Below are 72,089 nucleotides of genomic sequence, written 5' to 3' on the forward strand. Positions count from 1 at the left end.
AAATAGAGGAGCTGAATATTATTTAAATGGAGAAAGACTGCAGAAAGCTGCACAGAGGGATTTGGGGGTCCTTGTGCATGAATCACAAAAAGCTAACATACAAGTTCAGCAGGTAATAGGGAAGGCAAATGGAATGTTGGCCTTTATTTCAAAGGGAATGGAGTATAAAAATAGGGAAATATTGCTAAAACTGTACAAAGCACTAGTTAGACCACACCTAGCATACTGTGAACAGTGTTGGTCCCCTAATCTAAGGAAAGATATATTGGCATTGGAAGCAGTCCAAAGAAGGTTCACTAGGATGATCCCAGTTATGGAAGGATTTTCTTATAAAAGGGGTTGAGTAGGCTGGGCCTGTGCTCATTGGAGTTTAGAAGAATGAGAGGCGACCTTATTGAAACACAAGATTCTTAGCGGGTTTGACAGCGTAGATTTTGAGAGGTTGTTTCCCCTTGTGGAAGAGTCTAGGAGCAGAAGGCATAATCTCACAGTAGGGGGTCACCCATTTCAGACAGAGATGAGGGGGAATTTCTTCTTTCAGAAGGTCGTGAATCTGTGGAATTCTTTACCGCAGAGAGCTGTAGAGGCTGGGTCGATAAGTATATTCAAGGCTGAGATAGACAGATTTTTAATCAGTAAGGGAATCAAGGGTTATGGGGAAAAAGCAGGAAAGTGAAGTTGAGGATTATCAGATCAGCCATGATCTCATTGAATGGCAGAGCAGACTCGATAGGACGAATGGGCGACTTCTGCTCCCACATCTTATGGTCTTATGGAACCAGAGTCGAATTAGGCGCTTATGGACAGCCCAAACTATAGATGGGCCAGCTGCCTCCTCCCTTCTCTTCTTTCTCCTGCTCTTTTCCTTGCCCTATTCTCCAGCTCTCCTGCGGTCATTGCTGAATCCATGGTGACAAGGGCTGAGCTCTCATGATGATCAGGTTGTGGAGGATGCAGCAGAGCACCAGGCTCAGGACACCTGCTCCAGCGAGCGTTGAGGCCTCCTCCAGAGCAGGAGAGGCAATGCCACCTTCGCTTCAGCACCCCAATCATATGCTCAATGATGTTTCTCATGGCAACCTAACTTTCATTATTTGAGTGCTGCCCACAAGTGATAAGCCTGCAGAACGGAGCTATCAGCCACTGTAGAGCAGATTGCCCTTGTCACCAAGCACACCCCCTCTGGTTTTATGTGATGCATGAAAGATTGATGGAACAGTGGACTGGAATGGATTGAATGTTTCCTGGCTGCAGGCATTCACCAGCGTAATGTATTGGGTGTGGTTGCACATCAACTGCATGGTAATCTTTGTGGTTGCGGTATATCTCAACATTGAGATGCAGTGTTCACAAAGCCACATGTATGCAGTCGATAGCACCATGCACCATGGCAAATCCCACTACCCTGACAAAACAGGTGCTCACTCTACCTGCTTCCCCCTCTTCAGAGAGAGGCTGATGAAGTCCCCTCTCCTGGCAATTAGAGCCCTAGCTGTCACCTCAAAGATGCTGTGATAAATGGTGAATTGGGAGGTGTTAGTTATGTCATCTGTTCCAGCCTAGGGTTAGAGGCTGATTTTTACAGTCACATCAGAGCCGCGGGCAGCACCATCCTCACATGATTCTGAGGCTGCAGATCAGGCTGCAAGCAGTGACAGAGTTCAGTGAACTCCTTTCTCATGAACTGCAGCCAGCAAACACACTGCTGCCTTCGCTGTAGGCAAGGGAAGAGCTCACTGAATCTCCTTGGTGGATAAGGTCTCCTGCTGAGGGTTGGCGAAGTTAAAAAGCCACTGACAGATGTGTTGCATTTACTGCTGATTTACCACTCGCTATCAGGTTCCCCACCACCACCAGCAATCCTGCCCCCCACCCTGCTCCAAGTGCACCTGTGCATTAAAATACAGCCCACCAATTTCCTGATAGCCAAAACATTCATAAATGGTATTTATGCCGTTTATATTGCTTTTCACTGCTGTAAACTAATTCCAAAGCCAGTAGTAAATCTACTGCTCCGAATTAATTATCTATTTAGCTTCTGTTTTTGAAAAGAGGGAAATCCATTAAAAATATGTATATATTTACGTTAAATATATTATATATTAAAATAAATTAAAAATGAAGCATTATAAATAGTTTTAGCTTTAACCATTAACGATCGGGCGTAAAATCGCACGAGCTGACGTTGGGCGAGAGTCCCGATATCATCACGCACTCATGCAATATTTCACTCGGCGCCGCGCACAAAGGTCGGAAGCGTGCCCACGACAATTAAGCGGGCATGCTGGCCAGGCAGCCATTACGTTTTTCATCAAACCTCATCCAAGGGTGGATGAAATTTCCATTAGGAAATAAAGTAAAAACAAATATCAGCATTTTTATGAGGTATGCTTTCAGGTGCTTGGTTGTGATGCATGGGCATTTCTTTGCAGCTTTTTACAGTTTTATATCATTATTTGCAGGTCTGCAGCTCCCTGAGACAGCTCTCTGCCTTCAGGGAGATCTCTCGCTGCGCTCACCAGTGCCCCAGGTGATGTCGTCGCCTGCCCTCTTCCCGCCCCCAACCCCAACAGCGCTGAGCTTTTCAGCATGTGTTTCATGCTGGCTGGCTGTTAATTGGCCAGCGTGAAATTGTGGCCGGCCGGGGTGGGGGGTCAATCGGGGTTGGGGGCCCGTTTCCCGGCCACTCCTGACATGCCTGTCGATGGGTTTATCCTCGTACACCTCAAGACCACAGTCCTTTGTGGGTTGTCATCTCTGTAATGTAGCTATGGAGCTAAGTTTAGCAATAAAATTTCCAGGTTACTCATTTTATGTTCCACATATAAGTTTATTTACTTCAGGAAAACAAACTATGTGGCTTTGTTAAAAAAAAGTAAAATTTTGCACGAAACAACTTTATCTCTTACCTGCACAATGGGTGAGTTTACCAAGCTAGGCACTAACAAGATCTAGCAGCCATGATAAATTCTGCTTTGTTCCTGTTCTGGGGAATATTTTACATTGATTTGCCAACCTTTATAGCTGGTTTTCAGTCAATGAAAGCCCTAAATGGGCAGGAGAAATGAGGAAGAAGAAAAATTAGGAAAGGAGATTTTAAGCTATAAAAGGATTAGATGGAAATTAAATTTAAAACTAAAATAGGCAAAACAGAGATTAGGAGAACGAGAGAGAAGCATGAGCAGAAATTGAATGTTTTTATTTAATTAAGTTGTATTTCAAAAATTGATTTTGACATCGCTTAATAAAGCTGTTTCTGAAATGAAAGACTTCAGTTGTAACATTTGTGTTTGTCTCAATGTCATATGGTGGAGTTTAAGGAATCACCCAATCAAAGGAATTGGACATTCCCTGGAGCAGCTGATAGTCTAAAAAAATTAAAAACAGGCTAAATATGAAATAACATTTCAGGTTTTTTTGTAACTATAACTATTGAATGAATTTAGATAAGTGATACAGTAATCTAATTGTAAAGGCGGTAACGTTCGGTCACATTGGCGGCAGGCACCATGGCGTGGTGGGGTACAATTCGATGTGGGGGCAGAAATCGGTTTCACGCCGCTGTGAAAGCACAGCGGGATCATTCAATGGTGTCCACCATGGCAGAACGCAAATCCCGCTGGAGGCCAGCATGAACCCAATTTGCTTCCCAGTAATGGGATGCAAGTAAGCCCCGACAGGAATTGTCCCCCCACGCCAAATTTATCGTTACGTCATCAGGAAAACACGTTGACCCAGAACATGGCTGGACAAGTGTGACGTGCAGAGTTTGGGACTTACTGTTAGGGTCTTGCTCAGATCATGGACATCCGGGGAGAAGAAGATGCTTGAGCTCTACAGCTACTGGGCCCTGAAGGAACACATGCATCACATGCCGGCGGGGGGGGGTTTCTCTTGGACATGGCTCTGCTGCGAAGCAGCTCATGGAAGGCGGGAATCTCTATTGATGTCTCGGATCTACTTTGAAAGATCACAGTCTTAACCATGGGCTGCTATGGATGATCGGCGAGGTAGGGGGGAGAGGAAGGCCTAGCTGTGAGTGAGAGAGGAAGGTGTACCTGGGGTGGGGGGCAGATGGGAGAGGATGGTCTAGGTTTGAATGGGAGCAGAAGGTGTAACGGTGTGGGTGAGGTTTGTGGGGGGGTGGGGGGGGGGCGGGGGAATGGTGTCGGGAAGGGTGAAGTTGGGAGAAGGGGGCAAAGATGTCAGGGGGTGAGGTTGGGAGCGGGAAAGAGGGTGTATGGGGGAGAATGCGGCAAGTAGGGAGGTAGGTGTAATGAGGGAAGGTTTAAGGGAGGGAGGTTGGAGGGAGGAAGGAGTTCAGAGGGGGGAAGGAGTTCGGAGGGGGAAAGTTGTCCAGGAGGAGGGAAGTGTAAGGGACGGAGCTCGGAGTGTGGAAGGTGTCTGGTGGGAGGAGGAAGTTTGGAGGGGGAGAAGGTGCCTGGGTTGGGGGGAGGAAGGTGCCCAAAGGGAGAAGGGGGTTCAGAATGGGAAGGTGTCTGGGTGGAGGAGAGTGTAAGGGTGAAGGAGGCAGTAAGGGTGGAGTTGGAGGTAAGAGTGGAGGAGGGAGTAGGGGGGGATGTCAAGAGAGGAATCTGTGGAGTCAATGACTCCCTCCTGGGGAACAAACTGAGGGCGGGTGTGATAGGAGGGAATGATGATTATGAGAGGGGCGGAGGGAGCCAGAAGGGTGGTAGGGTGAGAGTGTGATGATAGTGGTAGAAGGGATGGCGAAGGTGGTTGGTGGGGACTCAGAGGCAGAAACAGACCCTGGGGGTGGGAAGGAGGAGGTCGGGGTGGTCAATGTGGATGGGGGTGGGATTCTCAGGAAGGAAGGGAATGATCACATTCACCTGGACGTCCTGGAAAGGCAAGGCTTCGGGTTGGTAGGTGACAGTGGGAGGTGGAAGGTGATGCTGGGGGGATCGACAGTGATGGGGGAAATGACACAGGTGACAGGGGGAGGGGAAAGGTTGGGGCAGCTGATGCAAACCTTAAAGGCTACCATGGTTTTCAAATTGAAAGTGAGCGGAGCCTCGTGTTGGACGGGTCCAGGTGCTGCAAGGGAGTGTGATCAGTGTGTGGGCAGAGATGCAGGTCAGCTCAGGTGGACAACTGAAAGAGAACTCCAGAAGGTAGCATTGAAAATGCTTGGGGACAGTAAGATGAGTAAAAGCTCTGCGTGCGTGGGAGAGTGCTTGCACGAGACTCTGAAAGGCGATGCCACACACACACACACTTCTCCCTTCAGAATCACTCATGGTCCGGCTGCTGAACTGCTGTTGGATGGGGTGGTGGGGGGTGGGAGGGTGATTTAGTGGGAGGACTTGCAAAGCCTGTCAATGAAGTTGAAAGGCAACATTACACATTATTCAGTGAAAGTGAATATATTTTCAGATTATAAAGTGGCAAAATGTGTCCACCCGTGCAGCCAATTGTGATCAAAATTTCTTAACTTTCTAGGTCTACCACTTCATCTAGGTGCTGCCCTGACATCCACAGCAAGGGTGGAGACAGGCTGTGCAACGATTGGCTCTGTTGCCTATGATAACTTTGAGGGCCCCGGCTTGCTTTAACTGTCCTCCTGTGGTTCAGCTGCTCCCTCTGCGACGACAATATCTCAATGTTGAGATATACCACAACTGCAAAAGTAATCATTTGCTGAATGTGCAGTTGGTGTGCGATGATGCTCAGTGCACCATACTGGTGAATGCCTGCTATCCTGGCACCATTCATGATGCTTTCAGTCTGAGTAATTCACTGTTCCATCAACCTTTTACTCATCATGTCAAACCAGAGGGCGACAGACCCACACATGGGTCAGAACTCCCCTCAACCACATCTGACCTGCATGTATATAATAAGAGCCATTCTACCAAGAAAAATATCACCGAGCAAATGATTGGGAGGTCGAAGCAATGATTCTCAACTGCTCTGGAGGAGCTCCTCGGTACTCACTGGCACAGATTCAGTGAGCCTTTAGAGGAAAAGGAGGAGGAGACATGGGGCTGAATTTTGCCGTCGGCGAGCAGGGGACGTGCGCGCAGCCGATCGCCACCTATGATTGGCTGCGCGCCGCCATTTTACGTGAGTGGGCCAATTAAGGCCCGCCCAGCGTGACGCACACCTGGAAGCGCTGAGCACTCCCTGTGCGGGTGGGGGGAGTAGGCTGAGTCGGGGCCTGTGCTGTTTTGTGCACAGAGCTGCCTCAGGGAGATTAGTTTGAGTTTCAAAATTTTAATAAAGAAAAAAAAATTTAGGACATGTCCCCTCATGTGAAAGTGTCACATGAGCTGGGAAATGTCTATTAATTTGAATGAAAATCTGTATTTCACATATAAATCATTCGTGAAACCTCATCCCGCCCATGGAAGAGGTTTCATCAAAAATGCGAAGGCCACCTGGGTTCTTCGCCTATCCGCCAACCTTAAGGTTGAACGGGCAGCTACGTTAAGTGGTCTAATTAGTTTTTAAGTGGCCTTAATAGGCCTTTGACAGTTCGGTTGGGGCGCAGCCGACTCCGGTGCGCACACGCCAAACTGAAAATCGGAATGATGCGCAATGATATCGGGGGACACGCCCAATGTTACTGCGCATCATTTTACATGTTGGAGAGTGGGCCCCGCCCCCGCTCACCGAGCCGAAGATTCTGACCTGTGTTTATTTACAAAGTTACTCAACAGCAACTAAACATGTGCTAAGGCTTCAAACTCCATCTCTACACTCATGCTGCTACTAACCACTGACCACAGACTACTAACTACAGAGGTAGCCTGGGCTACTCTGCTATTGGATATTAGGATCATGTGATCTTCCATTATAACATTCTTCTTAAAGGTATATTACATATCAGATTACCACACCCCTCCCCCTTTACTCAGAATTACATTTTATACTTACAATTACAATCTTCTCAAAATATCAAAATATTTACACGGATAAGTACTTTACAAATTCAGTCTTTCTTGGGGTTTCCTTATGCATGTAGAGCGTCTCAACTCTACAACTTCAGATGCTTTGTCAGGAAGCTCCTTTTCTGGGATTGCCTGAATATCAGGTGTTTCGGTGGGCTCCTGCAGATCTGTATCCTCCACTCTTGAAGGAAGAACAGATACTTCAGACACATCTGTACTAGGTTGAGTTCTCTCAACAGGAAATGTTGGCTCGGTCGTGAACACTGGTGGAATCATTTCTTGGTGATTTGTTGCTCTCTTCCTTAGATGATCCACATGTCTCCCAATGACTCAACCTTCCACCTTCACGTGGTAAAATAGAGGTCCAGTCACTGCACTTATTTCACCCAGTAACCACTTTGGTCCATCTCCAAAGTTCTTCACATATACCGTTTCTACCATGGTAAATTCCCTCTCACGGCTGTACCAGTCGTGTCTAGTTTTCTGGCTTCCCTGACTCCTTTCCACCTTCCCCTCTAAATTCGGCATTATTAAGTTCAATCCTGTCCTGAGACGGCGTTTTATCAATAATTCTGCAGGTGTGACACCTGTTACTGTGTGAGGCGTGGTCCAATAATGGAAAAGAAAGTGTGCTAGCTTGGTTGTTAAGGAATCTCCAGTTAATTTCTTCATACCAGTCTTGAATGTTTGAACCGACCTTTTGGCCACTCCAGTTGAGGAAGAGTGGCATGGTAAAGCTTTCACATGAGTGGTACCGTTGAGGCTGATAAACCGTTGAAACTCAGCACTCGTAAATGCTGTGCTGTTATCAGAAACGATTATTCCTGGTAGTCCGTGAATGGAAAAACATTGACGTGACTTCTCAAATGTAGCAGAAGGCGTTGATCATTTCACCTCATATATATCCATCCATTTTGAGTGGGCATCAACAATGAGTAGGAACATTGTTCCCATGAAAGGCCCTACATAGTCAATGTGTAACCGCATCCATGGTCTTCCTGGCCATTCCCAAGCGTGTAATGGAGCTGTTGAAGGTAACTTTTGCAGTTGCTGACATTACACACAATTCTTCACTAAATTCTCTATTTCACCATTCGTTCCAGGCCACCATGGGTAACTGTGAGCTATGGTCTTCATTCAGGATATTCCTGGATGTGAGCTGTGTAGTTGAATTAGCAGTGGCTTTCTACCCTTTGGAGGTACTATCACTCGTGCTTCCCACAATAAGATACCATCCTGACTGGTTATTTCATGTCTTCTGTAAAAGTATGGTTTTATTTCATCAGGTACAGGCTCTTGTGACCAACCATGAAGTATTTGTTCTCGTACTGGTAATAGAACTGGGTCCTTACTTGTCCAGTCTGTGATCTGATCTCAAGCGCATAAAAGATATAACTATAAATTAAGTTCTTGTGGAACTGGGACGTCCACATCCTTTTCTTGTAAAGGCAAAACGACTAAGTGCATTGGTATTTGAAATTTGACTACCAGGCCTTTGTACGAAAGTATACTTGTATGCTTGCCAGGATTAAAGCCTTATTTGTGTTTCTTGTCTTCTTTCTATGTCCCTTCTTCTTTCTAGCTCTGACTTTAATCTCAGCCTTCTTTTCAACTTCAATATTGGCCAAACTAATCTCAGATGTCAGCTCGACTTGAGTGAACTCAATGGCTGAGTCTCCCAGAATTTCATCATCTGCCTGCTTCTTCGAAAATTCTGTGACTTTTGCCTCCAGAGCCCTTTTGGCTTCACATAGCTGATTCTTCAGCTCTTCCATCTCTTTTTTGTATTTGTTTGCTGCCTCCTGGAAAATTAAACATTTGTTGTGTCTTCTCTGCCAACTCATCCTTCATTTTGGTCAGAGAGGGGCTGAATTCTTTCCGTTTCTTTTTGTACTTTTTCAGTGGTACAAACTTTGACCTGAGGGAATCTTATAGCACATGAAGGACTTTCAGCAGGTTTTATTTTTCCTATCGAAGGTTGCTCACTTTGTCTTGAACTCTGTCCTTAAGCATGGTCTCTTCGAGTTCCTTCTGTTGTCCTTCCATGTTTTGGCTCAAAACAGCCTGAAGTTCTTCAGGTTGTTGAGTCTTTACACACTCCTTTTCCAAAGCAGAAATGCTTCCTGCTTCCTTTTGGAATCTCAGTGGTCCCGCAAGGTTAATTTCCCTTTGTCAGTTTCTCCCTAGGAGGCTTGGACCTCTGCCTCTCAATACCAACACTGGTAGCGTTACCAATTGGTTCCCATAATTAACAATTACACTACTTATGCCTTCGACTTGGATGTCTTCACCCATGTATTTTTTTAATTGGGCAGTTGTTTCTTTCAAATTTAATTGATGTTCCCCATTACTCAGATATTTGAAGGTATGTTCCCCAATTACTGTAGTGGAAGCTCCTGTGTCCACTTCCATTTGAACAGGTCTATCATTTACTTTCACTGTTACATAGATTGGTTCTGTTCTTCCAACTTTCAAGTTATACAATGAATAAATATCTGAATCTGTTGCTTCAGGCCCTTCCACATTGTAGATCTCACTGTTTTTTTTTTCTTTTGTTTAAAAGTCTGCTTGACTCTTTCCTCACACTCTCTCATTAAGTCACCATTTTTATAACAATAAAAACATTCTACTTTTTTTAAATTGCCAATCGTTAAAAGATTGTTGTACAAATAGAGGTTGAAAGGGTCACAGGCAAAGGGGACTTCGAGGGAGCATACAGCCTCTGGGATTCCTGATAGGATGACCCAGGGTGTCCATCTGCCGCTCCTCCTCCCCTCGGGCTCCTGTGGGCCCCAGCCTGATTCCTTAAGAGGAAGGAGCTTCTAGGAGGATATCGAAGTGCCCCGTTTCCCTCTCGCATTGCCACTGTAGGAATTCATCCATGGCTACCATGATGGAGTGCAAGCCTGCACGCATCTCCATGTTCTGCTGGATGAGGGTCTCCATAGCATCTGTCATCCTTCCCACAGAGATCTCCATGTACGCACATGTGGGTACAACATCATTAGAGAGCAGGTGGATGCACTCCTCCAATTCACGTGCCACCCTATTGAGGGCTTCCAACAGCTCTGTGTGATGTTCCCCTGCCTTCTGCTGACTCTCCACGATGAGTTAGAAGACCAAACCCAGAGGCTCGTCACCTGACTCTGACCTCACAGAAACCTCTTCTCCAGGAGTCCTCCGAGTGCCAGGGAGCTCAGCTGAACCTGCCTCCTCCTGCTGCGGATACATGTCCATCCGGTGACCAGCAGACTGTGAACCCAAGCCTGCTCTAGATCTAGGTCCCATGAAGGTGTGTGTCTCTGTGCTGGTGGAGGATGTGGGTAAGCACTGTGATGGGTCTTCCAGGCTGCTTATTTCCAGATCTACAGTGGAGGAGTTGTTGCCTTGGCTGGGGGTGAGGACCTGGATGGAGCTGTGGGATTGGCTGGCTGAGGGAGTCAGTCACTTGGCAAAGCTATTACGTGGGTGCTCACCGTCAATCTCACCGTCGCCACAGGCACAGTCCACACCCTCACCAGTCATCATGATGGCACACTGCTCAAAGTGAGTGAGGGGCTAATGTGGGCCACTCCACCCCTGGTCTGGGACATCTCCCTGCTGTTATGAGCCAGCTTCTCCTGCATGAAAACAGATGGAGAGAGTGTGAGCAGGAAGCATGGAATGTCTGGGTGGTGAGTGGAGCCATGGACGGAATGAGGATGTGAGCTCTTGGGTATAGGAGCCTGATGGAGATGTGAGGGTGTGTGTGAAGTTAGTGGTGTTGTCCCTTGAGGTGTGAGATCCCTGTGGATGTGTGATGGGTTTATGAATATGTGAGTTGAGAGTGATGAATTGGTTGACTTACCCTGGCGGAACAGGTGAGATCATTCATCCTCTTCCTCCTCCTCTCTGCTCCATTGGCGCTGACAACCTCCCAAGGCAGATTGGTGACGCTGGAGAACCAGCCAGTGCAGGAGTAAGGGATATCGCGGTGGCCTTCCACTGCATCCAGCAGGCGCCCAAGAGCAGCGCCACTAAATTTGGTGGCTTCCATCTTCTTTGCTTTTGGAGCCACCTGTCGCCTGGAGCAGTCCTGGTCTGTAGACATGAAATAGGATGCGCTCTGGCGCACTTTAAATATGGTGCCCGGAGTGAGGAAGCACTGAGGTCAATGCAATGCCCCAGAGTGTCTCCCATGACTACATTATTAATGAGGCCAGGAATGGGGTGATATGGCACGAAAACCCGCTAGTGTGGCTGGCAGGTAAAAAGACTTATTTCACGCCCGCTACCGTGCTTAGTACAATTCTGGGACGATTCTGCCCTATGGGTCAATGAAAACTGACAATGTAATTCAGCACTACAAATAATCTTGCATTTAAATCTAATTGATTCGTGAAATGAGTTAAATCTCAGCTTCTGACCAAGCACAGTGTATTCAAATATCACTTCACTTGACTGAGTGCACAATTTACCCTCACATTATCACTGAAAGAGGGAGACAGAGAAGGGAGAAGCAGAAATACTGCCCTCTGTTTTTCACTGCCTCAGGAGAACAAAGCAAAATTTCTCTTAAAGATAGAAACTGAAAAGATAGATTCAGTGCAATTAATTAGAAATTAAATTGAAATTAGCAATCGGCAATGTAGAAGAAGCAAAGAATGGGGAAAGGGTTAAGCAGTGATAGTGTGCTTATTTCACAGGAGCAGTACAGAAATACATCAAAGCTACCGGTATTCATTACTGAAGGAATATTTTCTGTCTTACAATTCCTTCAGATAATCTGCATCACTATAGTTTTAAACTATGCATGTTGAAATCTGCTTGTGAACTCATCCATTCTTGAAAGTTCTGTTCAAGCAATAGTTCCAACCTGCCCAGGAGCAAATTATTAATTTGCACTAGGTAAACATTTATGAAGTGACAAGTGCAAAGAATAATACCAGTGTGTCACCACTCCTTGTAAATGAAAATTTTAGACATAACAGTGGCAAACAAACTGGCATCACAGTAAATCCAAAGCCAACCATGTTGAATAAAGGGAACAAACTTTTAGGGGAGGATTTTTCCCTCTTCGAGTGGGCTTGGTGGGGGTGGGTGGGGGCCGTCGGGAAGCCGCCCACCGCTCGCGATCGGGGCCGGATTGCAATTTCACACTGGCGGGCCAATTAAGGCCCACCCAGCATGAAACGCGTGCTGCAGCGCAGGCTCAGTGCTGCCTGTGTCGGGGTGGGGGAGGAGGGCGAGTACGAGTTTCACACATACGCGCGGGTACACGCTGCAAAATCTCCCTGAGGCACCAAACTGCCTCAGAGAGAAGAACAGTTTTCAAAATAAAAAGTAAAGATTTCTAAAATGTTATAAAACATGTCCCCTCATGTCTGTCACATGGGCAGGGACATGTTATTAACTAAATTTTAATATTTTTATTTGCTGTTGGAAACCTCATCCCACCCGTGGATGAGGTTTCCTAAAAAGTGCAAGGGCCGATTGGCCTTTTCACCGGCCCACCAACCATAAGGCTGGACGGGCAGCGAAAAATTTCTTTCAATTACCTTTTTAATGGCCTCATTAGGCCTTTTAATTATCGGCGACTCAGGTGCATGCCCACCGACCGAAATATCGCACAAGTATGCAATGGCGTCGGGACACTCGTCCGACATCATCACGCATCATTTTACATTCGGTCGCGTCGGGTGCGTGCCCACCCGACAAACTAAAAATTCTCCCCTTTGTATAAGGAGTATGCGACATGGAGGTGCTTTCAGCATCACATGGCAAAGCATAGTCAAGCTTCCTGTCAGAAAAACAGGGAAGGTCCCAAGACTAAAAGCTATTACTTTTTTAATGAAGGAAAAACTTGCTTATTACAAACCCTTCTGCTAATCTGCAACACCAGAACACCAACTAATGTAAGAATGAATCAATGTTTAATAGGTTAGAATGAATTGTAGATAGAAATAATGAACACACAGTTCATTGAAAGTTCCTGAGATGCCACAAAATAAATGATTCCACACTAGATTAACAAAGTTCATTTGCATTTATAAGCCAACAGCTATATAATGAAGCTGCAAACACTGTTACAAAAAAAAAATAGCCAAATGCTTGACCTTACCTGATTGATTCTTTACTTTTAATTAGGTTTAATGTTGGAAATACATTACTTCTTAATAATTGTCCGGCAATGATATCAGACATGGGGCATAAGATTCACATTACATCGCCTACCTGGGGAACACACTACGCCACCACCCGCTCCCCAACACACCCTGTGCGATGCGGCACATCGAGAAGGGCGCATGCACAAGCGCCCCCTGCAAGTGTCAGAAGCAAATGAGTGCATCCTATCATAATGTCTCACAGCCTTCTAGGCTGATCTGACACCCACTTACCATGTTTGGACCATTCAAAGCATTCACACATCACTCACAAATGATTAAGCATTCCACTACAAGATGGGCCCTGCAGTAGCATTACTTTAGCATAACTTGCAGTTATGGTCATTTTAAAGGGCTACTGCTATCACAAATTGTCTGAAAGGCCAGGATTTTACGCTCCCATTTGTGGTGGGCGTCGTGGTGGGCGGGGGTAGAAAATTCGGAGGGAGGGATAGAAATTGGCTTCACGCCAGCGTGAAATCACAGCGGGATCACCCAATGGTGTCCACCATGGCAGATCGCGAATCCCGCTGGAGGCTGGAGTAAAACTGATTTGCATCTAACTAATTGGATGCAAAGTAAGGCCCAATCGGAATTGTGCCCCCACACCCGATTTACCATTACGCCAGTGAGAAAACATGCCAGTCCAGAAAACATCTGGACCAACATGACATGCTAAAGTTGGGACTTACCTTTAGGGCCTTGCTCAGATTAAAGACATCCGAGGAGACGAAGATCCTAAAGCCCTACAGCTATTGTACCCTGGAGGAATGCGTGCATCGCATGGTGGGTGAATCCTCATACACATGGCTCTGCTGTGGAGCAGCTCTCGGAAGGTGGGAGGTCTCCACACAACAGCTTCAACTTCGCTACTGCTTCAGACCTGCTTTGGGATTTCATGGACTTCGCTGTGGGCTCGCACCACCTTCCAGGGGCTTCACCATGGGCTGGTACAGACGAGCAGGGAAGGGGGTTGGGGGGAGAGGAAGATTTAGGTGTGAGTGGGAGAGGAAAGTGTACTGGCAGTGAAGTTGGGAGGGGGAAGTTGGGGTTGTGGGGGTGCGAAGTTGTAAGTGGGGAGGAAGGTGTAAGTGGGGAGGAAGGTGTAAGGGGGGAGGAAGGTGTATAGAGGGAGGAAGGTTTACAAAGTGGGGATGGAGTAAGGGGAAGGAAGGTGTAAGGGGAGGGTAGAATGTCCAGGTGAACATGCAAGGGAGGGGTCTATGGAGTCAATGTGAGCCTCCTGAGGAGCAAACTGAGGGTGGGCATGGTAGGAGGGAATGACGAGTGTGAGAGGTGGCGAAGAGAGCTGGTAGGGTGGGAAGGTAAGGGAACGTTAGTACCGGTAGAAGGGGCAGCAAGGGTGGTTGGTGGGTACACAGAGGCAAACACAGACCCTGGGGGTGGGAAGAAGGAGGTCGGTGAGGTCAATATAGATGGGTGTGGGATTTTCACAAAGGTAGGGAATGCGCATGTTCACCTGGACGTTCCTGAAGGAGAAGGGTTCGGGCTGTAGGCTAATGGTGGCGAGGTGCAAGGTGATGCCGGGGGGTGCTCTGTGATGGGAGAAAAGAGATGAGTGACTGGGGGAGGGGAAAGCATGGGGGAGTACCAGAAACTTAATGTCTACCATGGCTGTCGCAATCTAAAGTGAGTGGAGGCTCATGTTGGATGGGTACAGGTGCTGCATGGGAGTGCAAACAGCGGGTGCCGGGGATGACGGGCAGCTCAGATGGACAACTGAAAGAGAACCCCAGCAGGCAGCATTGAAAATACTCAGGACAGTGAGGTGAGTGTGATGGAGGAAGGCTCCGCGTGCTCGCATGAGGCTCCGAAAGGCCCAGCCACACTCACACTTGTCCCTCCAGATTCACTGCTGGTCCAGCTGCATGCAGATAAACTGCTAATGGGGAGAGGGGAGTTTGCACGGGGAAGACTCAGGGAGCCTGTGAATGAAACTAAAAGATAACATTACACATTATTCAGTGAAAGTGAATATACTTTCAGATTATAAAGTGACAAAATGTGTTCCCCCATGCAACCACTAACGATCAAAATTTCTTGACTTTTCTAGGCCGCCCACTTCTTCTAGGTGCTGCCCTGACATCAGCAGCAGTGGTGAAAATAGCCTGTGCAGTGGTTTGCCCTGTTGTCTCTGATGATGTGGGCATGCATTCTCTGGAGTGCCCCAGCCTGCTTTGGCTGTCCTCTTGTGGGCCAGTTGCTCCCTCTGCGGTGACAGAGACGAGCTTGAGGGGGGTCACAGGCAAAGGGGACTTGGAGGGAGCAGACAGCCTCTGAGATTCCTGAGTGGATTACCCAGGGGTGTCCAGCTGCTGCTCCTGAACATGCCTCCTCCTGCTGTGGGCACACTTCCGTACAGTGACCTCCAGATTGTGAACCCGAGCCTGCTCTATATCTAGATCCCTGTGAACCAAAGTAGAGATAATTAGTGCATGACAGCAGAGTCAAAAACAGAAGAGAGAGCACTCACAATTGTGTTGAGAGAGGGATGATCTGGTGCAGGATCCTCACATGGGTGTTCGCCACTGACCTCACTGTCACCGCAGGAACGGTCCACATCCTCACCACCCAACGTGATGTCATGCTCCTCAAAGTGAGTGAGGGGCTTAATGTGGGCCACTCAACCCCCAGCCTGGGACATCTCTCTGCTGATGTGAGCTGGCTTCTCCTGCATGAAAACAGATGGAGAGAGTGTGAGCAGGACACATGGCACTGCATGGAATGTTTGTGTGGTGAGTGGAGACATGGACAGGATGAGGATGTAAGCTCCAGAGGGTATGAGCCTGATCTGAGGTTGTGTGTGAGAGGTTAGTGGTGTTGTCGCTTGAAGTGTGAGGACCCTGTGGATGTGTGATGGGTTCTGGAGTGTGTGTTGAGAATGATGAGATGGTTGACTTAGCTGGTGGAATGGATGAGATCAGTCATCCTCTTCCTACACTGGATGGCTGACCTCCTCTGTGCTGTGTTGGTGCTGCCCAGCACTGCCACTGCCTCCCAGGCCAGAGTGGTGACTCTGGCAGACCTCCTGTGGCCAGAGCAGGGGGAAGAGGATATTGCATTGCACCTCAACATCATGCAATATGCGCTCCAGTGAGGCGTTAGTACATTTGGTGACTGCTGTCTTCCTGGCTTTCAGGGCCATCTGTTGCCTGGAGTGTGGAGGCGCTGAGGTAACAGTGTGCTGGGAAAAGACAAGGCAGCCTGTCAGCGATCCGACGTGTTTCCCATGCGTGCATTATGAATGAGGCCGGAAGCACACAATACAGCACAAAAATCTGCCCTTGCGGCCAGCAGGAAAATGTTGTTTTTCACGCCCACCAATGCACTTAGTGCAGTTCAGGGACAATTGAGAGACTGGCTAGCTGAGGGCGTTGGTTGCCTAAAGTACTCTGAAGTAATTTTGGTGGCGTTGTGGTGAATTTCTGGATTTGACTGGGAATGTTACTGCATCTACACAAAGAGAGCAGAGGAGTGAGTGTCACACAAAGCCTGCAGCTGGTATGGGAGCTGCAATTCTCTGGGTCTGCAGTACAACTGGAAGAGAGCAGAGGTTACAGAGAAAGCAATGTGTTTGAGATGCCCTTTGCCAATTAGTTGGAGCCAGACTCTTCCATGCCCCCTGACAGTGACTGGAGGCAATGTGGCAGGCCAGCCAATGCACCCACATCTTGGTGTGCATTTTCTCCTGTATGCTGCCCCTGTAAGACTCTTAACCAGGGGGTCTCACTACCCTCTAAGGTTCTCACTCAATACTTGGTATCAATGACATGAAACAAATTATGGATGTAATTTCCACTTTAGGTGGAAAACCTTTATTAACCCACTAAGCAATAGTATATACTTAAAACAATGTTGTTGAGTGAGGCCCGTGAGCAGGGGCTCGTCCCTGAGTGGTTAGTATGCTGAACAAATTCCTCCATACGACTTCCAGTGACTGACCAAATCACACTTCCTGGTTGCAGCCCCAACGTCCTTGGGACCCTGGTCTCTCGGCATATAGGGTAATGTCTTAAATCGAGTCATCTGATTGGATTATCACCCCACCCAGGCCATGCAAAGACAACCTGCATGTAATAATTTCCTGCTCTCAGCCGGGGGTTTTTTTTATTCATTCATGGATTGTGGGCTTCGCTGGCTGGGCCAGCATTTATTGCCCATCCATGGTTGCCCTTGTGAAGGTAGTGGTGAGCTGCCTTCTTGAACCGCTGCAGCCCATGTGATGTAGATACACCCACAGTGCTGTTAGGAAGAGATTTCCAGGATTTTGACCCAGCGACAGTGAAAGGACGGCGATATGTTTCCAAGTTAGGATGGTGAGTGACTTGGAGGTGAACTTCCAGGCGGTGGTGTTCCCATGTGTCTGTTGCCCTTCTCCTTCTAGATGGTCATGGTCATGAGCTTGGAAGGTGCTGTCTAAGGAACCTTGGCGAATTCCTGCAGTGCACCTTGTAGATGGTACACACTGCTGCTACTGTGTGTCGGTGGTGGAGGAGGGAGTGAATGTTTGTGGATGTGGTGCCAATCAGTGGGCTGCTTTGATCTGGATGGTGTCAAGCTTCTTGAGTGTTGTTGGAGCTGCACTCATCCAGGCAAGTGGGGAGTATTCCATCACACTCCTGACTTGTGCCTTATAGATGATGGACAGGCTTTGGGGAGTCAGGAAGTGAGTTACTCATCGCAGGGTTCCTAGCTTCTGACCTGCTCCTGTATCCACAGTATTTATATGGTTAGCCCAGTTCAGTTTCTGGTCAATGGATGTTGATAGCGGGGGATTCAGTGATGGTAATGCCATTTAATATCAAGGGGCGATGTTTAGATTCTCTCTTGTTGGAGATGGTCATTGCCTGGCACTTGTGTGGCACGAATGTTACTTGCCACTTGTCAGCCCAAGCCTGGATATTGTCCCGGTCTTGCTGCACTTGTACTGGGCTGCTTCAGTATGCAGAGTTGCGAATGGTGCGGAACATTGTGCAATCATCAGAGAATATCCCACTTCTGACCTTATTATGGAAGGAACCAGCCAGGAATGGATATGATTTCTGTATCTTTGTAAAGCAGGAAGAAAGCCTTTCATACCCGAGAGACCATTGTCTATGTCAGTTTGTGTAATCAGTGGCATGTCCTGACACATCTGTGTCTGTGTGCATGTATATCCTGGTCCAGTCTTTATTTTTTTTAAAGTTCCATATAAGCCTCAAAGTTGATATCTTCGGTCAACAATCTTCTCCCTTTGTCCCGATGTCCTCTGCACTCCATGTTCCTACCACCCGGTTCTGAGCTCAGGACGTTGATCCACCTCAAAACTGGTTACATTTTGACACAAGTGTAAGGATAATACATATTAAAAAGAAACAAGGAGATGCCTTACAGATCACAGGAATATACAAAATATCAATGTGCCTTACATCCCCATTGAGTTCCTCTGTAGCACAATTGTTTGTGACCTTGCCCTGTGGTAAGTTGGCACATGAACCATCATTTACCCCTAGCTTGGCTGCAGCCTACTCGTGCCTGGTGACTCAAACTTGTTGGTTCCAAATCTATACTAGTATTTAGGATATGCGCTGATAGCTGAAAGTGTCAATCAAGTGACAGTGCTTCTTCATCACTGTTGCACTATTGCTCTCTCTCCTCCATCTGGGGCTGTTGTGGCTGGCCAGGCAGCAATTTTTGGGTATCTGAGATCAGAAAATCAGAAGGAGAACGTTTGGGTGAGGGAAGGGGAGTAAACTAGGAAGCAAAGAGTTCCACCATCAGCAACTTGCATATCATGCCAGATAGCAGGATGAGAATGAGGTGGGAGTTGAGATGGGGCATAAAGTAAGAATATACAGAATGTCCTCCAGAATGGTATCACTGACATCTGATACCACTGGCTGTGTTCCAGCTGGATCCAGGATACAGAGAGCCACCCCTCCATAGGGCTCAGGGATGTAGGCGTCCATATCCTCTCCAGCTCTGTTCTGCTTCCTTTTATTGTGTGCCACCTTGTCCTGCAAGAGAAAGGGAAGAATGTCAGTGATTGGTGTTGTACTGTGTTTGGGTGATGTGCCTGCCACAGCTATTTCAATGTAGCAAGAGGTGAGTGTGAGGAGGCAGCATTGGTAAGTGTGTGAGGATGATGTCGAGTATCTAAATGTTAGGTGTGAGTCCTGAGTGCCAGGGAGTGCTGCTGGCTGAATGAAGAGGGTGTGCTGCATTGAACAGTGGGAGAGGCTGGTGGTATGGTGGGAAGGAGGTGTCATGATTACATTCCCTGACCTTGACCACCCAGGTGAGGTCATTGGATTTCTAGGAGCACTGCTGCCAGGTCCTTTGAACCAAATGCTGGGAATTGACCTCTCTGGCCATTTGCTCCCAATGACTTCTGAGAGGTGCCCCGCAGAATCATGGTGACTTTCCTCCTGTCCACCTCCACCATTAAGACCTCCACTGCTGTATCCATGACCCTGGAGTTCCTTTTCTGCCCTGGTGTCCCATTTCTTGTTTAGAATTGTAGCAAAAGCATTCAGCAGTGCCTTCCTGTAATTCAGTACAGCTTCCCTTTAAGAGGGACAGACTGCCTTTAAGAATCGGAGACAGGCTACACCCAATTGCTTTCAGTACAATGCTGCTAACCTCCTTATTGAGTTCAAAGGCAACAGGCCAATGTGCAGAGGCAGCCAGCAGCATGAGAGCCACTTGCTCCCAATAATATAAGCAAGTAGATGGAGTGAGAGCACCTAGTTTGCTTGATGCCCATCTCCACTGTGTTCGGTAGTCTGGTCATGAATTACGAACCCCGCATTTGAATAATAATGCAATCCAATATTTAGACCATGCTTTTCTTAGCTGTAAATAGAATACGCCATAAAAGTTTACAAGAGGCCTTTTACTTTCAGGCAGTTTAGAAGTAATTGCAGTCTCTGGAGTTCACAAGGGTGCTCTGATTAAATTGCATTCTGTAATTGATTCAGCACTTACTAGAACTCTCCAGTCATCAGCTTTACATTCAAGCAATAAGAGCGAAAGGCTTTGCTGGTACAGACTCACTAAAGAAATGTCAAGTGTGAGTAATATGAAGTTAAAAAAATGCTGTTTGGGGTTTAACAGTTCAGTCCCTTCTGTTCATACTCTTTCTCCTTTCCTAGTTTAGGGATATAAGATGCTTATTCTCTTAATGGCAAATTTAAATTGAAGACTCCTGATCATTGCCTCACATAGTGGAAGAAATAGTCTTTCCTTTTATTCCTATCAAAAACTTTTATAATTTTAAAAACCTCTATTAAATCTCCATTTAGTTTCCTTTGTCCCAGTAGAAGTAAGTCCAGTATCTCAAGACATTTCTGATACCTTTTGTTTTATCCTTTCATGGGGTGTATATGTTGCTGGCTGGACCAGCATTTATTGCCCATCCCTAATTACCCTTGAGCAGGTGATGGTGAGCTGCCTTCTTGACACCCACCCACAGTGCTGTTAGGGAGGGCGTTCTAGGATTTTGACCCAGCGGCAGTAAAGGAACGGTGATATTGTTCCAAATCAGGATAGTGTGTGGCTTGCAAAGGAGCCTGCAAGTGGTGCAGTTCCCATGCATCTGCTACGCTTGTCCTTCAAGGTGGTAGAGGTCATGGGTTTGGAAGATGTTGTCGAAGGAGCCTTGATGAATTGCTGTAGTGCATCTTGTAGATGGTACACACTGCTGCCACTGTACATCTGTGGTGGAGGCAGTGAGTTTTGAAGTTGGTGGATGGGGTTCCAATCAAGTGCTTTGCTTTGTCCTGGATGGTGTTGAGCTTCTTAAGTGTTTTTGGAGCTTCACTCATCCAGGCAAGTGGAGAGTATTCCATCACACTCCTGACTTGTGCCTTGTAAATAGTGGACAGGCTTTGGGGAGTCAGGAGGTGAGTTACTCACCACAGAAGTCCCAGTCTCTGACCTGCTCTTGTAGCCATCACATTTAAATTGCTAGTCCAGTTCGGTTTCTGGCAATGGTAATCCTCAGGACTTTGATAGTGGAGATAATGAATTTCAAAGGGAGATGGTTAGATTCTCTCTTGTTGGAGATGGTCATTGCCTGACGCTTGTGTGGCACAAATGTTACTTGCCACTTATCAGCCCAAGCCTGAATGTCGTCCAGGTCTTGCTGCATATGGACATGGACTGCTTCAGTATCTGAGGAGTTGCAAATGGTGCTGAACACAGCGCAATCATCAGCAAACATCCCATTTCCAACCTTATGATGGAGGGAAAATTATTGATGAAGCAGCTGAAGATGGTTGGACCTAGGACACTACCCTGAGGAACTCCTACAGCGATGTCCCAGGACTGTGATGATTGGCCTCCAACAACACAACCATCTTCTTTTGTGCTAGGTATGACTCCAATCAGTGCAGAGTTTTCCACCTGATTCCCATTGACTTCAGTTTTGCTCGGGCTCCTTGATTCCTCATTCGGTCAAATATTTCCTTGATGTCAATGGCAGTCACTCTCACCTCACCTCTTGAGTTCAGCTCATTTGCCCATGTTTGAACCAAGGCTGTAATGACGTCAGGAGCTGAGTGACCCTGGGGACCCCAAGCTGAGTGTCAGTGAGCAGGTTATTGCTGAGTAAGTGCTGCTTGATAGCACCTTCTATCACTTTGCTGATGATCAAGAGCAGACTGATGGGACAGTAATTGCCGAGTTGGATTTGTCCTGCTTTTTAAAATTAATTCCTTCACAGGATGTATGCATTGTTGGCCAGACCAGCATTTATTGTGTATCCCTAATTGCCTTTGAGAAGGTGGTGAGCCACCTCTTTGAGTGTAGAACACATCTGGGAAATTTTCCACATTGCCGGATAGATGCCAATGTTGTAGCTGTACTGGAACACCTTGACTAGGGGCATGGCAAGTTCTGGGCATAATTCTTAAATACAATTGCTGGATGGTTGTCAGGGCCCATAGCCTTTTCAGGATCAATGCATTCAGCTGTTTCTTATTCATATTCACATGGAGTGAATCGAGCAGGCTGATGATTGGCATCGCTGATTCTGGGGACCACAGGAGGTGGCACTTCTGGCTGAAGATTGTTGCGAATGCTTCAGCCTTGTGTTTTACACTGATGGGCTGGGCTCCTCCATCATTGAGGATGGGGATATTTGTGGAGCCTCCTCCCCCAGTGAGTTGTTTAATTGCCCAACATCATTCCCGACTGAATGTGGAAGGATTGCAGATCTTAGATCTGATCCGTTGGTTGTGGGATCACTTAGCTCTGTCCACTGCATGCTGCGTCCACAGCTTAGCATGGAAATAGTCCTGTGTTGTGGTTGATACCTCATTTTTAGGTATGCCAGGTGCGTGCGCTCCTGCATTCTTCATTGAGCCATTGAACTATTGTTTCTCATCCCTTGATCATCCTGGTGAAACTACTCTGGCTAGAATATAAGTCCTGTACTGAGGTGCCCAAAATTGCACATATTTGAACTCCGATCTAACCATTTTTTTTATTATTCATTCATGGGATGTGGGCTTGGCTGGCTGGGCCAGCATTTATTGCCCATCCCTAGTTGCTCGAGAAGGTGGTGGTGAGCTGCCTTCTTGAGCTGCTGCAGCCCACGTGGTGTGGGTACACCCACAGTGCTGTTAGGAAGAGAGTTCCAGGATTTTGACCCAGCGACAGCGAAGTATCAGTGATATATTTCCAAGTCAGGATGACGAATGGCTTGGAGGGGAACCTCCAGGTGGTGGTTCTGCTGCCCTTGTCCTTCTAAATGGTAGTAGTCGTGGTTTTGGAAGGTGCCGTCGAAGGAGCCTTGGTGAATTCCTGCAGTGCATCTTGTAGGTGGTACGCACTGCTGCTACTGCGCATTGACTTGCACAAATATATCATTGGGATAGATCTCCAGTTTAAAGGTGTAAAACTGGCTTTGTAAATCAGATGCCCTTTTAGAAACCACTTGGTTATAAAACTGATGGAAATGAAAATCAGATTCTATAACATGCAGTCAACCCATAATTAGTTTTACACTCAGATACCAAGGGCCGAATTTAACACCCCATAGATGGGCGTACATCCGACCTGATCAGGCGTAAAATCACTCAAGAAGACATTGGGCGAGTGTCCCAATGTCATCACACACTCATGGACTATTTCGTTCGGCAGACGCGTGCAAAAGTCAGAAGCGCACCCGCCAACAATTAAGAGGGCAATTAATCCCAATAACGGCGCAATTGTCTCCGATTTTTTGTGGCCCGTCCAACCTTATGGTTGGCGGACGGGCGAATCAGCCAGGCAGACTTTACATTTTTCATCAAACCTCATCCAAGGGTGGGATGAATTTTCCATTATGAAATAAAATAAAAATAAATATCTGTGGACAGCATTTTTATCAGCTATATTTTCAGGTGATTGATTATGATGCATGGACATTTTTTTTTTGCAGCTTTTAAAACCTTTATATTAGCATTTTCAGGTCTGCAGCTCCCTGGGACAGCTGTCTGCCTTCAGGGAGCTTTCACACAGCACTTACCCATGCCAGGGGAAACTTCATCACCCACCCCCTTCCTGCCCCCACTCTGGCAACCTTGCGCTTTTCAGCGCGTGTTTCACACTGGCTAGTCACTAATTGGAAGATGCTGTTGAAGGAGCCTTGGTGAATTCCTGCAGTGCATCTGTAGGTGGTATAGATTGCTACTACTGTGCATTATTGTCCGTTAATTGGCCAGCCAACGTGAAATCATGGTGGGGTGCCGATCACGGTCGGGGGCCTGACTGCTCCTGGGCCCACTGATCACGTGCGCCAGCCAGAGGCCCCAGTTGCAAATCCATCCTGTTATCACTATTTATAAAATCCAAAATGTTATTGGCCTTTACAAGCACTAAATAAAGTATTTTAAAAAAACACAATTGGTACCTGTGTCTCAAGACTAAAAGTAAACAAGTCATCTTTTCTTCCAAATCAAACACCTAATCGTTCTTCTTATTCTTTGCTCCACTCTGTTTGTTGTCTCTCAGCCTCATTGGAAATTGTCAACATTTCAATGTCATGTCCAAATTACATTAATTGGCAATGGTGAAGGGATTGAAGTAACTAAATTCAATCACAGATTGTATCTCTTTGCTGCTGACATAATCAGAGAACAGTTTCTAGTTTTCATGCACATTATAATGAGGGCTGTTCATAAAACTCTTTTGGCCAGTCCCTCATCATCATTAAAAAGATTGTCTTCAAAATGCTGCCCTTAGAAGGCAGATATAGCTTATTCAAGGTAGCCTTGCAACAAATTAGTATGAATATATGAGCTAGCAAGTAAGCCCTTGAAACTACTTGCCAATTAGATTAATTTGGAAATGTCAATTGTATTGAATTCTCTGCCATGTAAACAATGCATCTCTATCTACTGTTTCCACAAGTGGCAATGTAGAGCTTGCATAAAGATAGTTCCATGTCATTTTGGTATCAATTTATTGGAAAACACTAGAAAACAGTTACTGACCTGACATTTATAGGGATGATAAGAAATGAATGGGTGTGCATTCAATATTGATCTTAACAATCCAGCATTTGCTTGCACATAGATAAAGCCAAGTGCTGAAACAGACTTTATGGCCTGTATTTCCCTTGGCCAGCTTGAAGCGTGGCAGACTGAAACTCCTGTCTGCGAGCATTAGCTTGTCTGCAATTGATAACACTTTTCTGGCAAGGGTCTTACTTTTAAATGCATTTTGAATTTAAAGCAGGATTTCCATGCTGACGGGTGATGTGATGGTAGGGATGAAGGGGAATGCAGTCTAGTTTCAGCAGTTAAAAGGTTGCTGCAGCTCACAGGCACAGGTGTAAAGGAAATTCGGCAATAGTGAACTAGGGAGGGAAAATCCAAGAAGAGGCATCATGGCGGGAGGAAGAGAAGTGTTGAAGGTGTCTGCTTTGACAGAAGCTCCTATGTTGCTATGGAGCTGATGTTGAATCAAAGGAAACCCCTGCCTCAGTAGCATGAGGGAATATGTCAGGACATGCAGATACCTGGTAAATGCGTCTGTCCATGAGGTATCTGTGATAGCAAAGTTTCGTACTTCTGAAGTGACAGCTATTATTACTAGGATACATTACTCAGGCGACTTGAGCGCCATAAAATCATAAAATTTTACAGCAAGAGGCCATTAAGCCAATTGTGCCTTCACACTGTGAAAGAAACCTCCTCTCAGTCCTATTCTCCTGCTCTATCCCACTCCATTTTAATTATTCATTTTTCAAATATTTTGTTACTTCCCTTAAAGTTTTTCTGAATTCTGCTTCCACCACTGTTTCTGGAAGGTCATTCAATGCTAATGACCCTCTGCATAAAATCTTTTCTCCTAGCCTCTCTGTTCCTTCTTTTGGTGACAATTTAAATGTCAGACAATTACCATCTTCCAACAAGGGAGAATCTAACCACCTCCCCTTGAGAGTCAAAGCCATTACCATAATTGAATCCCTCACCATCAACATCCTGAGGGTTACCATTGACCAAAAACTTAACTGGACCAGCCAAATAAATACTGTGGCTATAAAAACAGGTCAGAGGCTGGATGCTGAGGTGATTGCCTCACCTCCTGACTCCCCAAAGCCTTTCAACCACACTGAATGTTATGGAATACTCTCCGCTTGCTCGAATGGGTGTAACTCCAACAACACTCAAGAAGCTCCATACCGTCCAAGCCTGTTGCTTGACTGGCATCCCATGCACCACCTTAAAGACCATTAATTCCCTCTATCAATGGCGCAATGGAGCTGCAATGTGTACCATATACATGATACACTGCAGCAACTCACCAAAGCTTCTTTGATATCACCGTCCAAACCCAGAACTCCTGTCACCTAGAAGGATAAGGGCAGCAGGCACATGGGAACACCAGCACTTCCAAGTTCCCCTCCAATTCACACACCATCCCGAAATGAAAAATATCACAACTCCTTCACTGGATCAAAATCCTGGAGCTTCTTTCCAACAACACTCTGAATGTACCTACACCACAAGGACTGCAGCAGTTCAAGGAGGCAGCTTGTCACCACCTGTTCAAGGGCAATTAGGGATGGGAAATAAATGCTGACTTAGCCAGCGATGCTCACATCCCAAAAATTAATTTTAAAAAATGTCTGCCCTGCTGACACTGGGTGCCAAAAGGTGGACAATCATCAGCACTGAAATCCTTCACCTCTCCAAAAAATAAAATTAAATAAACATAACAGCTTACTGGGACATTCCATCTGGCATACTTCATGAGAAGAATGCCATACCTGCTAGTTTGAATATGTTCTGGGTTTCAGATGTCTGGATCCAAGAGTTTAATAAACAAGGGGGGGAGCACAGATTGTGTGAGGAGGCCTGAGCGCAACAAGGTAGCAAGTGCTAAGATAAAAGAAAAAAACTGGGGATGCTGGAAATCCAAAACAAAAACAAAAATACCTGGAAAACTCAGCAGGTCTGGCAGCATCTGCGGAGAGGAGCACAGTTAACGTTTCGAGTCCGAATGACCCTTCAACAGAACTAAGTAAAAATAGAAGAGAGGTGAAATATAAGCTGGTTTAAGGGGGGATGGGACAAGTAGAGCTGGCTAGAGGGCCAGTGATAGGTGGAGATAGAAGTATCTCTGACACTTCCCTTCCCTTCCTTGACCTCTCTGTCTCAATTTCTGGTGATAGACTGTCCACCAATATTCATTACAAGCCTACCGACTCCCACAGCTACCTCGACTTCAGCTCCTCACACCCTGCTTCCTGTAAGGACTCCATCCCATTCTCTCAGTTCCTTTGACTCCGTTGCATCTGTTCTGATGATGCCATTTTTAAAAACAGTTCCTCTGACATGTCCTCCTTCTTCCTTAACTGAAGTTTTCCACCCACGGTGGTTGACAGGGCCCTCAACCGTGTCCGGCCCATCTCCCACGCATCCGCCCTCACGCCTTCTTCTCCGGGACACCCTGGTCCACTCCTTCATCACCCCCCACACCTCAACCGCCTCCCATGGCACCTTCCCATGCAACTGCAGAAAGTGTAACATCTGCCCCTTTACTTCCCCTCTCCTCACCGTCCAAGGGCCCAAATACTCTTTTCAAGTGAAGCAGCATTTCACTTGCACTTCCCTCAATTTAGTCTACTGCATTCGTTGCTCCCAATGCGGTTTCTTCTACATTGGAGAGACCAAACGCAGACTGGGTGATCGCTTTGCAGAACACCTTCGGTCTGTCCGCAAGCATTACCCAGACCTCCCTGTCGCTTGCGATTTCAACACTCCACCCTGCTCTCATGCCCACATGTCCGTCCTTGGCTTGCTGCATTGTTCCAGTGAAGCTCAATGCAAACTGGAGGAACAGCACCTCATCTTCCGACTAGGCACTTTACAGCCTTCTGGATTGAATATTGAGTTCAACAATTTTAGATCATGAACTCTCTCCTCCCTCCCCACCCCCTTTCCGATCCCCCCCCACTTTTTTTTCCAATAATTTATATTGATTTTTCTTTTCCCACCTACTTGCATTATTTTTAAATGTATTTCCATCCATTGTTTTATCTCTACCTTTTAGCCTTTTTTGATTCCTTCACCCCACCCCACCCCCACGAGGGCTATCTGTACCTTGCTTGTCCTGCTTTCTACCCTTAATTAGCATATTCCTTAGATAATATCACCACCTTCAACACCTCTTTGCCCTTTTGTCTGTGACATCTTTTGGTTATCTCCACCTATCACTGGCCCTCTATCCAGCTCTACTTGTCCCCCCCACTCCTAAACCAGCTTATATTTCACCTCTCATCTATTTTTACTTAGTTCTGTTGAAGGATCATTCGGACTTGAAACGTTTACTGTGCTCCTCTCCGCAGATGCTGCCAGACCTGCTGAGTTTTTCCAGGTATTTTTGTTTTTGTTTTAGCAAGTGCTAACTTGGGAATTTGGTGCAGGTGGGAATTCAGTGCAGAGTGGGCAAGGGGTACTGCTTTTTATAATTTATTTTCAGCCTCCAGAGGCAGGTGAGTGTTCAAGGCTTTAATTAGGTGAGTAGGTTGGTGATGATTAGGTGAGTTTTTAAGATTTTGTCCCTCTAAATGTTGGCAGCAGTTTAAATTGGTACTGAGGAGATGTAGGTATTGCATTAAATTTATAGTTTAACTAGTTAACCTACCTGGTATAACTATGGACGATAAGTGAGTGATATTTCTAAAGTTGAAACCTAATTAGTTAAATGAGCACAATCAAGATGGCAGGGTGAATGATGTGTTACAGATGTAGCATGTAGGTTTGTCTGGAAGTCAGTATGAACCACAGCAACCACATCTGCAGTAAGTGTCCGCAGCTCACGGAATTTCTGCTCAGAGTTGTGCCAGAACTTTGGACACTGCGATTCACCAGGGAAGGGGAAAGCTACCTGGACACATTGTTCCAGGGGGCCGCCTCACTCCTTAGCTGAGGTACTTGAGATTTGGTCCATGGTCAGGGACAGGAGGGTGTGACTGCAAGTGATGCAGGTATGGGGATCCAAAAGGTAGCAATAGAGGAACCTCAGCCCTTACACTTGTCCAACAGATTCAAAGCTTTTGCAGCTTGTGTGGACGAGAGCAGGGACTGCAAGGAGGATGAGCAAACAAACCACAATACCATGGTACAGGGAACCATAGAAGTAGAGTAAAGGAGAGTAAATAGGAATGTAGTTTCAGTACAGGACAATATTGTTGTTTGGCAGTGCAGGGTTAAGGACATTCCCTTAGGGCTGGAGACGAACTTCGAGTGGGAGAGGAAGGAAGGGGAAGGTTTCCTCACTCTGGGTGCCATATCTAAACTTCAGCCGTGCACCCAATTCTCAATGCTTGCAGCCCAGGACTGGTCCAGTGAAGACATGGCTCTGAAAGCCAAGAAGAGTTCAGTGACCCATCACTGGAATGCCTTTTGGAGGTCCGCCGTGATGTCCTCCACTCCCCGCTCTGGCCACAGGAGATCCAGCAATCTCACCACTCCGGCTTGGAAGGCGGTAGCAGTGGTGGTCAGTGCCGAAGCTGCACAGAAGAGTTGGCCACATCCAGTGCAGGCAGAGGATGAACGATCTCATCCAGTTGTTGTAGGCCACGTGGGTACCAATAACAAGATAGGGCAATGAAAGTTGTTCTGCTGAGGGAATATGAGCAGCTAGGTGCTAAATTAAAAAGCAGAACCACAAAAGTAATAATCTCTGGATTAGTACATGAGCCACAAGCAAATTAACATTGGATAAAAAAGATCATGGAGTTGAATGTATGGTTTACAGATTGGTGGGGGAGAAATTTACATGAGACACTCTTTACATGAGACACTGACATCAGTACTGGGGAAAGAGGGAGCTGTACCATTGGAACTGTCATCACCAGAACTGCGCTGGGACTTAGTGAACTGGTGAATCACATAACTAGGGCTGTAGACATGGGGCGGAATCATCCCAGATTTGCACTAAGTGTGGTAGCGTGTGTGAAAAAAAATGTTTTACCCGCCAACCGCATGGTTGGATTTTTGTGCCGTATCATACCCTTCCTACCTCACTAATTATGCAGCCACAGGAAACATGCCATCTCACTGGCAACCCGCCTCCGAATTGCCCGCCATGCCGTTACCTCATCGTTTCCTCATTCCGAGTGCCATATCTAAACTGCAGCCACACACACAATTCTCAATGCTTACAGCCCGCGACAGCTCCAGTGAGGACATGGCCCTGAAAGCCAAGGGGAGTTCAGAGACCCGTCACTGGAATGCCTTTTGGAGCCCACCATGATGCCCTCCACTCCCAATCTGGCTGCAGGAGGTCCAGCAATCTCACCACTCCAGCTTGGAAGGTGGTAACAGTGGGGTCAGTGCCAATGCTACACAGAACAGTTGGCTACATCCACTACAGATCTCATCGTGCCACCAGGGTAGGGAAATTGTCTCATCACTCTAAACACACACACTCAAGCCCATCACACATTCACTGGCATCTCACTCACTGCTCTCATGGAAGCCTGGGCTTTTAGCTAAGAATAAGGCTTGGCTGAGAGCCTATAAATCCATTAGCCTTTTAAAACACCTGAGGCCCAGGGAAAATATTGCTTGATTGACAGCTCTGCCTCTCTTATCTTAAGTTTAAATCCTAACTGAAGGTGAGGTTCTTAATGGTTTAAAGTTTCCTTCCCCTAGATTGATTTGGAACCGTTCTCATCTCTGAGACAAAGTGAACTCAAGCCTCTGTTGAATAGTTTGAGCACAAAATTTAGACTAACAGTCCAGTGCAATGTTGAGGGGGTGTTTCATTCACTGAGGTGCATCCTTCAATGAGATGGGCTGATCTGCCAGTTCTGATGGCCTAAGTGGATCTTAAAGGGCTCCAAGAAGAACAGGAAGTTCTCCTGCTGTCCCAGCTGACATTCCTCTCACAGGTAGCACCACTAAAACCAGCACATACAGAATGCCTGCCACATCTGTCCACATGAGTGTCAGCGCCCTTTGAAGAGGCATATCAGGGTGCATCATGGGATCACCCAGGTTTGGCCAAGTTGCAGGTATAGGTTTTAAGTGTTTGCATATGATCTTTTGGCCAGGCCCGGAAGCTGATGACTAGCCTATGGAGCAATCCATGATAAAGCTAAAGGAATGTGATCTTAGAGTCAGGATAAAATAAGTTGATGAACGGTTCATGAGTTATACTGTAATAAACTGATAGCTTGACCTCAGGGTCAAAATATGCAGAATGCTAGGCACTGCAGTGAAACGTCAGGATAGATAAGCAAAGTACATGTTTTGGAACATAGTTTGTGCTAATGGTCAGATCATTCCATGATTGTTTTACAAATTCCTCCAGAACAGTGGAGGTGGTGAACAGGGCATCTTTTGTTTATGTTGTAAACTTATCTGTAATTAAGGAAGTAACAATTAGACATACAAGATAAGAACATTATGGATTAATGATGGGTTACCCAAAAGACGGTATAAATATCTGACAGAAACTGTGTAACTTCAAATTGCCTTTTAGAGTATTCTGAAAGAGCATTCCCCATGTGTGCACACTTGTACTAAATAAAGAACTACTGCTGAATCTACCTACAGTCAACCCTGTGTCGCGTGTCTTTTAGGTACTCCACAACACTCTTCAACGTAGTTCATTATCTGTGAAGTTTTTGGAGATATTTTGATGTGATAAGGTGCTATATAAATGCAAGGATAATATTTAGAAGGGGGTGTTTTTGATGGAACTGTTGAACTGATGCTGGTCGGGGAAGGGATGTGGAATCTCCACCTGGATTAAGTTGCTGGTTTTCAATAAATGATGGAAGAACAAAGCTCTGTCAATCAGAGCTCTGCATCTCATTAAATGCACATTTACTCAGCTTTCTCACACCTCTGAGCTCAGTGTTTATCCCTCGAAAATTCATCCAGGTAGCATTTTCATGCCTTAATTGGAATTATTTGTGCTGTTCTCACACAGTGGTGGGGAAACTATTGGAAGCACTTCTGAGGGACAGAATTAATCTACACTTGGAGAGGCAGGGATTAATCAAGGACAGTCAGCACGGTTTTGTTAAGGGGAAGGTCATGTCTGGCCAATTTGATTGAATTTTTCGAACAGGTGACCAGGTATGTAGATGAGGACAATGCATTTGACATAATCTACTAGGACTTCAGCAAGGCTTTTGATAAGGTCCCACATGGGAGGCTGATAATGAAGGTAAGAGCTCATGGGATCCAAGGCAATTTGACAAATTGGAGCCAGAATGGGCAAGAAGCAGAGGGTGATGGTCGAGGGGTGTTTTTGTGACTGGATGCCTGTGTCCAGTGGGGTTCCACAGGGATCAGTGTTGGGTCCCTTGCTGTTTGTGGTATATATAAAGATTTAGACTTGAATGTAGGAGGGTTGATCAGTAAATTTGCAGATGACACGAAAATTGGTGTGGTGGTAAATAGTGGGCTGAATTTTGCCCTTGACGGGTGGGCGGGCCCGGCCGACTCGGCGGCGGGTGGGCAGCCGATTGCCGCTGCCGAAGCGGGCTGCGCCGCCATTTAGCGTGGGTGGGCCAATTAAGGCCCACCCAGCGGGTTTGCGACTCCCGTGTACATCAGAAAAATCCAATCGGCGGCGGGCGTGTTCAGACCATTGGTTCCAATGGGGAACCGGCAGTCTGTATAAAGAGCGGCCAGGCAGCCTCCTTTAGGCTGTTCACTGTGGCCACTCATAGGGAAGGACATGATTTGAGGGCAGAGGAGGAGGAGGGGGCAGGCTGCAGGATACGCCAGCGGGGGGCCACTGTGCCCCTCGGTTCTCAGATGCCTGCCTTGTTGTCCTCCTCCAAGAGGTGTCCAACCATCAGGATATTTTGTATCCAGAGGATGGGAGGAGGAGGGCACCCCATGTCACCAGGCAGGCGTGGCAGGAGGTGGCAGAGGCTGTAAGCTCCCATGACGATGTGAGGCGCACCGGGATACAGTACCGCAAGCGCTTCAATGATTTGTTGCGCTCTGGAAGGGTGTGTACCATGTCAGCCTTGGCCATTTAACCCAGCAGGTAGCCTTAGCCTTTGAGGCTCCCCCGCCACGTCTTAGTGTCATTACTGTATTGGGCATTTGGCGCACACTGGGTGGGAAAACAGATAGTGACCATGCTTACATCAGCCTTAGTGGTTGAGGAGAAGATGGGTTCTCCCCGCAGCATATGTTGGTGTTTGTCGCATTTGAGTAGTCTGGGGGCAACCTGCAGGGGAGGCAGCTAGACACATACTCAGAACTCCAATACATGTCTTATTGATGGTGATGAGATGGTGGAAGGGGAGCCTCAAGGTGTCTTGGCCAAGAGCCATCCGCTGGCCTCGGCGCCGCACCTAGTTGCGCCTCCTTGTCATGGGCGCTAAGACCCGTGTGTTATTCAAAGTGATGGACACCAAATGTCTCCAAGGTGGCCATTGGGGGAGGGGGTTGGGAGCAGCCGTACTATCTTATGGGGACTGATCACCAGTAGTGTGGACAGGAGCCGCTGGAGGCCTCAGATGGGCCGCTGTGGTTGGGGTGCGGCATACATGTGCAGAGTACATGAGCAATCAGCCCCAATAAATGCTCTTCTCTGTTCTGCAGGCAAAAACTGAGAGCAATATCTGGGAGCGTCAGCAGACTGGCGTTGGGCACTCCATGCTGCAGCACCTCACCACGTATGAGGAGCAGGTCATGGAGCTGGGGAGGAGGCAGGTGTCGGTGAGGTGTCGGCAAGGCTGACCAAGCCAGGTCGGCAGGTGTCGGTGAGGCTGGGGTGCAGTGGCCAGGTATTTGAGGCCCACAGTCCCATCCACTCTGTCTGCCCACCATCCAAAGCACTGATGATTGCTGCAATCGTTAATGCAGCAACACTGCTCATTCACAGGCTGATGCAGTCAGATGTGTGGGTCATACACAAAGGTCCCTCAGCCCCTTGAGGATGTGCGTTTCTAGCACCTTCCAAAGTCGCCTTATCCCATTTGTGACCACTATCCCCATGGCCTAACATGCCATGGCATCGCTGCTGCACATCCAAAGACTTATTGCATCTTAGGAGGGTTTGTACCTCCACCACCCTTTCAGCCACTGCATCCCACATTACTCTGTCCAAAAGGTCCTCAGCATCTCACCTGTCAACCTCATGGCACTCAACTTAAATAAATGCCACCACGTAAGTCATCCCTGTGCCAAGGGGAAATGTTGCCTTCCGTCGACCCGGTCTATGCCCCTCATAACAGTATGAAGGTCAATAATGTGATCTGTCAATCTCCTGTGCTCCACAGCAAATGTCACAAGTGTATACAATGTTTCCTCATAACTCCAACTCTCCAGGCCAGCATGCATCCAGGTCAGGAACCTTTGCACTCGCCCCACTCCAATGCCATCCCTCCCATGAAGCGCAGGTCACAACTGAACACAGAAGTGCTGATGTGGCCTCGACAGCATTTTCTGCACTTGCAACATGACCTCCCTTTTCCTATATTCTATTCCTCGACTATTGAAGGCACATCTGGCTTTGACCTTGTTAAACGCCTTATGCTCCTGTTCTGCTACCTTAACGTGTCTGCCCAGCAAGGTCCCTGTAATCATCGTGACTTCCCGCGGTCCTACCATTACTCATATATTCCCGTACCTTGTTTGTCTTGCCCAAGTGCTTAACCGAACACTTATCCACATAACATTCCATGTGGCATTCCTTAGGCCATCTGACCAGCCTGTCTGTATGCGCCTGTAATGTTTAGGCCTCCTCTTGACTATTTACCACCCCAACAATGTTTGTCTCCTTAGGTTCTTGAAGGGTGAGCGACTTATGAGGCTGGGGGGGAAGGGATGAAAGGTGTTACTGACTGAACGCTAACTGATGCAGTGTCCTTGTTGTTAATTTCAGCATCACCACCGCATGGCCGCCAGCACCAAGTCCAGAGCCCCCCTCCACACCTGAGGGCCAACACTTTTAGCGAGCCAGGCACCAGCGCAGCGACAAACACTTCGGTGGGGAATATAACGTTGGCTAGTGTCCTGGGGCACAGTGGAGAGGACACTTCACATTTGCTGGAGGAGATGGCACGGACAGAGAGTGCCGATGGCGCCAGCAGCCGAAGGACTGCAGGGGACCAGGCACATGCTGAGTCGGGCAGTGATGATGTGCCTCTGGAGATGTCAGAAATGCAACAGCTGCAAGACAAGCGGCAGGGTGCACGGGAGCATCTGGCAGGGTTGCATGAGGGTGTGCTTCACTTGGTCTCAGTGGTGGAGGAATCCAGGCAGAGTGTCAGTGATGGCATAAACCTCAGGACAGAGCTTCAGGCTTCCTCCACTGAGAGATTGGCGACTCTCATGGAGAGGGGCTTCAATCGGATTGAGACTCTTCTGATTGGGTTACACTCTGACCTGCAAGCCCTCACAGCGCTAATGGCCACAGGTGGTCAGTCGCAATGTGGGAGATGTTCTGGGCACCAAGTGTCCCAGCTCGGTGCCCATCCATCGGCGGTGAGCAGGGAGGTCCAAAGTGACCTCACATCGGCGCAGCAGCTGCCTGTCGTCGCTGCGAGCTCCTGTCAGGGCGCTCCGGATGAGGGCAGCAGCTCCTTTGCCCCTCTGCCAGTGATTGTTGCATCCATTGAGGCTGCGACAACTGGGGAGGTGTCAGTTCTGGAACTGGCCACTCCCTCCCAGGCAGGGCCAGCACAAGCTCCAAGGGCCAGAGGACGTCCGCCAAGGTCAACGACGCCAACAGGACAGCAGAGTCAGCAGGCTGTCTCACAAGCCACTCCGAGCGATGGGGCGGCGCCTAGATGTGGTACCCACAAACGTGAGCATGAGGCACATTAGGCACTCCACGGGTTTATCACTGGTGATTTTGTGTTGACCCTAGATTAGGGAATATATCATTATGTATGTCAGAGCGGCGTTTGTGTTTTATTTTGGATGGAATAAAGTCCACTTTTCTGACCATGGCTGAGGGTGTTTCCTTTGTGTTGCATTTGTATGTTTCACGGATATATCATGAGTGTTTGAGTGGACATTGATGTTTCTGTACTAAGCACTTAGTTGCAGCTGATGAGGTGGAAGATGTAGCGCCTAAGAGCCACGTGTGGAAGTGCCAGGCAATGCTGGTCCTGCTGATCCATGTGTGTGGAGCTAGCTGAAGGTTCGTTGGATTAAAGTGTCCCGGGTGTCCCTGCCTCCTTGGTGTAGTAGCGGGTCGGCGTGCTGCCCCTCATCATCGCCCTGTGCTTCCTCATCCTCTGAGCCACTGCTGGATTCATCATATGCAGCCTCATCCACTGCGTCAAGGTCTTCATCATCGACTGCATCCCCCCTTTTCAGCGCAAGATTGTGCAGAGTGCAGCATGCTACCACTATCACAGAGACGCGATCTGGGGGCTACTGGAGTGCAACCCCTGAGCGGCCCAGGCAACGGAAGCGCATCTTGAGAAGATCGATGTGTCTCTCCACCACAGCCATTGTGGTGCCCTGGCTCCTATTGTAGTGCTCCTCAGCTTCTGTTCTTGGATGGCGGAGAGGCGTCATGAGCCACCTTCACAGGGGATAGCCCTTGGCACCCACCAGCCATCCATCCAGCCGAGCTGGAGCACTGAAGAGTCCCGGCACCTGGGAGTGTCTGAGGATGTAGGTGTCATGGGAGCTGCCTGGGTACCTTGCACAGACTTGCAGAATCTGTATCCTGTGATCACACACTATCTGCACGTTCATGGAGTGGAATCCCTTCCTGTTGACGAAGGCACCGGGCTCACCTTCTAGCGCCTTGATGGCCATTGTGTGCAGTCTATAGCACCCTGGACGCGGGGGAAGCCAACAATGGCCGCGAAGCCTCTGGCACGCTGTGCCTGACTTGCCTGGTCACAGCGGAAGTGGATGAAGGTCAATGCCCGTCTGAACAGAGCGTCTGTAACCTGCTTGACACAAGTGTGGACAGCTGATTGGGAGACACCGCAAAGATCACCCACCGAGCCCTGGAAGGAGCCAGAGGTATAGAAGTTGAGGGCAACTGTGACCTTCAGAGCCACTGGCATGGGGTGTCCACCACACAGTTAGGGGAGATCACAGGGCCAATCATCTGACAGATGTAGTTGACTGTCTCCCTTGACAGACGGAGCCTCCTTTGGCACTGCACCTCAGTCATATTGAGGTAGCTGCTTCGCTGCCTGTATACTCTGGCAGCAGGATAGTGGCATCTTCTGCGGCCCCTTCCACCTTGGACAACCTCTTAGCCCTGCGCCCCTTGTGCCTGCGCCTGGCCTCCCAAAGGTGGCTCCCCTGGAGGCTGATTGTCCACTCCTGGCCTCCTCCTTATTATAGACGGGCTGGTCAGATGGGCTGATCAGTGGCAAATGGAATTTAATCCAGATAAGTGTGAGGTGCTGCACTTGGGCAGGACAAACAAGGCACGAGAATACAAGATGAATGGTAGGATCCTGGGAAGTACCAAGGATCAGAGGGACCTTGGTGTGCATGTCCACCGGTCCCTTAAGGTAGCTGTAGAGGTAGATAAGTTAATTAAGAAGGCATATGGGATACTTGCCTTTATTAGCCAAGGCATAGAACATAAGAGCAGGGAGGTTATGCTGGAACTGTATGAAACGCTGGTTAGGCCACAGCTAGAGTATTGCGTGCAGTTCTGGAATCCGCTTTATAGGAAGGATGTGATTGCATTAGAGAGAATGCAAAGGAGACTTACCAGGATGTTGCCTGGGCTGGAGAGTTTTAGTTATGAGGAGAGATTGGATAGACTGGGGTTATTTTCCCTGGAGCAGAGGAGATTGAGGGGGGACATGATTGAGGTGTATAAAATTATGAGGAGCATAGATAGGGTAGACAGGAAGGAACTTATCCCCTTGGTTGAGGTATCAATAACCAGGGGGCATAGATTTAAGGTAAGGGGCAGGAGGTTGAGAGAGGATGTGAGGAAGAATTTTTCACCCAGAGGGTGGTGGGAATCTGGAACTCTGCCTGAAAGGGTGGTAGAGGCAGAAACCCTCATAACATTTAAGAAGTACTTGGATGTGCGCTTGTGATGCCATGGCATACAAGGCTATGGGCCTAGTGCTGGAAAATGGGATTAGAACAGTTAAGTGCTTGTCTGACCGGTGCAGACTCTATGGGCCGAAGGGCCTTTTTCTATGCCGTAGACCTCTATGACTCTATGACTCTATGGCTCTATGACAAACCATTAGACCAACAAAGCCTCTAGGCCATGAGGAGTGGCCACAAATGTTGCTGTTTTTATGGCAGAGGCAATGCAGCTTCATCATTCCAGCTTGCTCCAGTACTGGCATGGGATCAAGCAACTATTCTGGGCTCAGTAGGATTTTAACATGTATACAACGCAGCAAGCTGGCGCACAAAGACATCAGCATCACTGAATTGAAAGTGTATTCAGTCCTCCAAGGTCCCAATGGTCCAGTCCCAGGTTGCTGATGATGGTGCTGAGATCTACAAACTTGAGGTTGTGTTTCTGCATGATCAGCTCAATGAGATGGATGATCAACGAGGTGGTCGCTCATCGGAAAAGGAAACCTATCCTCGTAATCGCTCTCCTCAAAATATCCTGCTCTGCTGGCTATTAAGCATCTCACGTGCCACTTTGTGCTGTTGTCCAACAGATAAGTGTTGTTACCGGGCAACCACTTGATTTGCTTTACTTCAGATAGAGATGATGTCAGTTTGTGGTCATAAATTGGCCGTTTGATGTGAACCCAAACTCCAACTTCAAGTCGTGTTCCCTTGTCCGTGTTCGCTTGTCAAAGCATGCTTTTCCTTTACTTTGGTTAGCAGCGAAGGCTTTAGAATGGTCAGTGCCATGCAAAAATTATGGCCTAAGTTCGGCTGGTGTCTTGCTGGTCAGAAAGTGTGGGATGGATTGATATTCATGGATTGTTCAAACAATTCCCCCTCCGATATACTAGCTCTCAGACTGTCCATGATCGCCTTGCTGAATCGTTAAAGGCCACCATTTCATTGTGGTTTGTACCGCGATATCAGATGATGGTGAATTCCTTCCTTGCTAGGAACTCCGTGAACTGACTGGAAACAAACTGCCGTCTGATGTCCATAGTGATAGTCTCCAGCAAACCTCATTTTGTAAAAAACTTCTTTAAAGTGTCAATGACCAAAGTGGTGGCTATGGAATTTGTTGTAACAATGTCCAGCCATTTGCTATGTGATGATGTGATGTGATCATGAACAACAATACAAAAACAATGGGCCACAACTTCCAAGCTCCAAGTGTAACTGGGTGGTAGCCCAAAGATGGACTGGGCAACCGACTCTGGAAGTTCCCAGGTAAGGTTTGCACAGCAATTGCCTGGGAAGAGCTGAAGGACCATATCCCTGCTCTGGGAACCATCAGAAAATGCGACGTATATTGCAAATTTCAGATAGTTCCAACTGTCTTACATTACTAGTTACCCAGAAAAAGTTAGAAGAATTAAAACCACTTCTAGCTTCTGGGTAACTATTGTATAGCCCCATACTGACATCCCACAGGACTCCCCCCACCCATTGACTGCTCTCCCATATGGGACTCCACATCCCCCAACTATCCCCATCCCCCCAGGACTAACCCCTCCAATGAGGCTCCACCACCAAATCCCTCCCCCCAACTACTCCCCTCAAGACTCCCCCCACCCCAGTGGGACTCCCCCTCACCAGAGCACTCCCTCCTAAACCCCCAGGGGCCCCTCGACCCACTCTGACTCCCCTTCCCACTGGACTCCCTCTGCCGAGACTCACCCAAGCCTCAGACCAGCCTGACCCAACCCAACCGCCCACCCCTCCTTCCCCAACTGCTCGAATCCCCCAACTACTCCACCAAACCCTCCCCTCCAGAGTGCCCGAACTCGAATCCCCACAAATTGTAACCACTTACCTGACACACCTACGTTCTCCCTGGCTTGAAAGTGGCTGGACCTTTAAACCTACCGGATTTATGGCAGCCAGTGCCGTAAAACAGGGAGCATAGCCTCCTTGAGTCCAACTCTGAAGTCCTTGACAGAAGGCCCCGGGAATGCACTGCCCTGCAGAGTTCTCACCTGGCCTGAGTAACAAGGGCGGGTGAGAAAGGATCAGAAAGATTTCATGATAAAAAAGTAGGAGTGGGGTGGCAATCCAACTCTGATTGCCACTCTGTGGAAGTTTAGGTCCATTTGACTCCTATAATAATATTTTGGAGTTATTGCATGGTCTTGTTGGCCATGGGGTTGGTTGTAGAGGCGTAGAACACGGTTTGAGAGCGTTTTCACTGAGTGTACAAGCTACGCAGTTTCTAGCGATCTCTTTTATACAGTAATTTATTGCTGGACACCAGACTGCTTCACAGGATCATTTCTTCACCTTAACAACATCCGGGTGTCCTTCGTGGGCACTATGCAGTTCACATTGCTGTAGTATTTTTGGGGTAACTGCTCAAGTTCTGCATGCAGCACAGCTATCATCAAACAATAGAAATTCATTACGTATTCTGTGTGGGACCAGTTCTTCCTCTATTTTGCAAGGCCACTCAGTTTTTAGGCACTGGTTCACATTCATTATACTGTCGCCAATTCTGCCTTCAAATCCTCACGTGTAACAATATTCGCAGTCACGTGTGAAATCACCGCGATCACAGAGCCTTCAATGTCACAGGCAGTTTCGCTATCCCTACTACTGTCTGCGATAATAGTATGGTTAAGTATGTCAGCTACTAGGTTGTGTGAGCCTGCGAGAGACTTGACCTGGAAGTTATACTGATGAAGATGATCTGACCATCTCTAGATGTGAAGAGGTTGATGACCAGATCCTGACGTGGCTAACAATTTAGTCAGTGCTTCCTGATCAGTGTGGAGAGTGAAATTTCTACCATAGAGATACATGTGCCAAAGTTCATAAATGTAGATGCAAACCAGTGCTTTCTGTTGTCAGGTAGAGCATTTGTGTTTAGTTTCTGATAATGGGAGAGACGCATAAGAAATTGGTTGTTTTCTTCCTTCAATGCACTGTACAGCTCCAATCGCATTTCCTGATCTGTTGTGACCTATGTTTCCGCATGTGGGTTGAAATACTCCCATACTGGTGGAGTTACTATCCTCACCTTTAACATATCAAATGCTGTTTGCTGTGCAATTGCCTATTCCCATTGTGCATCATTACACAGTAGCTTTTGAAGAGGTTCCACAATTTTTGCATACTTATGAATAAATTTATGATAAAAGTTGGTAGCACCGAGGAACAATGCCAACTCTTTCACGTTAGATGGGTTCAGAAGCACATGAATGGCTTTGATGCTGTCATGTGTAGGCTTTACTCCAGCTGCTGTCACTCTGCACCCTAAAGTCAATCTTGGATACTGTGAATATACATTTGTCTTGTTGAGCATCAAATTGTGCTGAGATAAAAACAAAAAACTACTGCGGATGCTGGAAATCCAAAACAAAAACAGAATTACCTGGAAAAACTCAGCAGGTCTGGCAGCATCAGTGGAGAAGAAAAGAGTCGATGTTTCGAGTCCTCACGACCCTTCAACAGAACTGAGGTGGGAAGGGACTGGACAAGGGGAAAAGTATTGCTCTGTTATTCCTCTGACACCTTACGTCACATCTCTCCCCTTGTCCAGTCCCTTCCCACCTCAGTTCTGTTGAAGGGTCGTGAGGACTCAAAACGTCGACTCTTTTCTTCTCCACCGATGCTGCCAGACCTGCTGAGTTTTTCCAGGTAATTCTGTTTTTGTTTTGTTATCAAATTGTGCTGTGTGAGTCAAGTGGCATCGCTAATTGTGTTCTGCTTTGTTCTTTCCGTGGACAATGATGTCATCAAATAGATTGAGCGTCCCCTTAATGTCTGACAAGACTGAAGAAAAGATCTCCTGGAATGCACTAGGTGCTGAACTTTGATTGTGGGGCATTCTGTGGTACTGAAACACACCTTCATGAGTAACAAAATCTGTAAGATATCGGCTTTGCTCTGTTTGGAGTATGTGAAGATAGTTCTGTTACATATCAAGCTTAGTGAAGGCTGTGGATTCATTAAGTACTGCCAATCATCCTTGGATCATAGGAAGTGGATCCTTGTTTGGAATGATTGCTTTTTTGATTTCCTTAAGGCCAATGCATAGTCTAAGTTCGCCATCTTTGTGTCGCGCAATGACTAGGTTTGATATCCATGACGATGAGTTGATTTGCTTAGCAATACTGTATGCTTCAAGTTGTTTCAGTTCCTGTGACACTTCAGCAGGAATCCCAAACTGCAAACCTCTCAAATTTTGTGAAACTGGCAGAATTGATTTGCCGACATGATGAGCATGTCAGTACCCCTTAATCTCCCTAAGTCCAGCAAATAAGAGAGGATATTTTTGTGCATAGTCACTGCCATCGAACACGTTAATGTGTGCTCTGGTAGGGCCTTCAAGTTTGAAGCCAAGCTTATCAAACAGATTTACCCCCAAAGGCTTCTGCCTTTGGCAAATAGCTGATGAACTTGTCTAGGGTGATATTTTTGTAGCATACTGGAACTGTGATCGGCCCCATAACCAGAGTAATAGAATCATCATAAGCTTGAAGAGTGTCTGTGACAGGAGTGAGAGTAGGTTGCAAAAGTAATGATGGTCGAGTTTATTGCTCAATATAGATACTTTTGCAGCAACATCGATGAGAAGTAACACTGAGATGCCCGCAATCTCAGCTGAGCATTCTGTAAAATGACCAGGTGCTTTACCATCACATGCTGTACCTCACTCTCAGGATGAGACTCCTCCAGATGCTGAACCAATGAAGTCCTCTTCAAGGATGACCTGCACATTTTTGTGGCATGATCCCACTTCTAGCATGAGTTACACTTTTTTTCCCTGGAGCTGGACATGGTGTTGTGAGTCGATTGGTGCCCCCACAATTTAAGCACATGTTTGAAGGCATCTGACTGTGATGGGTTGTATGGTCTCTCTGGCAAAATGGATACAATTTGAATATAACACTTTTCTTTGGCCCAAAGTACTTTCTTGAGAGCAATTACCACTGGATCAAACATAGATGTCTCTCCTGTGAGCTGCTCAAATATTCTCCTGCCTTCTGCTCCAAGACAATACACAAGTATCACTTTACAACTGAACTGTCCATCCCTTAGCGAACCAATGGGTCTTAAACCATGAAATCCATCAATTCCATGGCATGGGTGAATCTCCTGGTGAAAAAAGGATAGGTGCTAGAGCCAGTAAATTTAAACTATTCTCCATCTTGTCAGCAATTGCTGTGTTTTATGTCTCTGAGACATGCAGAGATGACACACCAATTTCAATGTCTGAGCAACAGTTTTATTAAATGCTTTAAAATGTTTGCCCTTTCATGCTGACAGCTTTTTGCTTTCAGTTTAGCTTCTGATTCTTTGTAACCACACCCAGGCTTGACTAACAGCATAGAGAACAATCAACAAACACACGCAATTGAACATAAAAGCAGCCACAATGAATAATGCCTACCTATTGTGCTCACCACAGCTGTGCACTAATTTGCCTCAGATGGTTCCCTCACCCCATTATTAACATTGCAATTGAAAATCCAGCACATACAGTCCAAGCAGAAAGTAAATTAGAATATTTAATTATTTGCAAAAATCATGTACAGAAAAGGAAATAAAGTGAAGGCAAATAGATGGGATTATAAGAGGAATAAAGGGGACAGAAAGAAAATCTTTAACTATGTTAAATTCTGAAGGAATGATATTCCAATCTTGTAAAATTAAGTTTTCAGTACCAGAGCAATTTTTTTTTAGTAATAATTAAGAGTTAACACACAGTTTAAAAAAATCACTTATGTCTGAATGCACCAGCCCTAACTTCTTCTGGGTGTTTGGTAGATAACTAGTGAGTAAGTACATTAACTTATTGCCCATGATGTATTTTAATACCACATTTATCGGCACTAGCTACCAGTGGTTTTCAGCTTGTGGAAGAGCAGGGAAAATTGGATAGCAACTTTGAAATTTAACTGCAATGACTTCAGAAGTCATTGTTTTATTTACTGTACAGTAATAGTAGGTGCTGTTCACCTCATGATTATTCTTAATGCAAAACTCAGGCCATTGTCTCACAAACAGCAGTAAAATAAATGGCCATATAATTTGTCTTAGTGATGTTAGTGGAGGGATAAATATTGGCCAGGGTACTGGGAAACTCCACTGATCTGCTTTGAAAAGTGCCATGGTATAGAACTGCACTAAAATGCTATCCTAGATTACCTGCCAAGGTCTCTCAAAATTGATAGGGGGATGGCAATTAAGGTCTCGTAATAAATTTTTATAAAGGTTTTTCATACATCATAATCAGTAAAAACAATTCTTTCTCCCATAGACTTCGAATCAATTTCAGTTCATGATGTGGTCATAGGTGGTCAATTGCAGCACAGAATGAATTGCTGGATCAATTATTATTCTGTGATGTACTTGAGATATAACCATGACCTTCATACCATTCAATCAAAATGAGTAAGTTGCGGCAAATTACTTTATTACAATGGGCCGTAACTTCCTCGGATCAGTGTCAGATTGTCCCTCCATGCCCACTTACCTACGCCACATTTCTTCCATGCCTGTCTCGCCCAATCTTCCAACTCAGACCAGGTGAGATCCAGGCAGCACAGCTATCTCCAAAGTCCAGCATCAAAGTTCAGTACCGTCAAATAGAAGGAGGACACACCTCTTTTTTTTACAGCACTAGCTGCTGTAAAACAGGCAAGGTTAAAGGCCGGGTGGGGATGGGGGTAGGGGGTTGGACATCGGGAGTGGTAAGGTGGTAATCGGACATTGGGAGGGGGTGCAGCAGGCCGGATATTCAGGGGGGTTGGGGGATTGGACATCAGGAGGGGGTGGGTGTGGGTCAGACATCGGCGGAGCTTGGGGGGGGTCAGGTATTAAGGGGACTGAGGGGGGTCAGACATCGGGAGGGGGTGGGGGGCTCGGACATTTGGGGGCTGGGGGTGTTGGAATTTCAGGGGATGTGGGCCGGATATGGGGGCGTGAGGGGTTGGGTCAAGGGGTAAGAGTCGCATGGAATGTTGCACCTGAAAGGTGCCCTGGCCTTCTTGAAACAGAGACACTTGAAAGGGGAATAGGGAAGATGCAAAAGGCTGAACTTTAATCTCCTGTAGTTGTGGAGACAAAAGACTGATTCACACATCTCAGTAGACATCTGAAATCCATCTCCTACTGATCTATATCTCAGAATATGTAAATGGCCTGAGATGAAAGGAACATGGACTCTGGGTGAGAGTCATAGCTTTTTTTTCCCCTCCAGAATACACAGGGCTAAAAGCTAGGGGCTGGTGTGCTGTGGGTAACAGCAGGAAGAAGACCAAAAAATCACCACTGCTATTGCAGACAAAGTCTCTCTCTCTCTCTCTCTTTCTCTGTTGCTGAAGGCAAGGCTCAGCAGAAGCCACAATCAAAAAGAAAATAGGGCAGCTTCTTCAGCTATCCTGTTGAACCAAGTGTTTCCAAACCAACTGCTAAACTTCCAAAGTCAACTCTACAGGAATCACCCAACTTAACGGCTGCAATGTTTCACCATCTATGTCTCAAGGACAAACCAAAGACTGATCCGTATATCTGTCTTAACTTTTATTTGGGCTCTTAATGTCTCTTTTCTGATCTGTGTGTGTGTGTTGCGTTTTTATTATTTTTCTCAGGCTTTTAGTAACTAATAAATTTACTCTTTCTTTGACTCAAGAAAGCCTGGTTAAATTGGCTCCTTCTGAAAAAATAAATACATTTGGACTGGGAAAATGTATCCACGGGGGAAGGGATCCCTTTTAAATTAAGCTCGTTGCGACCAATCAAGCCGGTTAAATAAAGAAGGGGAGCCAGCTCATTCCTCCTCCCCCGGAGGCATAACAAAATTGGGGTCCCGTTCTGGAAGTTAACAAACTGGGGGACCTCGCCCTGGGACCGATCATAACAAATCAATTTAACATCTATTGCCTCTTGCAGAAGCAAGTTCCAAACTTGTGTATAGAGTATTTTCTAATTTCACATCTGGAAGGTCTGGCTCCAGTTTTTAGATTGTGTCCCCTAATCCTACACTCCCCAAATAATAAAAATAGTTTCTCTCTATCTACACCATCTGTTCCCTTGATATCTTGAAAACTTTGATCAAAGAACTCTTAACCTTCTAAATTCCAGCGTATACAACACCGTCTTATGTAATCTCACTTTGTAATTTAATCCTTGGAATCCAGGGGCAGGATTCTCAGACCTTGCCAAGGCTGGAATTGTAGGCAGGCAGGAGCTAAAAGTAGCCCTGCCGGCTGGCATGCTGGTCCCCCAGTTCCACCCTGCCTCCGGGCCATTATTATGGAGGTGAGATGGGAGAGCGGCATGCGGTGGGTAGCCAACACAGCGCATTAAGTGCCACACAAGGCTAATTAAAGGATGCCAACTTGAAAGTCCCAGGTGATGGGGGCCAGCTCAAGTGCCTGGAGGTGGCCTTGCAGCAGGACAGGGGCCAGCGCTTCTAGTGAGCCTAGACTCCCTCCCTGCCTACCAGGGCACAGGAGCAGCAACAGGCTGTCCTCCAGAGGGGCTTCCCACCAGCATCCCACCTTCCACAATGGTGACCTGGATGCAAGATCCATTGTATAGTTTAGATTTAAGTAGTTGGTGGACGCCTCCAACTTGAAGTGCCCACTCCCTTACTTACCCTCTATTGCAGTCTGCTGCTCCATTCAAGCTGACAGACCTCTGATTGGTCCTCCAGCTCGTGGGCAGCCCCCATGAAAGTCACAAAGAGTGACTGTTTCCCACCAGGATGGGTTGGGGTCTGGAAAGAGACCCTACCTCTGTTTCCTCCCTCTGAAGGGAGCTCCAGCTCCAGGTACCATTCTGGTAAATTTACACTGCGTACCCTCGAAGGCCAATGTAATCCATTTTAGGGAAAGGTTGATAGTATTTAAATTGCCTGTATAGCAATCGGTGGTCCTACAGATGGATGACACCTGTTTAATGCATGGATTTTTCCAAGTGTGGGTAGTTCCACAATCATTTTTTACTATGAAATACATTTTTATGAATGTTATCCTCCTCAACAAAATTCAGGTAGCCTCATAAATTTAGTGAGGTAAGATTGTCGTAAAACAACAGTCGTTACTTTTATATTAATCTCTTAAAAATGCAGCAAAATGTTCCAAACTTGTTTCTTTTTTCAGATTAATTGAGGTACATGTCAGCAGTGGCAAAATAAATCTCTTTTTTGACATTTAGTACAGAATCAGTCTCAGGTCAGGTACAGTAATAATAATTTGCATTTATATACCTACACTTGAAAAAGCTGTGTGTTAAACAAGCATCTTCCATCTGCAGGACCACTGATTGCTATGAAGGCAATTTAAATGCTTTCATCCTCTAATGCAGTAAAACATCCCAAGGCACTTCACAGGAGCAGTATCAAACACAATTTGATATCAAGCCACATAAGGGGATATTAGAACAGGTCATTGAGATAGTTTTTAATGAGCACCTTAAAGGAAAAATGATGAAGCAGAGAGATTTAGGGAGAGAATTTCAGAGCTTACGGCCCTAGCAGCAGTAGGGACAGCCACTAAAGGAGAAACGATTAAAATTGTAGCTACACCAGATGCCAGGATGAGAGAATCACAGAGATCTCAGCAGGTTGGAGGGCTGAACGAGGCTGCAGCAACAGGGAATGCCAAGGTCATGGGGGAATTTAAAAACAAGCATGAGAATTTTAAAATTGATGCACTGCCGGACTGGATGCCAATGTATGTCAGCGGGATTGATGGATCAATAGGACTTGGTGTGCGTTAGGCTGTGGGCACCGGAGGTTTGGATAAGTACAAATTTATGGAGGGTAGAAAATGGGAGGCTGGTTAGGAAAGGAATAGTCAAGTCTAGAAGTGATAAATGCTTGGATATGAGGATTTCAGTGGCAGATGAGCTGAGACAGTGTCAAGAGACAGGAATACGGAGATCAGAGGTAGAATGAATCTCCCGCTACTCTGCTCCAAAAATATCCTTTCATTGCAGTCTCAGATGAGCAATACAAACTATACTATATGCAGGTTCATACTTTCCACTCCAACCATCTTCTGGCTTTTCCAACAGGCAAGACACACACACTCATTATAAATACCAGATTGGTACAGATAAAAAACAATGTTATCAATAACACAACTTGTTGTGAACATTCACATCAAGTCCCACAGATACTAAAGCTATTAAGAACAAATGTTAATGACACTTCCTAACATAATGTCAGGAAAGAAAGGTTCCCCTCTAATACGAATATCCTGCCCTACAGATATGGTTAATCAATTAAACCTATTAGTACATGGTTTTATTTAAAGATGAGGTGTCATTCTAAGTTCAAGCTGACAAATTCAAACTTTTTGGTTATTTCTTCAAAGCAGACAAAGAAGCCCTTAGTTGCACAGAGTAATTAAAACAAATACAATTCCTTGAACCCAGACTTTTTGGTACCATTAAAGTAATTAAGCCATTAACACCAGTTCCTCACAAACAGCTGCTATCCTGTTCCAAGCCTTAATTGTAAAATGTCCCCACGGGCAGAAATTCAAACTAAACTGCTGAAAAAGGTGGTCAAGATAAAATATATAGCTGTTACTTCAAACTAACATAAAACCCTAAAAACTAGTAGTATTACCAAAATCTTGCAAAATTCCACCTCAACTGCATCTTATTGAAGACCCCTTATATTTAAACTGTGGCCCCTAGTTCTAGATTCTCCCATGAGAGGAAACATCCTCCCAGCATCTATCCTGTCAAACCCCCTCAGGGTTTTATGGGGAGGATTTTCCCCTTGTCGGCGGGCGCGGTGGGCAGGATTGAGAGCAGCTGCACAACGATCAAATGTTAATGACACTTCCTATCATAATGTCAGGAAAGAAAGCTTCCCCTCTAATACGAATATCCTGCCCTACAGATATGGGCTGCAATCCAGCCCTGACCGCAATTTCAATTGGCTGGCCAATTAACGGTGATAACTTCAGCGCTGCCAGGGTGAGGGCGGGAAGAGCGTGGGCACTGAAGTTTGCACGTGCGCGGGGGTGCGCTCATTGAAAGCTCCCTGAAGGCACAGAGCTGCTTCAGGGAGCTGAAGATTTTTAACATGAAAAATAAAGATTTTAAGATTAAGGAAAACATGTCCCCCTCATGTGACTCTGCCACATGAACAGGGACGTGTGGAAAATGAGTTTAAACATTTTTATTGATTTTTTTACTGCATTGGAAACCTCATCCTGCCCGTGGTTGAGGTTTCACAAAAAATGCAAAGGCCGCCTGGCCTATTTGCCCACCCACCAACAATAAGGTTGGACAGGCAGGGAAAAATCCACTTTAATTAATTGATTAATGGGCTCAACAGCCCTCTTAATTGTCGGCGGGTGCAGTGCCGACTCTCGCGCATGCCCACTGACCGAAGTATCGCACGAGTGCACGATGACGTTGGGACACTCACCCAACATCATAGCTCACTATTTCACGCTTGTGCATGTCGGGCACACGCTCGCGCGCCAAGCTAAAAATCCTGCCATATATGTTTCAATGAGATCACTTCTCATCTTCTAAACTCTGGTGAATTTAGGCCCAACCTGCTTAATCTTTCCTCATAAGACGACCCCTTCATCCCAGGAATCAGCCTTGTGAACTGTCTCTGAACCGTTACCAATGCAAGTATATCCCTACTTAAGTAAGGAGACCAAAACTGCACAAACTACTCCAGGGCCTGAATTTTTCAGCTAACGGGCAGGCTCAGTGGGAGCGGGCAGGGATGAGCGCGGAGCTGATCGCCGCCCACGATTGCCTCAACGCCGCCATTTTACATGGGTGGGTGGGCTCAGCGCTACCTGTGCGGGCGGGGGGAGGAGAGAGAGTTGGGGCCAGAGCACCTTCGTGCATGCGTGCAAAAGAGCGCTTCAATCTCCCTGAGGCACGGAGCTGCCTCAGGGAGATTGAATCACTGCTGAAAATATTAAATACATGGAGTAAAAATTATTTAAACATGCCCCCTCATGTGACTGTGTCACATGAGATGGGACATGTTTTTATATGTAGGAAATTTTTAAAATTAAATTAATAAAAGCTTTAGGAAACCTCATCCCGCTCAAGCCGCTTGGCCTTTTCACCTGCCCGCCAACCTTAAGGTTGGACAGACAGCATTAACAATTACCTCAATCAGTCCCTTAATGGCCTTAATAGGCCATTTACATATTGGCGGGCACACAGCCAGCTCCGGCGTCACGGAAACATTGCGAGACAGCGCGATGACGCCGGGACACACGCCCGACATCATCCAGCTTCATTTTACATGTCGGGCCCGCCCCCGCATGCTGACTGAAAAGTCCTGCTCCAGGTCCAGTCTCACAAATGTTCTGTACATTTGTAGCAGACTTCCCTACTTTTATAATCCAGCCACTTTTGCAATAAAGGCTAACATCCCATTTGATTTCCTTTACTGTACCTGCATGCTAACTTTTTGTGATTCATATACAAGGGCACCCAGAGCCTTCTGGACTGCAGCATTCTCTCACAGGCATGACAGGCTAGATGGCCTCATTCTGTGCTGTATTTCTGTGATTGTATAATTCTAAATTCTTCACAATTCCTCACACAGATGTTGGCCATAGCATCTAAACCTGGGATAAATGTGAAGAACTTGTGCTCCTGGGACAGTTTCACCTCCTGTGGGTGCATATTGGAAACTTAGGCGCAGTAGTCCGCACATTCTACATGAGTTTCTCTACATTAAATTGAACTTGAATCATTAATTGATTGCACTGAAAAACAATGGGAATATCTTTTTCTTGTTATTTGTTCAAAACACATGTTCAAAATTAGGAAGAGGGAATTTCAGGCTGATTTTCTTCACAAAGATTAATCGAGTTACAAATCAAGTTGTAAGGGAGGGCCATTTAAATAGGCAAAAATAACTGAGCTAATTGCATGTGCGTTGTAAGAAAAGATAGTGAGAAATTAATATGTGGGATTGAAGTGGAGAAGTGGGCTGATTGGGTGAAACTGTTTTCCTGTTCCTAAAATAATCAACTTCCGGTGGAGTGGCAATTGAGTGGGATTGCCATTCTTCTCGTAATTTCTTACTTTCAAATCCAAATGATCTTAACTTGACAACCTTCCAACTCAGGCCGGGCAAGATCCCTCAAACACAATGCGCTCCCAGGGCCTACCATCGAGGGTTAGCTCAGTCGAGTGTGAGTAAATCACCCTCCTTTTTTTACAGCCCTAGCTGTAAGTTTAAAGCTCCAGGCCTGGTAAAAGATAAGTGCATCAGGCAAGTGGGTAGGATTGCAGAGGTTAGGCGGTCAGTCAGGGGCCTGGGGGTTCAGTCGGCGGGGATGGGGGTTATTCGGAGGGTGGGGGTCAGTTGGAGGATCCGTCGGGGCGGGGTCAGCCAAGGGGGTTGTTAGTTAATAGGGGATGTCAGTTAGAGGGGTCAGTTAGGAAGTTGGGGTAGTCAGTCGGGCTGGGGGTCGAGTATTCAGGTGGGGGACAGTCGGGAGGGTGTCAGTCGGGGGTGGAAGGTCAGTCATGGGGAGGTTGTGTCAGCTGGAGGGGTGTCAGTCAGGGGGTGTCAGTCAGGGGCAATCAATCATGGGGTGGAGGATGTCAGCCTGATGCGGGGTGGGGGTTCAGCTGGGTGGGGAGGTTCAGCCGGGGGCAGATCAGGTAGTGGGGGGTGTGGCAGGTACTGGGGTGTCCTCTGCAGGGTAGGAGGGGGTCCTGTGGGGGATGGGGGCAGACCCGTGTGGAGACGGGGTTTGGTGGGGTGGGTCCCATGGGAAGTTGAGGCATCAGGGAGTGTAGTGGGGGAGCTTGCAAGGTAATCAGGTGTCCTGTTGAGAGTCATGGGAGGTCAGTGCAATAGTTACCCAGTAGCTAGAAGTAGCTTTAATTCTTCTAATGTTTCTGGATAACTATTAATGCAAGACAATTGGGACTATCCAAAGTTTGCGATTGAAATCGCATTTTCGGAAGGTGCCCAGTGCAATGCAATTGCCCAAAGGAAGCATGAACTCCCGAGCAGTTGCCGTGCAATCTTTACCCGGGAACTTCTTTCCAGCACATCTTTGGGGTACCCCCCCAGATACAACGCCCTGAAGCTGAGAAGTTCTTATGCATGAAAGCAGGAAGCTATAAGATATTTTGGCCAATTGGCCTCCATCTAATCGTAACCATTCTATGATTATTAGACAAAATGCTTAGCTATGTTTCCACCGTCTTTGCCTCATGGCATGAAAAATGTGATCCAACCACATCAATTCCCTTATAAATGTTGCACAAGTTAAGTTGCATGGTGCCAGCAATTAAAAGTAACATATGTTACCTGCATCGGAGTACAGCACAATAAATACAGTCATAGGCCTGAATCTTCTGGTCGGCGTGTGAGGGCAGGCCCCACTCGCCGACGCATAAAATGATGTGTGGTGACGTCGGCCATGTGTCCTGACATCACCGCGCATCGTTCTGATCTTCAGCTCAGCAGGTGAGCAGCGGAGTCGGGATTCACGGGCGGGATGAGGTTTCATGAAGTGTTTATGAAGTGTCACATGAGGGTTCACATCGGAATAATTTTTTCAATTTTTGTTTTTGAATTATTCAACATCAAAGTAATCTCCCTGTGGCAGCTCTGTGCCTCAGGGAGATTTCTGCACACTTTCGCATGCGCGAAAGAGCGCAGGCCCCAACTCTCCCTCCTTCCCCTGCCCGCACAGGGAGCGCTCAGTGTTTCCGCTGCATGTCATGCCGGGTGGGCCTTAATTGGCCCGCCCGCATAAAATGGCGGCGCGCAGCCGATCACGGGCGGCGATCAGCTGCGCGAACATCCGTGCCCGCTCCTGCCCAGCCCACCCAACAGGGAGAAAATTCTCCCCAAAGAGTTATACAGCACAGAAACAGGCCCTTCGGTCCATCATGTCCATGCCGGCCATCAGGCACCTATCTATTCTATTCGCATTTTCTAGCACATAGCCCGCAGTCCTGTATGCTATGGTGTTTCAAGTGCTCATCTAAATACTTCTTTCTTGTTGTGAGGGATCTGCCTCTACCACCCCCTCAGGCAGTGTGTTCCAGATTCCAACCACCCTCTGGGTAAAAAAAGTTTTCCTCAAATCCCCTCTAAACCTCCTGCCCCTTACCTTAAATCTATGCCCCCTGGTTATTGACACCTCCGCTAAGGGGGAAAATTTCTTCCTAGCTACCCCATCTATGCTGCTCATAATTTTGTATACCTCTATCAGTTCCCCCCTCAGCCTTCTCTGCTCAAAGGAGAACAACCCTAGCCTATCCTATCTCTCTTCATAGCTGAAACGCTCCAGCCCAGGCAACATCCTGGTGAATCTCCTCCGCACCCTCTCCAGTGCAATCACATCCTTCCTATAGTGTGGCAACCAGAACTACACACAATACTCCAGCTGTGGCCTAGCCAGGGTTTCATACAGCTCTAATATAACCTCCCTGCTCTTATATTCTATGCCTCGGCTAATAAAGACAAGTATGCCATATGCCTTCTGAACCACCTTATCTACCTGCGCTGGTGCCTTCAGGGATCTATGGACATGTACACCAAGGTCCCTCTGATCCTCTGTACTTTCTAGGGTCCTACCATTCTTTGTGTATTCCCTTGCCATGTTAGTCCTCCCAAAATGCATCACTCACACTTCTCAGGATTAAATTCCATTTGCCACTGCTCTGCCAATCTTACCAGCCCATCTATATCATCCTGTAATCTAAGGCTTTCCTCCTCGCTATTTACAACACCACCAATTTTCATGTCATCTGCGAACTTACTGATCATACCTCCTATATTCACATTTAAATCATTAATGTACACTACAAACAGCAAGGGTCCCAGCACCGATCCCTGTGGTAGACCACTCGTCACAGGTTTCCAAACGCAAAAACAACCTTCGACCATCACCCTCTGCCTCCTGCTACTAAGCCAATTTTGGATCCAATTTGTCAAATTGCCTTGGATCCCATGGGCTCTTACCTTCTTGACCATTCTCCCATGCGGGACCTTGTCAAAAACCTTACTGAAGTCCATGTAAACTACATCAATTGCACTACCCTCATCTACACAACTAGCCACCTCCTCGAAAAATTCAATCAAATTTGTTAGACATGATCTCCCCCTGACAAAGCCATGCTGACTATATCTGATTAATCCCTGCCTCTCCAAGTGGAGATTAATCCTGTCCCTCAGAATTTTTTTCCAATAGTTTCCCTACCACTGATGTTAGACTAACTCGCCTATAATTACCTGGTTTATCCCTACTGCCCTCCTTGAATAATGGTACCACATTCACCATCCTCCATTCCTCAGGCACCTCTCCTGTGGCCAGAGAGGATTTGAAAATTAGTGTCAGAGCCCCTGCAATCTCCTCCCTTGCCTCACACAGCAGCCTGGGATACATCTCACCTGGGTCTGGGGATTTATCCACTTTTAAGCCTGCTAAAACCATTAATACCTCCTCCCTTTCAATGTTAATTTGTTCAAGCGTATCACAGTCCCATCCCTGATTTCTACACCTACATTGTCCTTTTCCATTGTGAACACAGATGAAAAGTAACCATTTGAAACCTCACCTACATCCTCCGGCTCCACGTACTGATTGCCACTTTGGTCCCTAATGGGCCCTACTCTTTACCTGGTTTTCTTAAAATGCCTTGGAATTTTCCTTAATCTTGCCCAACAGTGTTTTTTCATGCCCCCTCTTCGCTCTCCTAATTACTTTTTTAAGTACCCCCCCTATACTTTCTGCATTCCTCTCGGGCTTCTGCTCTTTCCAGCCCTCTGTATCTGCCATAAGCCTCCTTTTTCTTCCATATGCAATCCTCTATATCCCTTAACATTGAGGGTTCCTGATTATTTTAATGGCACCATAAAATACTCTTCAATACAACACAAAATAATAAACCTAGACCAGTACCATAAATTGCATTTATAATTAAAAGCATTACAAATTCAGAAAAAAAGTATACAAAATTAGATCCACATTTTGCTTTTAAACACCACCGCAGTGAGACAGGGAATTCTAATTTGACATGCTGGAATTCAATGCTTGGATCAGGTATGCATCTATCAGAAGATAACTAAATATAAACAATGGAAAAAAATAATTTCCAAATGATTCACAGGACAGCTCAATACTGCTTCTTTTTGATCCATCACACCAGGGTATCATATTACATTAGTCCTTCCCTCATGAGCAGTTGAACAGGTATTATTCATACAGATAAAAGCAAAATACTGCGGATGCTGGAAATCTGAAATAAAACCAAAAATAGCTGGAAAAACTCAGCAGGTCTGACAGCATCTGTGGAGAGAAATACAGTTAACGTTTCGAGTCCGTATGACTCTTCATCAGAACTAAAGAGAAATAGAAATGAGATGAAATATAATATCTTTCTATTTCTCTTTAGTTCTGATGAAGAGTCATACAGACTCAAAACGTTAACTCTGTCTTCCTCTGCACAGATGCTGTCAGAATGCTGAGTTTTTCCAGCTATTTTTGTTATTGTTCATACAGATTGCCTGTAATTCACTGAAGTGTTTTCACACTTTTGTAAGTGGTTCTGATGATTCTGAAACATGAAACATTAACCTTATCTTTCCTTTCTCCATTATACTGTCTGACCTGCTGAGTTTTTCCAGCATTCACTTTGTTAAAATTGAGAATAGCATTCATTGTACGGTGAGTTTATTTTCGAAGCCAGCACCCAAGAAAAGCGGAGAGGCAGGGAGCTTTAGGGTCTTGTCTCCAGAAGGCATAGCTGCCAATGGTGGGCAAAGGAAGTGGGGGTAGCACAAGTGGGGCAGAATTTAATTCCACCCCTCAGTAGCAGGCTGAGAAGTGGGGGCAGGCATAGAATCAGGAGGGACGGTGATGGGGCATGAAGTGCCCATTCCCTTCCCAACTCCCTCCAATTCAGTCAGGGATGGAGAAGGTCAATTAATGGCCAATTAAGGGCTCATACCACCGCCGCTATTGTTCTGTCAGTGTTAGGCGGGAGGCCATGTGGGGCCGGCATCCAATAAAAGCGGGTAGTTTCCTTGTGGCTGTGGGACGGGCCCTGATGATCAGAACCCTGTGGCCCACAGAAGGTCCCCCCTGTGGCAAGTTCCACCCACCTGGAAAGCCCCTTATTCCCTCAACAATGACTCCCCGCGCCCCCTGGAACCCACTTTGCCGGGACCTGCTTGACTGACCGAGGTGAACCCTACACACTTGCCTCCATTCCTAGGCCACCTCCATTATTGCTGGTCCAAGATGGCTGCAGTACCAGCAGTGGCCACTACTCCCAGTGGTGCTGCTGGGACTGAAGAGCTTCCAGCCCTCCAATTGGTCAACAGCTGTTGGAGGCTCTTGGAAGGATTTTTGTCTTTAAAGGTAGAGAAGCCCTGATGCCAGGCAGCTAACTGCTGGATGGGCATGCAGTTGCACTGGGGATCCTGGAAATGGCCGTGGCAGGCTTGTGTCCTGCTTTCCGGCTAATGGACAGAGACAACACTGCAGCCATTAAATTCAACCTGAGGCCAGAGTTGGAGAGACACAGTTCTCTGAGGATTGCAGGGCTGGAGTACAAAGGTACAGAGTGGCGTAGCCATGAAGGGATTTGAATGCAAGGAGAGAATTATAAATTGGAGGTGTTGGGGGGCCGGGAGAATTTAGGTCAGCTAGCATAGGGGTGCTAGGTGAGTGGGAGTTGGTACAGTTTAAGATATGGGCAACAATGCTTTGGATGAGCTGAAGGGCAGCCGTCCAGGAGGAAATTGGAATTGTTGAAATTGTTGGTTAAAAAAAAGATCATGGATAAGGGTTTCTGCAGCAGCTGGACTGAAGCAGCAGCAGAGATGGACAAGGTTATGAAGATTGAAATAGGGTGTCATTGTGATGGGGAAAATTTGGGGTCAAAAGCTCAGTTCACTGTTGTTTAGGACGCCAAAGTTGCGAACAGGTTGGTTCCATAAACCAAGTTTCTGTCAAAGCCATTACATCAATTCAGTAATCCAGGAAAAGGTGGGAGTGGCAAGGACCTTGTTTGATATTGAATGGCTATCCCAGAGGGAAATGTGGAGTGGGGCAGTGATTGTTGATCCTCTGGCGAAGTCCAAGCGGGCAGTTGCGGGTGGAATAAATGGGAAGGGAAGCAGGTTATTGAAACTAGGGCAGGAAAGGTTGATGAGAAAAGAGGATGGACAGTTGAAGCTGCTGCTCATAGGTGGCTAGCAACAGGGACCTTCAGACAATGCTGAGAGAACACAGAGTGTCATTGTGGGCTTATACAAATTGGATTCAAGCCTGGGACCTTTGCACTTGCGTAGAACAGCAACAACAACTTGCATTTATATCATACCTTTAATATAGCATTATTAAATAAAACTTGACACCAAGCCAATTTTGAAAACTTTAGGCCAGATGATATAAATTTGGATCGAAGTAGTGTCTTAAAGGAGAAGAGAAAAGTAGAGAAGCAGAAATGTTTAGGGAGGGAATTCCAAACCTTAGGTCCAAGGCATCTAAGAACATGACCACCAATGATGGAGCAATTAAAATCAGGGATGCATAAGAGACCAGAATTGGAGGAGCCCAGATATCGTGAAGGGCTGTAGGGCTGGAGGAGATTACAGAGATAGGAAAGGTGAGGCCATGGAGGGATTTGAAAACAAGGATGAGAATTTTAAAATTGAGGAGTTGCTGGGCCTGTGGTCTAATATAGGTCCATGAGCACAGGAGTGATGGATGAACAGGATTTTGTGTAAGCTAGAGTATGGGTAGCAAAGTTTTGGATGAGCTCAAGATTATAGTGTGTGGAAAATGGAAGGCCAGTCAGGAGACATTGACATAGTCAAGTCTAATGGTAACAAAGGCATGGATGAGGATTTCAGCAGAGGAATATTTAAGGTTTGGAATTAGGACTGGAGGCGGGATGAGTCAAAGTACACAGAAGCAATGTTCCCGTTAACTCTTGTCTGTGCGCATCCAGCTTATTGCACTGGGAGGTCACTTTAAGATTGAGGCAGATAAGATATCTTAAAGGGAACATTGTGTGTACACAGCACGTTTGCTCCCTGCATGGCACATTCCCAATTGCTACATGGCCATGCGCCTGCACAATTTAAAAGGAACATTGCTCAGAAGAGGTGAAAATGTTGGATGGCAAGGCTGAGTGACAGGAAAGAGTGAAGACAGGAGAGAACAGCACAGAGGGGCCAAGCAAAGAGGGAATAAGGGTGCTAGCAGTCATGGACATAGTTCCAGAGAGGCAGGCAAAATGCACTGAAAACACACAGAGGAGATTTGGTTTATGTACATATTACAAAAATCAAGATAGACATCTTTTATTTGTAAACAGAGGCTAGGATGAAGAACACAGACAAGTTTTCAAATTAAAGTCAGATGTTAAGTGATGGATGAAGGAGGTTTGTAAAGAGGGTGGAATTTCTTGGAACATCGCCAAAACAATGTCCAAGTTCAGAGACAACTGTGGATGGTGAGTGCGTCCAGGATTTATTTGCAAGGCAGATTATCAGTGGCTGAACTGTTGGGGATTGTCCAGTGGAAAATGGAGGAGGCATGGAAAGTTGACCATGAATCAATATAGGTTAGTCCAGCGGAAATGAAGAAAAGAGTTTAAAACACAAAATATTCCTAGAGCTCTGTATATTTCAGACGGTAATAAACACTGTCATTAACAATCTCTGCATCTAGCTGCTATCAGGTACAACATCTTTGGAAATTAGACATGTGTTTTCACTGCATGGGTGAAATAAGAAAATTGTAATAGAAAAAATTTAAATTTTCTGCACAATGAATTGAAGTTTGATGTGATGGATCTGACATAGACACAATGGGCCAAATTGACCTTCTTCTAGCTGTGATTCTAAATAGTTTCCTGCAAGGAGTTTGCAGGATCCAGTTCTGGTTTGTAAACTGATTACAGTCTGTTCCATTTAATCAGTTGAATTTGTTCGTCTGCCCTCTCGTGGTAGACTCTGCATCACCCGGGTGCCAGCTGTGGGTGTGGTCAGCACTTGAGCAAAAATGTTTGCAGACTGCAGCTGCGCACTGTAATACTTGCACACTGTAACTCGCTGGTAATGTCTCCAGCTAAACATGGATGATCTCCAAACTCAGGCTGTTAAACTGTTCAAAGTTTCCACTTTAAGTGGATGATTTAGGCCCTGGCTTGCCTGGGGCACAATTACATGGAGATTATGCTGAAATTTAAGTCAGTTTCTATACCAATCTTGCCGCTAACAACTTATGCTGACATTTCCATATGAGGTCCTGTGGACCTCATTTGTTTACATCAGAACATAAGAACTCAGCATAGAACTAGCTCAAATACAAAACCACCAGATAGTAGGGAGACAGTGGTGTTGTGGTAATGTCATTGAGCTAACAATCCAGAGGCCCAGGCTGCAGTAAAGGGTAAGTAATTGAGAGGGTGCTTCAACATGAAGGTGCCCCCTCACCAAGATTTTTAAAGAATTTAAATGACAAATAGAAAAATCAGCCAGGCCACCACAGCTGGGGTGAAAATGAGTAGAAGCCCCCTACAGGGCAGCCTTAAGCTTCACCCAACCCAGGATGGCAGGGAGAGCCTGTAGGCCTGAAACAGTCTGAAACACTGGCCCCCTGACCTGCTGTTGGATGCCCACTTCCAGGTAGTTAAACTGCCCCAGTCGTGCCGGGAAACTGGAGGCCCACTTTACTGCTCTTAATAAGGTTCTTAATGAGCCTAACTGACTGCCAACCTTGTGGGTATGGGTAGCCCTGCGAGGCCCCAAACTCACCTTCCCATCAAACGGTCAGTGCTGGCAACAGGTTGGGGAAACCAGTATGCAAGGCAGCACCGGTATTTTCTGACCCCATCTGCTTCCTTCCCTGACCTTGGCAGCCCCTAAAGTTCTGCTGAAAGTGATTTAGACAGAGAATTTAAGGGTTTAGGGCCTGGGCAGCTGAAGTTGCGGCCGCCAATAATGGAGGGATTAAAATCGGGGGCGCACAAAAAGTTAGAATTGGAGGAGCGTGGAGATCTTGGAGGGGTTGTCATCCTGGAGAAAGTTACAGAGATAGGAAGGACAGAGGCTAAGAGTGGGTTTGTAAATAAGAATGGGAATTTTAAAATCGAGACATTGCTGGACTGGGAGCCAATGTAGATCAATGAGCACAGTGATGATGGGTGAACTGATTTGGTACAAATTAGGAAGTGAATGGCAGGGTTTTAGAAGAGTTCAGGTTTATGGGGAGTGAAAGATGGGAAAGCAGCCAAGACAGCATTGGAGTATTCAAGTCCAGAGGTAACAAGGGCCATGGATAAAGATTTCAGCAGCAAATGGAATACGATGTGATGGAGCTGGAAGCAGACAACCTTTGTGGTGAAGCAGATGTGTTCAAGGAAGCTCATCTCGGGATCAGATATAATGCCAAGATTCCATATGGTCTGGTTTAGCCACAGACAGTGACCAATGAGAGGGATGGAGTTGGTGGGAAGGAAGCAGAGTTTGTGGATGGTGGGATGAAGGAAGACAAGGATTTTTCTGCTCATCAGGGCTGGATGTTGGACAAGCAGCCTGATATATCAGTCAACAGAGGTGATGGTGGTCAGGTAGAGCTGAGTGTTGTCAGCGTACATGTGGAATCTTGACGTGTTTCCAGATGATGTCATCGAGGGGCAACATGTAGATGAGAAATGGGAGGCACCAAGGTTAGATCCTTAGGGGAGCCAGAAGTAACAGGATGGGAGTGGGAAGAGAAGCCATTGCAGGTGATTCTCTGGTTACAACTGGGTAAATAAGACTAGAATCAGGTGAGTGCAGTCTGACCCAGCTGGATAACAGGAGAACGTGGGGCAGGATGGTGTCAAAGGCTGTAGACAGATTGAGAAGGATGTGGACGGATGTTTCTCATGGCCACATAGGATATCGTTTGTGAAATTGATAATGTATTTTGTAGTGAAGAGGAGAAGCCAGAGGTCATCTTTGCAATCCAGGATAATCCGGAATAGTGAGCTGTTATGGCAGAGGACAACAGATCTTGATATTGCTTGATATTGGCGATGATTGACTAAACAAGTTGTCCACCATAAACATTTAGTGTCTGATTGCGTTGGCTTAGAGAGCAGTGATGAGGATTGCTTTGGGAAAATGACCAAGTGGAGAGAGTAATTGCTTTTGTAGTGCCAAGCACATCAAAGATGGAGCGGAGGTAGTGACTGAGTGGACCAGTAGCTGCAGAAATGCCATGATGAATGGAGGGCCAAAGACTGGACAATTGTGAATTTGAAATTGCCACAGTGAGTGACTTGGGGAGAGGTTTTCTAGAGGTGGAACAGGAGGAAGTGAGGTTGGGCAGGGAAGTGAGATATGGGTAGGGAGTAACATAGGGAAGTTATCAAAAATAGCCTTAACTGATTCACATGATGGGAGTAGAGAGACCAAATTAAATAGCAAGAGCAAGAGGCTGGCCATGAATATAGATAGATAAGTTTATATGGATGTAAAATTTTGGGAGAAATGAGGGCAGTGAACTCAGAACAAAGAAAGCATGATGAATTGAGATTGAGATTGAAATCACGGAGGATGAGGAATTGCTTAGCACAGAGGCTGAGGGAGGAAAGTAGTGAGGATATCATGGTGACAAACTTGGCAAAGTACTTTGGAGAGTGTTAGAGAACGAGGATTTTAATGGAGAAGTGAGAGGCGTAGAATAAGAAAAGATGCTCAAAGGAGAAAGTGCCAGAGGATTAAAGGGGCGCTTGGAGGTGTGGTTTGGTGATAAGAACCACACCCCAACCCCAGCAGCCTGGGCATGACAAGCGGTGGAAGCCTCCAGGTGAGATAAGGGGGAAAATGTTTTTTGGCGTTAGACTGTGCTGCAGTTAAGTTTTATATTGAAAATCAATAGCAGTACATTATGTGTATAACTGCAGGAAACTCACACAGGGCTGGACTTTAGCATAGGGTTGGAGATATGTAAATGAGTGGCAGAAGGTTGCAGTGGGTAATATCAGAAGCAGCATAAACCACCAAAGAGATTTGCAGGTGTTAGTGTAAAAGCAGTGTGAATCAGTTATGCAAGATTATACCAGAATTTTATGGGAAATCACAAACTAAAGGGCAGAATTTTCTTAGCAAGCTGGAAGTGGACTCCCATGCATGCGGGGGAGGGAATTACTGGAAAATGCTATCAGGCCAAGATCTCAACATCATCTGACCTTTTCTAGCTTTCCCAGGGTGGGTTAGAAATCCTGGGATCAGGCAAGCGACTAAAAAAGGCAACTTAGAGCCTTTGTAACCATGAATCCCATCTTTCCCAACAGCAAACAGCTTTCACACTATGAGTGAAATTATCCCAGAATTCAGCAAAGTCTGATATCACGCAGGGAAAGCGGTGTTTGACCTGCTGACAGCAATGGCAGTTTTTTCCGCTGTATCATGCGGCATCAGATCGCTGGCAGGGTGGCCTCTGATTTGCCTGCCCTGCCATTACCTCAGGCCTTCAGTAATCCTGGTGCCATATTTAAAGGGCACCCCTGCACAGAGCAAGCACTCTCTAAGGGATCAGAAGTTGCTGGAAGTCATGGCTGCCAAAGGGAGGAAACATGCTGCACCCAAATATTGTGAAGCTTCCCTCAGGCACCTAGGAGAGGCAGTGGAGGCCCGCCGTGAAGTCCCCTACCCTTGCTCTGGGTGAAGACCAACAAACAAGGTGACCAATCAGCATGGGAGGCGGTGGCAACAATGGTCAGCGGCAACGTCCTGCAAAAGAGGACAGCCACCCAGTGCCGAAAAAGGATGAATGATCTCCTCCATTCTGCCAGGGTAAGTCACTCTTCTCATCACTCGCAACTCGCACACTCACAAACCCATCACACATTCACAGGGATCCCACTCACTCCCAGTTCAAGTGACATCACCATTCACTCTCTCACACACACATTCACCTGCCCTGCTGATTGTGTCCTCAACCTATCCATGGCACCACTCATTATCCACACAGTCCAGGCATCCTTCTCATCTGGCCTGGCAGGCCTCCTGTTTACATCCTCTCCATCTGTCTTCATGCAGGACAAGCTGGCACACAACAAAAGATAGAGGTCGCAGACTGGTGAAGGAATGTCTGACATCAAGGTCCTCACAGACTTTGCAAATAGAGTCACCCAGCTCGCCGGTGAAGATCTGGACCATTCTTGTGCCGACGGTGATGTCGACAATGATTAACCAGGTGAGGATCCAGCAGTGCAACACCCACCAGACTCACTATGCTGTGAGTCAGTTCCCCTGTTCCACAGTCCCCTGCTATGCACTAATTATCTCTACTTGCTTTCACAGGCACATCTGGTGAGCAGCCAAATGCGTCCATGACCCAGGTCCTCGGCTGCTGTGAAGAGGAATCCGCAGACAATGACATAAAAGACCCATCACAGCACAACCCACACTCTCTCCCAGTGTAGACACATACAGCTCGGTAGGACCTAGCTCTGGAGTAGCCGCAGGGTCACAATCTGGTGAACACGTCACACTGTCTGATCCACAGCAGGCGGAGGCAGGGACTTCCCAGGTTTCCGGGATTCAGAGGATTGCTGGAGGCCAGAAATCTGTTGAGTCCAAGTCAGATGATGAGCCTCTGGACTCAGTCATACCTCAGTTGCTGGAGCTGCAAAGGCAATGGAAGGGATGTCCGCTGCACTTTTCAGATTGTAAGGTACAATGGAGGAGTCCGTCCGCCTTCAGTCTGAGGCGATAGTGCCAGTACACCAAAGCACTGAGGTCAACACTGGTAAATGGCAGCCATTACGGAGACCTTGATTGAGGACATTGGTCCTGCACTGCTGTGGGAGCTGAGGTACTTACAGGCATCCATCAGTATCAATGCAGAGTGGGGAGAGGCATCTCAAGCTCACTCCAGCTGCCCCTTTCTCTCAAGGAATCAGCCAGGGGCCCTTGGACATCCATACAAGGGAGGATCAGCAGGTGCATACCCCGATGCCATCCACCCAGGTGACTCTGGGAGTGTCCGGTCCATCCGACTCCCTCTTCTTGTGACCTCAGCAGCTCCAGCTCCACAGGCCGAGGAGGGTATTACTGCCACACAGCAGGACCCCAAAAGCAGGCTGGGGCCTTCCAGGTCTCAGCCCTCCAGAGAACGCCCACGTAGGTCATCACAGACAACAGGGCGTAACAGTCAACAGGCTGCCTCCACCGCCGCTCTGGATGTTGGGGGACCACAATGACGTAGCGGCAGAGTTAGGAAGGTTAAGATGTAGTTGATTAACATGGGCATGGATGTTAATCACTTGTGCTTAATATTGACCATTGTAAACGCACTCCCAAGAATGTTTCCTTATCTATAGCTCCTTGTTACCTTCAGCAGTGTTCATGTCAATCAGATGTGAAATCTTGTTTCCTGCACAAGGTGAAGGCTACTGTCACACTCCAGGGCCTCTCCCCTGTGCATTCTGTAACCTTTTAAGCACAGTGATTGTCAGGCTTCAAAGTACTCTCCATATTAGTGATGTGCGCACCTCCATGTGGATTTTGTTTACTGCAAGAATCTCCTACCCAAGTGTCACTGGGTTCCATGATGTTCTGTGTGTGTTCTCAGCACCTTAGAGGCAGGGCTGCCCCCCACCTCGTCACCGTTCCTGACAGGTGAAGGTTTGGTTATGAAGGGAACAGGTGATGAAGCCTGCCAAAGGATCAAGTTGTCTTAAAGTCTGTGTGCCCGCTGTATCTCAGCAGCGTCTCCATGATATGATCCTCTTCACAAAGCGTATGTGCACTGCCCTCAGCCAGACAGGTGTCATACGTTCCCAGATATAATGTGAAGATGTCAGGACTGTCCTCGCTGCACCTCATCATCATTGTCCTGGAATCTTGTGGCAGTGAGGGCCTCATTGCCTACCTCATCTGGCCAGTACAATGGCCTCATTGCCTGCACCCTCGCCTTCCAGGACCTCATCACCCTTATCCTCTTCGACTTCCTCCTCATTGGAGGAGACGTGCAGATCTTGCATCTCCTTATCATCCAGGTGCTGCCCTCTTTGCTTCGCCAGGTTGTGTAGCACAAGTCAAGCACTATAATGTGTGGCACCCTCTGGGGAGCGTACTGGAGTGCCCAGCCAGCTCTGTCCAGGCACCGGAGCCTGATTTTCAGGATGCCAATGGTGTGCTGTACCAAATTCCAGGTTGCGGCATGAGCCTTGTTGTACCTTCTCTCTGCTGCAGTCTGAGGCAGTCACATGGGCGTCATCAGCCATGTTCTTTGTCCCTGAGGAGCCAACCCTGCATCCTGTGTGGTCCCTGGAAGATGTCAGGGATCTAAGACCTGCTGAGGACGTACGAGTCATGGACTCTTCCAGGGTATCTTGCACACACCTGCATGATCCGTTTGTTATGGTCATAGACCAACTGAACATTGAGAGCGTGAAAGCCTTTGCGGTTCACATACTGGACTGCTTGTTGCCAGGGAGATTTAAGAGTCACATGAGTGCAGTCGATGGCACCCTGCACCTGTGGGAATCCGGAAATCTCAGCAAATCCCAGCGCTCTTATTTCCTGGTTTGTCAGGTCTCTGTCGTAGTTGACAAAGTTCTGTGCCTTGAAAAAAAGGGCACCTGTGACCTCCTGGATACATTTGTGGGTGGGAGCTTGTGACATCCTGCAAAGGTCCCCAGTAGAGCCCAGAGAGGAGCCACTGCCATAGAAATTGAGTGTAGCAGTAACTTTAACTGCCATTGGAAGTGGATGCCCTCTGAGTCCCCGTGGTGCCAAATCCTGCTGAAGGTGGCATATGTGTGTGACCAGTTCCCTTGTCATGCACAGGTTCACCCACACTGGTTGTCGCTCACCTGCAGGTAGCACATGTGCCGACTGTAGCGATGAGCCTATGAACAACGTCTCTGTGGGGGCCCATCCTCTGTGTATGAAGGAGGCCGTGTCACCCCTTGGTCTACAGGGTTCTGCTCCTCCCTTTGGTGAGCCAGGTGCCTCCATCACATTCTTCTCCTTCTTCTCACCTGCCTATAAGCAATGAGGCAAACAGCGAGATCACCAGGCTCCATGTTCCTGATGGTCTCCTCATTGCAGTATCAAAGAGAGAGATGCAAGGGTCAGCAATTTTCCCCTAAGGACCACTCTTGGTCAAGTCATCGCCTGCGGCTGCTTCTCAAAGCCCCTTAACGCAAGCCGGAGAGTCCAGGCCACTACATGGATGCCCAGCGTTTAGTGCACATGATGGTTCACCATGCCCACACCCAGCACCATAGCACACCGCATGGCCGAGTGGCGACAGCTTTGGCCACACGACTGTTTCCTGAACTCTCATCTCAGGAGCAGGAATTGTCCTAACCTGGACCCCAAGGCTTTGTGATTTGCTTGGACGTTAGGGTGACTTTTCAATGTCAGCTTAAACATAAGACAAGGGACTAGGAGCGCACCCCTCCATCAGTGCTCGATGGTCACCTTTCCCAACAGGATCCTCAGGCTTGCCCGGTCACGCAAAGATTCTGGAGCACCATAGCACTCATTCGAGTTTGAAGTGTATGTGCGAGGTGTTAACAATAGAGGAGCAATCATTGGCACTGTGAGAATTAGTGCTGATTGAGTGGGCACACTTGCTTGACAAGCCTGACTCCAAGCATATCAATTGAGCTCAACTAAATGTTCTCAGCTGCAGTGGAGTGCTCATCTTTGACATGTTTTGCCATTAGCCCGGCCATTTTCTTGCCCCCGCTTCCACCCCGCACCCCCCACCCCTCCCCCCAAGTGTGTCAAACTTCATTCAGTGTTGCCATGACACCCCGGCACTGTCACCCTTGCCCTGAGGTTGCCTTCTCCCCCTTCTCCCAGCACTGTCGCCCTGGCCTCGGCACCACAAACCAGCTGCGGAGAAGCTGCTGCAAAGACTTGCCTGTGCCTCCCCTGCCCGAATGCACAGAGCTGCTGAGATCATCACGAGCGCTGCACAAAGTGATGTGCACTCACCTCCAAGTTCCCCTTGAAGTTGAGGTCGCCAGGTTCACGCCTTTTAAAGGCAGTTGTAAATCACACCATCACAAAGTCGCGTCGAAGTGAGATTTTAATTTGACAGGGGGGAATGATTCCAGCGTGTGATCACAATAATTACTTCAAAATTTATTAAAATTACGTTGATCAATGGCAGGAAACGGAGCCCATCATTGACGAGGGGAGTGGATAATTCCTGCATGTACGTTGTTAAGAAACATGACTAGGGTCTTCTTGCGAGATTTTCCGACCTCATCACCAAACACACCGTCGCGAACGAGGGCAGAAAATCTAGGCCTATGTCTGCACCTCACTAGGGTCACCACGGAGAGTACACAGGGGACTGCACATCTCTCAGAGAGTACTATCGCTGCCAATTTTTTAAAAAGCAGCTCGTTAGTCTGGCACTTCATTCACCTTCAGCCACACTTGCCTGCTGCCAGCCTTCACCATGGCATGGGAGCAGCTTATGCAGCTTCACATTGCATCTCCAATGAAAGGGAAGAACAGAGGCCACAACACCACTAAAAGTTACAGCAGCACCAGGAGCAACACCATCAGCAGCACTAGCTGCCTTCTCAGCCCAATGTCTCTCCACAAGGTGAAGGGGATGGACACCAAGATTGAGCTAGAAGGAGGTGAGACCCTAAAATAGGGTTTACAGGCAGAGGATTAGCTCTCTCATGACATGAGGGGCTGAATGGCCTACTCCTGCTCCTAATTTGTATGTTTGAGCACCAGCCTCAGGATGCTCCGGCCCTCATGGCAGGTCACCGATGACATCTGCAGCCTCCTGGAACAAGGCTTCCTTCCCAGTGGAGCAGGTGGTCTTCCGTTGGCAATGGCTGACAAGGTGCCTGTTACTGGAGGAACACTCTCCCTGGTCTCTATCCCTCACCAAGTCATGTGCTCTCTACTCCTGTCAGAAGGAAAAGCAGAGAAATATGAGTGTTGGTAATGGCAGCTGTCGTGAAGAGGGCAAGACACCATTTGTGGAGAGTGACTGTGAGACATGGGTGCAAGTGAGAAATAGGATGATGGTTAATGGGAGTGTTGGCTGTTCAGGTGAGGATGTGAGGTGCCTGAAGAGAAAGAAATGAGTGGATCTGTTTGTTGTCCTGTAGCTTGCTGTACATGAAAATGTTGGGAAAGACAATGTGTTGGGCTTGGCACCTGAAAGTGTTATGTCACTCCCCTTTACCACACTCCTGAGGTCCTGGGTCCTCTTGGTTCACTGTCTCCAGGTTGGAGGAACCGCACTCCTGTTGCCGACCCTCTCGGTCAATTCCATCCATGCCAGCTTGGTTGGAGAGGTCATCCTCTTCCTCCCAAGCTTGCCAGGTCTCCTCTCCTCGAAAATCCAAGTGCTGTTGAGCCCTTGTGACCCATGCTGTGGTCCATTTAATTAGAAATCCTTCCCACGACAGAACGGACACATCGTTGAGCCTCCCTCCCTATGGGGAGCCCGGAGGCGAGATGACAATTTGCTCAGAGAAGGAACAATGACCAAGTGTTCAATTCAATGACTCAGGTTCCAGACCAGAAAATGGTCCCACCATTCCAGCAGAGAGTAAGGTGAGGAAATTCCACCTATACTGCCAGTGTAGCTTCCTATAACTGTGTACGAGAGCTAGTCCGAAATTTATATTGAAGTAATGCTTCTGGAAATTATGACTTTATAAGCAATGCCTGCCCTTGCTGTCACCACGTTTTATCAAATTAAATCTAGCACATGTTTAATGCCTTTACTCCCTAATGGAAATAACTGATGACAATGGCCATCAAAGACAGATACCCACATTAGCATATTAACAAGTCATCACTGCACATGAATGGATGCTCTTATGTTCACTAAATGGTATCAGAATATGTGAGATATAATGGAAAATGGCTATGAATGTCTTTGTTACTAATATTAAAAGATTGACTGTGCTTATTCATTAAGCTTGAAAATCAGACTTAAATGTTCACCTCATACAGATTGGCTCACAGATTAAAGCCTGGGGGCTGGCCAGCATTCCTGCTTGTTCTCCATATGTGATTAAGTTCAAGGCTGCCAAATGAAGAGGCCCGCTACTGGTAGCAAGTTATACTCTGCTTCTTTCTGCAAAAAGACCGTGTGTCTCTCTTCACAGAAATCACCGGTAGGTAATTCATGATGCAGAGATAGGCAAACAAAATTGTAGAAGGCATACCACAAAAAATATCCCTCTGTGGATTGTAACCTTGGCACGGTGAAGAGGCTTGTCCTCTCCAACAATCCCTTGAGCAATGCCATCCGGACTTCCTTGCTCCTGGTAGGACCACTGAGGGCAGCAAAGCCAGGGGAGGTGCCAGACAAAATGCAGTCTAAAAAGTCCTCAAGAAGAAATCAGAACAGATGGAGGAAGCCGATACATCTCACTGGCTGTGAAGGTGGAAGAAGGCTGCAGTGGCAAGGTGATCCCAGTCATAGTGGTTTCTTTCCCAGCCTGCAATCTATTTACTGCACAATTCTTTCCTGGTGTGGGTTTTCCTGGAGACTTCTCCCTCTATCTGAAGTTAGGCAAATCTTCCAGACTCATTTTAATTCTCTATGAATTTGGTCTTTCCAATCCGAGCAGGAGCTCTCACCCGCATTCCTGCACAGTGAACCATAGAGACTTTTAGTTTCTAGCTTCTCTCTCTCCTCTGGACACTGGAAGACTGTCAGTGATATCTTAGAAACCCTTCACCCCAAAACCCATTTCCATGACAACATGAATCACATGGGCCTTGTGTCTAGGCAGAAATGCTGATTAGCTACACTTGAGAGCCCAGCTCTCTTTCATCTTAAAACTAAATGGACAGTTTAAAGCATAACTGTTTACAGCCCGACATTCTCAACACTTTTCTGGGACTTTGGAGACTCACAGTTTGTCCACTGTTAGCACACGGCTGCTGCCATTGTCGCCAAGTGTAAAAGCCTTGCATCTTCTTCCCAGTAAAACAATTTGTGCCCCCTTTAATCTCTAACAATCAAACCACCCAGGTTTGCTGTCAGGCAGACTTCAGAACAGGTCACATTACCTCTTTCATTTTACCTTAAATTGAAGACACAGTTCCAAAACATAACAATCTTATAAACCTCATAATTATAACAATCTTCAAGAAAGGAGATTAAATCATGCTGTGTAAAATATCGAGGCATTTCTCTCTTGTCCATAACAGGGAAAATCTTGACATGAATTCTCTTGAATCACCTACTTCCTCTGGCTGAGGAAATCGTTCCAGTGTGGCTTTAGACCTTCCAGAGGAATCTGTGAAATGGTCTTTATTGCCAGAAAAATCCAAGAAAAATGTCAAGAACAACACCAGGAACCCTTCATTGCATTCATCAACCTGACCATTTTGACTCAATAAATCACAAGGCTCTGTGGATTGTGCTGCAAAGATTTAGATGTCTGAGAAACTTCATCACAGTCCTGCAATAGCATCATTATGATGTGACTACAACTGTCTTGAGTGGGAGTTCTGAAACCGTCCCCTTCAAAATCCAGACCAGGGTCCAGAAAAGCTGTTGCCCATTCGGCACCAGATTTGCAAGCCACTCTCAGTTCCCTCAATATGTGTTCATGGAGCTCGGCCTGTCCTTGAATGTTGCCAAAATTAAACTCATATATCAACCCAGGTGTGGTGGGCCAAATATTCCGCCTCCCACATATGTTGAAGGAGAGATTCTGGAATATGCTGAGCACTTCCCACACCTTGACAACCACCTCTTTCAAAAGGTCACAATTGATGAAGAGATCCAACACTGGATCAGCTGTACCAGTTCAGCCCTCTACAAACTACGGCAATGAATGTTTGACAACAAAGACCTTTGCAAGTTAACAATAGTCCTTGTGTACAGAGCAGTTGTTGTCACCACACACCTGTACTGCAATGAGACCTGGACTGTGTATCAGTGACATATAGAAGTGCTAGAGAAATTCCATCAACAATGTCTCCACCACATTCTCCAGATTCAATATGAGGACTGTCGAGCAAACAATAGTGTCCTTCTTGAAGCCAGCTCTACAAGCATTCAGGCAAAACTCCTGCAAAGTCAACTTTGATGGGCTGGACACCATGTCCAGGTGGCCGAAAAGCATCTCCCCCACCAGGCCCTGTTTTCTCAAATTTCAAACAGCCAATGTTCCAGGGGAGGACAAAGAAAATGCTTCAAAGACTCTCTGAAACTCACCTTGAAGCATGCAGGATTGACATTAATGACTGGGAGGAATTCGCTACCAATCGTTCAAAGGGGAAGTGGATCAAAGAGAGAGTATGAGAAGAGGCTACCAGCTAACATAAAAGGGAGATGAAAAATGTCTTCTGTAGGCATATAAATAGTAAAGGGGTAGTAAAACGAGGATTGGGGCCAATTAAAGGGGATGTATGCATGGGGTAGAGGGTCTGGCTGAGGTACTAAATGATTACCTTGCATCTATCTTTACCAAGGAAGAAGATACTGCCAAAGTCATAGTGAAAGAGAATGTGTTTAAACACTGGGGGCAGAATTTTACCCTTGGTGGGGGTGCTCAGCAGGGGCGGGCGGGGGCCAGGCGGGAAGCTGAGCGCCGTCCGCAATCGACAGCGCACCACGACTGAGACGTGACCTTTGAATGAGCGTGAAGGGGCAGGCGGGGGCTGGAGCTTAATGTCTGCCGGGCCCAATGGTGACCCGGTGGCCGATTCAAATGTGGCCTCAGCAGCCCCTGGAAGGCTGCCACCCGAAGGACGCGGAATCCTGTGCATGGATACTAGAGCAGGTGGACATGGCAGGCAGGAGGGCAGGTCGACGGAGCAATTGGCTCCACGTTTTTCGGACAAGTGCCTCACTGCCCTCCTGGAGGAGGTGGCAGCAAGAAGAGAAACACTTGTCCCCTAGGACGGGAGGAGGAGGCTGCCCAACCTCACCAAAAAGGCCTGGGAGGAGGTGGCATCCAGGGTCAGCAGCCATGACATGGTGAGGCACACATGGGTGAGCTCTGGCTGCTTGGACTGAGTGCCTTGCGGCTTCAGGGTCACAAATGTGCTGAGCCCTGCGAGGTGTTCCTCAAGTCGGATTGGCCAGGCTGAAATGGCATTGCAGGTAGAGGTACACGAATCAATGCTCCTCTATCTTTCTGGGAGAAAACATCCCATAACAATGCAGAGCATGACGGGGGACCCCCCAGACTTCCTCATCCTCAGTAGATATGAGCACGACGCCCTGGAGCTGGAGAGCCGCCATACTTCTCGGTCAAGCGGCTGCTGTGAGGTTGAGCTGCCAAAAGAAGCTAAGAATGCAGTGCACTGAGGTGAGAATGTCGGTTATTGCAACCATTCCAGTGAAGTCTCTATATTGATGTGAGCCTCGAAACTGGAATCCCCATTGATAATTGGAAGATGAGGACACCATGATGCATATCTCTGTCTCATCGGGGTGCCAGGCATGCACAGTGACAGTGTCATGACCTAAACTAATGACATGTCCTTCTTCTCCCTTTTAGGTTCACCAGCAGGC

This window comes from Cetorhinus maximus, chromosome 7 (genome assembly GCF_964194155.1).
Source record: "Cetorhinus maximus chromosome 7, sCetMax3.hap1.1, whole genome shotgun sequence".
NCBI classification, from domain to species: domain Eukaryota; kingdom Metazoa; phylum Chordata; class Chondrichthyes; order Lamniformes; family Cetorhinidae; genus Cetorhinus; species Cetorhinus maximus.